The 71,867-nt window shown below is 41.8% G+C and overlaps 2 protein-coding genes and 2 non-coding genes across 4 annotated transcripts; 1 reads left to right on the top strand and 3 right to left on the bottom strand.

Moving 5' to 3' along the window:
* The first annotated feature begins 38,441 nt into the window (after window positions 1-38,441).
* Window positions 38,442-39,281, top strand: LOC148184396 (uncharacterized). The gene has a single exon (XM_088054181.1). The coding sequence runs from the start codon at window positions 38,442-38,444 to the stop codon at window positions 39,279-39,281; it is 840 nt and encodes a 279-aa protein (XP_087910307.1).
* A 26,694-nt stretch (window positions 39,282-65,975) lies between these two features.
* Window positions 65,976-68,038, bottom strand: COX7C (cytochrome c oxidase subunit 7C). Its single transcript, XM_005529444.3, has 3 exons — window positions 67,880-68,038; window positions 66,805-66,950; window positions 65,976-66,064 (listed from the first exon to the last, which is right to left on the bottom strand). The coding sequence occupies exons 1-2, from the start codon at window positions 67,952-67,954 to the stop codon at window positions 66,834-66,836; spliced, it is 192 nt and encodes a 63-aa protein (XP_005529501.1). The 5' UTR covers window positions 67,955-68,038; the 3' UTR covers window positions 65,976-66,064; window positions 66,805-66,833.
* On the bottom strand, window positions 66,437-66,497 carry LOC148184395 (small nucleolar RNA Z39). Its single transcript, XR_015772440.1, has one exon. It is a non-coding gene; the product is annotated as a small nucleolar RNA Z39 (small nucleolar RNA).
* Window positions 67,653-67,715, bottom strand: LOC148184394 (small nucleolar RNA Z39). The gene has a single exon (XR_015772441.1). It is a non-coding gene; the product is annotated as a small nucleolar RNA Z39 (small nucleolar RNA).
* Window positions 68,039-71,867: the final 3,829 nt, after the last annotated feature.

The following is a 71,867-nucleotide window of genomic DNA, read 5'->3' as shown; positions in this document are numbered from 1 at the left end:
TGACAATTGTTTGCCCTCAGATGTTGTGCTGCTTGTTTTTCTCCTGTGTCTCAGGACAGGTATGAGAAGAGTGCTCCCAAATTTAGGTTATGATTTGAGGCAAAAAAGTTTAGATTTTGGCGCTGGCTTCATCGTTTTGGTGGGGTTTTGCTGTTGCTGCAACAGTCACCACGCTCAGCACCGCCTCAGCAGCACTGTTACCCTGCAGCAAATTGATTTGTGGACCTCAGCTGGGAATGGGGACACTGGGGCTGGTGACACAACTCCCACAGGTCAGGCTCAGGGATGGCTCTGCTGCCACAGCAGAGGTCTCGGTGTCGGTGCCTCCTCAGGAGCGCGCGGGGCAGGGCTCGGGGAGGTGCTGCCACTGCAGCATTTGAACTAAAGGCTCAGGAGGTGCCCACACTGCAGACAGGACTGAACTCCTGATCTCCCTTTGTGTCTGTCCAGCTCAGAGCAGCCCTTTTAGACCTCTCACAAGGAATGAGGGCTCTCCTCTTACCAGGCTCCTCGGGCTCCAGGGAACTGTTCCCACCGCTTGTGTTGCCAGGCAAGGCTGTCTCAGCTGCAGCCCTGTTGACAGGCTGCTGCCCTGAACACTCAGGGACAACGCTGACATCCTCCTTGGATGAAAAACAAAAACAAGTCAAACAAAGATCACTTGGTATTTTCTAGGAATCACTTCAGGCACACAGTAACTGTTCTCCACTCCCAAGGGATGTGGAACACGAGGGGAGCACTGCCCTGGTGGTTCACATGACAAGTGCTTTAAACTCCAAATTGAAGTTGCCGCAGAGAAGCTCAAGCTGTCACAAAATGATCTCCCAGGCAAAACATGAACTCAGAAAACCAGAATACACCAAAGGAGCGTTCGTGCCCTCCCACTCTGACCCTGGCCTATGCCATGAGCTGTAAGAAATCAGCCAGCAGAAATCCAGGGGCTCTCCTTGTCCCCAGCACGGGTGAGCAAGGACAGATCTCGCTCCAGGCACTGCCCAGGACCGTGTGCTACAAACCCACACGCAAAGCACACATTTCTGGCTGGGAACCTCAACCCACCCAGCTGCTCAGACATGAAATTCCAATTTGCTGCTTTTTGGAGCCCTCTGCTGCTGCTCCAGAGGAAAATGTGCACTGAAATTGGGTATTTCCAGGAGCGTGTGAGAAAAATCTGTAGGGTAAAAAGCATCACTGTCCATTCAAATCTGAATGAAAGAAGCCTTTTCTTCTCTAGCTTGCAAGAAAGCTCTCAGTCCAGTCCCAGCATTGTCATCGAGCAGACTTACCTCCAAGAAAGAGGCCATTTCAAGATGGGGCAATGGAAGCTTCTCCTCCAAGAATCTGCCACAACTTCAACATCTGCTGAGCTCGGGCTGGTGGCTCCGGGCAGGGAGGGCTCCCTCGATGCGGCGGCTGCAAAGGGCCCCCGGTGCCCTGAGTGCCCTCCCGAGCGGCCATGGGCCTCAGTGCCACCCCTGCCCTCAGGTCCCCAGCACTGTCCTTCGTGTTCCCAGAGCCGTCACTGCCCTCAGACCGGCGGCGCCGCCATCGCCTCTCAGTACTGCCCTCAGCGCCGCCATTATCCTCACCTTTCAATGCTGCTCTCGGTGCCACCATCGCCCTCAGCTCCCACTACTGCCCTCAGTGCCACCATCACCGCCAGCCCCTCAGTGCCACCATCACCCTCAGGTCCCCAGCATTGTCCTTCGTGTCCCGAGAGCCGTCGCTGCCCTCGGACCAGCAGCGCCGCCATCGCCCTCAGCTCCCAATACTGCCCTCAGTGCCCAATGCTGCCCTCAGTGCCGCCATCGCCCTCAGCTCTCAGTGCTGCCCTCGGTGCCACCATCACCCGCAACTCTCAATGCTGCCTTCAGCGCCCCTAGTGCCACCATCACCCTCAGCCCCTTATTGCTGCCATCGCTCGCACCCCACACCCCTCGGTCCCACCACTGCCCTCAGCGTCCCCAGCCCCGCCATTGCCCTCAGCGCCCCGCTCCTCCCAGCCCCCGCCACCTCCGCCATCGCTCAGTCCCCTCAGTCCCGCCGTGTTCCTCAGCTCCCCACCAGTCTCCTCAGGGCAGGCGCTTCCTCCCAGCCGCCACAGCCCCCGCAGGTGCTCCTCAGCCTCACCGGCTCTTCACGGGCTCCCGCTGCCTTGGGCCCCGACGTCCCGCTCAGCCTCGGTGCCAGCGGCAGCTCCGGCCGGGCCCCGGGGCTGCAGCTCCTGCTCGGCCCGGCCCGGGAGCGGCCGCAGCGGCACCTGCGGGGGGACCCGGCTGGGGCGGTCTTTGGGCTGTAGCTGGGGGGAGAAGGGAGGAAATGAGGAGCGGGAAGGGCCGGGTGTCACTAAAGAAATGCCATCGCAGCCCACGGCGAACAAGGTCAGAGAACCGGACGCTGATTCCCGCGGAGCAGTGTAATTTCTTCAGGACAATTGCCCCGAGAAGCGCCGCAGATCTACTTTTCGGCATCGACTGCTTGGCTGGGGAAAACCCACGGGGGAAACGCTCTAAATAACAGAAATAACAGATTTTTCATCTGTGATTGTATATATCGTTTGGAAATCAGTCAGCTACTACTGTTTAAGCAACTGGTTTTTTTTTATGCAGAACCAGGTCTCTTCTTTCCCCATACGTGTCTCTAATTTTTCCTCGTTTCTCACACTTATCCTCTCACTTTGCTCAAACTTTTCCCCTCACAATTCACACCCTTTTTGACCCTCATGTTTCTCAGACTTTTCACTTCCCATTTTCTGTGTTTCCCTCCCTTTTCACATTCGTTTCTCACACTTTTCCCATCACGTTTCTGTCCTCTTTTCTCCACCCCCCCTGCCCTGCTCCAGGCAGTGGGTCAGGGAAGAGCAAGACTCGTTACCCTGGGGGCTGCATTAGCACCTCAAAGGCCCCCTTAGAAACCCACCTGCACTGGGGGACTGATTCGGCATCCTCAGACCCCAACAACCCTTCAATTTTAACTGCACTCTGAGGCTTCACCAGCGCCAAAAAGCCATCAAAGCATCCCTGAACACCCTTGAACAAAGAGGATGAGTCAGCGCCCCAAGAACCCGGCACTGACCCAAGCCCCTTTGCCAGCACCTGACGGGCAAGGGAAGTTTTTCCCCTGCTGTTGCTTTGGGTGTGGAACATCCCATCTCTGCTTAGCAATTTGTTTTGCTGTCTCCAATGCAATTGCTTCAATATTGTTTCAGAAAGAGCAACCTGGACTTGTACTTGGATGGTGTAGTAAAAAGTTCCATTTAAGGTCACTACACCTCACCATGATGGTTACAGTAATCAATCAAAATAAATATTTCATAACTAGAGGTGGTCTGGAGGACAATAATAGACAAATGTGTCCTTACAAACAGTCTGTCAATCTGCTTGTAGAAAAGGCCAGAGACTTGGAGATAAGGAAATGATGAGAGAACCCATTACATTTGTAAACTTTATTAGTTGACACAGAAGGCTGCTCAGCTAAGGTCATGATAAAGTGCTGAACTTTGGGAAGAGGAACTAAGACTTAACAGGTTTATGAAAATTAAGTTTTGCACCCAGGGTAGAATTAAAACTAAATGTAATGTATTGTGTGTTACATGGGAGGGCCTATACTTTGGGGGAGATATGTAGATTGGGTAGTCTGTACCTTCCAAATACCTCAGCCAGTGGGGAAAGAAAGATGGTGTAATGATGCAAGGAAATTAGGCTAAAAGAAGCATCTCTATTGATTTTAATAACCTGACTGTAACAAAAGTTTGCCAGCCTTAGTCCTGTGGGACAGGGTGGTATCCACGCTGAATGACACCTGTATGATCTTGCAGACAGAAACCACCACCCTGCCTGCCACAGGCAGTGGCTCAGTGGCAGAAGCACAGCACTTGCAGGAAGCGTCCTGGTCTTTGCTGCTTCCTTGGGCTCCTCAGGATCGAGGCAGCCTGAGCTGCCAGGCCAGAGATGTGGGATCGAGGTCCACCTCCAGAGGCTGAAGGGCTGTGACCCAAAGAACCCGGAGGAGCCCCCGTGTCTGCAGAGACCCCCCGGCTGCCCCCCGCCCTCGCTCCCCGCTCACCGCTGAAGGTCGGAGCCAGCTTCTCCTCACCCCGGTCCCTCAGGCTCCGCGGCCGTCCCTGGGCACAGAGCTCCGTTCGCTCCCAGCAGCTCCCCCAGCCCTGCCCTCGGCCCCAGCGGGGCTGGCCCCAGGGACCACCGGGCGAGGCGGCGGCCAAGCCCGGCCGTGAGGGCAGGAGGGGCGGGGCCGGCCGAGGCCCTGCCCGGGGCGTTCCCTGGCCTTGGGGGGGACGGGAGCCGGGCTGCCCACAGAGGGAGCCCGGGGAATGGTCTGGCCGGTGAACCGGGGGGTCCCGCAGATACCCGAGGCTCTGCTCAGCCCTGCTCCCGTCCTCTGCCGGCTGGAGAGGGCGCAAGGGCACGGGCGTGTCCCAGGGCCCGCGGCGGGCCAGAGCAGCCCCCGCTGCCGGAGCTCCCCTGCCCCGCTGGGCACAGGCCTGGCCCCTGCTCGGTGCAGAGAGGGCAGAGTGGCCTCGAGAGCGCTCGGGGGCTGTGTTGTGGAGCTCAGGACCGAGGGTGCGGCTCCGGGCTGTGGCTCTGCTGGGCCAGGGCAGGGGGGCACGGCCGCAGAGCCGGAGGCGGGGGCGGCCCTGGCCCAGCCTGGGCCCCGGGGCTCATCCTCGCCAAGCACCGCCGGTCCTCTGCGGCTGCTGCGGCTGCTCCGGGTGCTTGAGCTCCGTCCACTCGAGGAGTTCTGCCCAGGGAAGGAGACCTCTGGGCTTTGTTCCTGCGGTGATCCCGCCCGTAGGCATCCCCAGCTGGGATGTGCTCCCACCAGAGTGTCTGGGGGTCTCTTGGGGACAGCTGTGAGGGACAGGGACCGAGGCTCGAAGCCCTGGTGGGGACAGCTGGGAAGTCTCTGGGGACGGACGTGTTCAGCCTCTGTGGCCAGGGGCCTGCTGGAACAGGCAGGGCAGGTGTTGGAAATGGCCTTGCCAGCTTCTCTGCCCCTGCTGGTTCTGCAGGGACCCTCCCCACTGGCAGGACTGTGCTTTCACCAAAATACAACTCTTCCCAGGGCTTGCTGCAACGCTCTTTTAGTCTCTGGTCTTTTTACATGTATTGGGATGGAAAGGTGTGCTGGTCTGAAAGTGAACCAGTGGGAGAAATGAGCCCCACTGAATAACCTTAAGAGAGATTTCAGGTCAGAGTTAAAATTTGCTAGAGAGGTTACTATAAATGCAGTGATGCAGAGGAAACTGGCTTAGACCCACAAAATCAGAGTCTAGCCTGGCACACTGTTGCTCAGTGTGATGGTGGCAGTCCTATCAGGTGGTGTTTGCAGTCTGTGTTCAAGTGATGGTTGCACTCTTGTGGACAGTGGTGGTCCTGTGGAAGGTCCAAACCCTTGAGGTGGTCTTCTCCCAAGTCCAAAGGTTATATACACTTTATATGCCCAGTACCTCCCCCAGGGTGGTGAGAGTTTCAGAGTGGAATGATACAATACTCTGAGTCATGGGGTATTTTGGGAATCCTTGGTCTGTCACTTCAGCAGCCCATTCTGCTGGTGCTGCTGTCTGGAAACAGAAGACAAACTCTTCCAAACAATACTGAAGTAGTACTATAAAAAGCAGTTCTTTAATTAGAGCTTTCAGGCTCACAGAATATAGGAATGCACAAGCGTAGTATAGGATTTCTAGTTTTAAAAAGGTTGAATAATTAGTGTATCATCTTTTACATCCAGTAAGAGACCAGCTGCCCCAGCAGCAGCCCACCCTTGGGGCTGTCTATATTAAATAAAAATGTATCAATTTTTTGGCAACCACATTTGGGGAATATTTTGAACCTTCAAAGTTCTTTCTGGTTTATACACAGTGACTTAATCTTTTTTTTTTAGCTCTTGTGGGTTTAAACTGGATTGTAACACCCCTCCCATGGTCTGATTGTCTGAGGGTCCTCTGGAGAGCCTCACCCTAGCAGCAGGAGTTGCCCCTAATCTCGGGGAGCAGCCCAGAGCCTGGTGGCAGAGGCTCTCCTCACCCAAGTAGTGTGCCTGGAGGAATTTCCCCAGGGACAGAATCCTTCTCTGTTCCCTTGGGGGGTTGCCCAGCAGCACAGCCTTTCTCTGTGCGTGTGCTGTTACTGTGCAGCCCTTCTGCTGCGTTTCCACTCGACGTTAAATCGAGTTAAAATCACACTTATAGCCCACATCTCAGAAATAAAACTTAACAGTGTTGAGGCATTCTTATTTCATAATGAAATCAGTCCCTCATTTGAGAAGCGCCTCACTTTTTGATATAACTGAGAGAGGACAAAGTATTCAAAGCAAAAAAAAGTATTTGCAATGACAAGTAAGCTGAGCCCATTGTGCATATCACTGCTTTGAGAAGAGAACAAACACAGTCTTTGTTAAAATGTCAGCTTTTTATGCCCTGTCACAGCCCAGGGTGGTCCCTGTCCCCATTCCCATTGGATTTACTCAGGAACTTCCACCCTCTCCCGACCGCCGACCCTGCTATCCCCTCCCGTCTCATCTCTTCTTGGTCATGCCTTCCACCCTGCCTCTCTCCTGGTTCCCAGCAGCACTTAACAAGTGTTATGTTAATGAACAGATAATCTGTTAATGAACAGATTAAACAAACAGCATCTAAGCCATAGGTAAACACAAGTACAAAACACAATGAACAGTTTTCCTTCTTTGACTCCATAATCTTTTTGGGCTGAAGTAAATTGTTATTTCATCCCTCACACTCACGACCACCAATACCTTTCAGGCCTCTGTACCTGGCATCTTTCTACTGCAGTTCTTGGACCACTAGCTAAAACTGAAAGTACTCCCAAAATACCTGAATGAAATTGGTGCATGTATATATAAAAGTAGGTATATACTTATACAGAGAGAGAGAAAAAAATAAATATTTAACTAAATGTGACTACCTGTCCCAAAAAAACCCCAACCCTAAAAATAAATGCTTTTCACCACAAGGGGTGTTTCTGTAACTGTAAAGTAATAGCAAAGTGCCACAATTCTGATCTAAAGAAGGACCAAAGGGAAGAACATGAGATTTCAATGTTTTTTCCAGTCCTTTTTATATTTCTCTTGTACATTGTCTCCTATTTTACCATCAAAGCTAGCCACCTGTCTCCTTAATTTCCCTGTTACCCAATTCAAGGGAACTGTTCCATTTTTAATGCTTTCTAATGTATAATTTTAAAAATTTCCTCTATTGGAAGAGAGTCTGTGCTTTTACTGGAGATAAGCTAATGGAGTATTTTATTGAGTATTGAGTATTGAGTACCATACTGAATATTTCTTACACTATACAGCATTCAGAATTAGATTATGCTTTTACTGTATTTTCATTCATATTCTCCCTGTTGCATAAGAAAATAAATATTTTTGGTTTTTTATGTTTTACATTTCCCATGATTCCAGGTGCAGCTTCTGATTCTAAATACCAACGCTAGCTCGTATCATGAATTTCAGGGATTTTTTAATGGGAACACAGAACTATTTAACAGTTCCATAGCTGAAAAATGTTGATACCTTCAAGGAAGTTCTATTTGATTGTAAGAATTTGTATTCTTGTCTTCCTGTATTCCAATGCTTTCAAATGCTGTATAGTCATAAACATATTTTGTCTGTATCACTCCATGATTCATCAGAAACTGAATTTACAACATTAATAAAAAGAGTATGTTTTGATTCAGTCTATTTATGATCCATTTATGTCACATTCTGTGCATATAGCCTCATAAATAATCTTTTATTGTTGCTCAGCCCAAAGGCAATTGAGTTCTGGATACTCTGAGCTTGTAAAGGAGTGGAAACATCAAAGGTAGTAAAGCAATACTTAAATGGGTTCTCACATCCAAAAGATTGTTCTTCTTTGGCCTTTGACCCATGAAAAACAAACAAACAAACAAACCTATTTCTGTCAGGCTGACCTAGTGCAGTTTAGTACAAAGCAGATACTAAACCAAAAATGAAAAAAAAGACCTCCCAGATGATCTTTGAAAATTCCTTTTAATTCAAGCTAAGCAACATTGATGGTTTTTTGATTATTTTTCAGCAACGCCTTCAATAAGATATGTCCCTTTCAAACACAGAAGAAGCAAAGCTCATTGCTGGTAGAGAACAAGACCAATTAATCTAAACTAAATCCTATTTTAGCAAAGTCATGGGAAAAAAAAAAAAAAAAAAAAAAAAAGAAGTCATTCTACATCTGGCCTATATTGCAAAAATTGATTCAGGTTAAGAATAGATAAGGATCATTTATTTGCCTGTCAGTTCAGTCTTCCAGACCACCAACCATGCAAGTGTAATTTTAGTAGTCATGAAATAACATTGTTTAACTTTTTTGTATTTTGTTCATGGGCAAGCCAAACAACTAAGATCTGAACTACCTTTTGAAAACATCTGCATAGAATATTCCAGTTCTGAGTAACTTTCATTAAAAGTCTAAACCTGAAATTCTGAAAAAAAAAATGTAACTCTTAATTTCAGAGTCATACTTTATTTCTAATTCACACATGTTAATTATTTAATTGTCTTTGAACCTTTAAAATGCAGAATGTGTTGTATAATGAAACAAAACGTATTTGGTTGGTTACTTTTAACTCGTTAAATTCCTTTTTCTTCCAAAGAAATACTGGAAAGAATGGATTATTGAATCTAGAAAAGAGAAAGCTGTAGAAAGGATAGCATTGAAGAGTGCTGACTAGATTTAAAATATCAGAAGAGAGAAGGGTAATTTTTTTCAATTTCCCATTGAAAAGTAATATTAATTTAAGTTCAAGAAGGAAAAAACAAGCTAAGCACAAGGAAAAGAAAAATATTTTTGAAGATTTGAATGCATGAAGATTTAGCAGAGAAAATACATTATTTTTCCAGAGTATGTAGCTTAGAAAACTTGAGGTTTTCAAGAGTTTAGCCACTTGTCAACATTGGCTCGGGCAGATGAATGGACACTTCTATTTTTCCATGTTTCAGTAAAAAAGTGATGACAGAAATGCTAAATCCTCAGGTGAAAGGCAAGTTTTATGTAGAACTGAGCAATCTCAGTGTAAACCTCATGGATGCACAGCAGATTTAATTTCCACACAGCTGAAATAATTTATCTCAGCCATGACTGGGCTCTCCAGAGTGGCACTGCAGTGCCTTGTCCCGTAACAACTGAGCCAGCTCCGCGCAGTGCCCATTCCTCCCATTCCTTTCCAGCAGTAAAACTTGCCTGAAGCCTGTAGAAAACACCTGTGGAACACAGGCAGGCTCACTGGACAACGTGGGCAGGGAATGCAAATGGTGTTTCTGCTCAAAGTGTCCTTTCAAGGTGTTTGGCACAACTTTCTGGCCTCATTTGTGGAGAACCACCCTGACTGGGACACAACGCTCAGGTTGGAAACCAGCTGGGAAAGCCTCACCAGGAGAGATACCCAAGCAAATTCCAATCTGTTTATAAATAATTGGGCACAGCTGTTTGGGTGTTTTGATTCAAAGGGTCTCAGCTTTGTCCAGAGTGCAGGTCAAGGTATGGAAAGGCAGGAATGGCTGCTGGCCTCCCATTTTGCTATCAAATCTATGGGTAGGTGATGGGGCTGTTTCAGCCTTTATCATGTCATGACAGTGTGGAGATGGCACATAATCAATGCTTTTTTCAGATTAATGGGCTGTATTGTTTTACCTTCATGGGCAGAGATTAAAAAATAATGTTACTAATAAAATGTCCCGGGAGATAATGTGCTTTAGGAAGCACATCCTCAGATTTTTTAATCAAGAAAATTATGACTATCTGCTTACTTTCTGCTTTGTTTTTGTAGTTAAGCTCAGTATCACTGGCAATTCCTGAAAATACCATTGCTTATTGGTGAGAAAAAGTATAATATGCTAAATTAAATTAAGAATTTGGCTACCAATATATACCAGCCATGGAAATGTTTATCTTCTGCTTGTAACTACATAACTTTCCAGTCTTCATAAGTTCCTGGTGCATCACTACTGTATAGAATGCTGATAGTCACATAACAGATTTATTTTTGTTCTTTTTTTTTCTATTTTTGCTATTTTTTAAAACAGTAGGGATGAAGAGAAAGTCATGGACAGCTAAGACTTGCTCAGAAAAGACCTCAAAAGCAATGCTTTGCACAGGGGCTTAAATCTCACATAAAATTTTTTACCTTCCGAATCAAGGAATTGGAAATCATCCACACACTATTTAAAACATTCTGCTAAATGTTGTACCGTATGTGGGTGCATCACTGAGGGGACACAGTGATTCCTGGCATAGTGGTGACTGTGAAATCACAGTGACAATTTAATCTTTCTTTCCTTTAACAGGATGTAATAATTACCATAGCACATAATCTATTACTAAAATGGCGCAGGACCTCTGCAAGCAAGGGTAGTGTGAATTCAAGACTGTTTTCCCACATAACTTTTTTCTCATACCAGGTTGAAGACCTCAAGAGAACACAATTGATTTATGCTTTCTGCTTGTTTCCTTTTTCACCTTAAAAACTGATCAGCTCAGGTTTGGAAAGGCAGGTTTTCCCTGCTGCTCCTGGGAAGAAAGCATCTTCCCATCTTTTCCACTTTTGTAGAACTTTCTCTGACTAATCAGCTGGATGTTTTGGGTTTTCAGTTCTGTGGGAAGGTTAAAGATCAACAACGAAGTCTAAGAAGGGTCAAGATTTTGCAGGCTACTGGAGGATAGAAAACACTTGATCTAACCAGGATATTAGGATTTGGTTTGTTTTTTCCCCCTTCCCTATTAAACTATCTAGAAATAAGTTTGGAGCTGGATTTAATCTGAGTTTTCTCAGAATACATGTATCTGCCTATTGACAGAGAGCAGCCTTGAAAAACTAAACAGGAACAGGAGGAAGAGGTTAACAGTAAAACCTATTGATGTACATTCTCCATTGTCTTTGAATGATCTTTATTTCCATGGATTTGAGGCTACCAGATACAGATTTATTACCATGAAGGAAGGACAGAACCATCACACAAGCCATCCTGATTGCTGTTACGTGAACACTGGGAGGTTTCCTTCAAGAGAGGAAGATGCTTTCCATTGTATGACCCTGTGGGAATCCAAAAATCTCCTTGTTGTGGCTTTAATTTATTCTCATTTTAGTGTTTCTCGGTGTTGCACACCATGTTTTATTCATTTCAGCTGGATGTGATGATGAGCTTGGAGAGCATTGTTTATTTTAATTAGGTCTTAGCATGGCTCATCCACATCAGTAGGCTGCAAAATTAGAAATGTTTGTTTTGTTTGTTTGTTTTCCATGAGCTTGGAGCAACCCAATTAAAGCTTGGAAAACTGTAAAATGCTCAGACTCATAGGACAAAGCTTGGAAGGAGTTTGTTTTTTTCATTTAATTTCATTTACCATGTAATTCTTTATCAAAATCTAACCAAATATAATTCCTCAGCTGTGTGCTGTATTTTTAACTATTCATAAAAATTGCCAAATGCTGACACTGTTTTCTGCTTGATCCTTACTCTCTCTGCATGGGGTTGGGCATGGCTTTGCAATGCCAAGTTTTGTGCAGGTGTCTCAGGAATGAAGTTTGCAGAGTGGCATTCAGGTGTCTTCTTTGGAGCTGAAAACCATTTCATGGAAGTTTTGTCAGCAGATGGTCTATTTCTTTAGTTTTTCACTCATGTGTAGTGTGGTAGGAATAGTGTAATATGTATTTTTTTTCCAAAAGAATCCTAGTTTGTTGCTCAAATATTGGTTGTCATAATGAACTGCCATGTGTAATCCAGAATAATATTAGTTAGCATCTTTCTCTCCTCCAAAATATCTCTGTTGAAGTGGGTTTTATTGTTTTAATTTTTTTCTAATCTACTTCAAATTGTTCGTTTGTTTTTTTAAGTAAAAGTATTCAGACCTACATACCCTCCTTTCACTTCCTTTTTTTTGTGTTTGGTTTTGGGTTTTTTTTCCAGGAAGTCTTAGCAGGGGAATGTTGTAATCGAAAGCTAATTGCCCTTCATCCAGTTCTTCATCCAATCCACCATTTTCCTGCTCATCCCATTTATATTTCTGGCAAGAAGTAAGGACAACATTTTGTGGCTCTGTAACTCATGAAAAATGCACATCTTCAGCAATATTTGTTATGTTGGTGTATGTCAACAATCACCTTTATCCCATTCAAGATAAAAGTACCTTTGAGAGAGAAAGAATGTTCAAAGTACAGTGATTTCTTCCTCATCACTCTAAGAATAATTAATTTTCCATCTTCTATTTTGGTCAGGAAGTGCATTATATTCTATAGCATTGCACTTTTTTGTCAGGTCCTTATTCTCTATCTCATAGCTGGTTCTAATGGCTTTTAAAAAATGCCTTAATATGTAATTAATATAGCTAAAGTCATCACAGAGCTATGCAAGACAGGCTCTAAACCAGGGATGCTTTATTTAAATTAAGTTTTATTAAGTTTTAGTAAGTTTTATTGAGTTTTTTCCTTTCCCCCCTGCACTGGCAGCCTGGCATATGGAATCACAAGTACAGCAAGTGAAAAAACTGTCTGAAACTGATGAGGCCCATGGCACCACTTCCATCAGCCACAAAAACATTTGCTTCATGTGATTTCCTCATTATTATTATTTTTCAAAGGCATAAAGAGTAGAACTCCTCTCTTTACATATGGATGTGTTTTCTCCCATGGCTGAGCTCGTAACTCACATTAATGCCAGTGTGAATTGCATCCTCATTTCAGGAGGAAGGCAAGAACGAATGTCACTTGGTGCTTCCCAGTGACATTCATTTTAAAGCCACCAGGTGTGCAGTGCCAACCTCATTATCTCAGCTGTTTTTGTTTTCTTTTTGCCCTGCATAGCAAAGCAAGCTGTCACAAACAGAAAGATGTTCATGGACACTGCCTAGACCTTCACCATAACAAAAGGAAACACGATCCTTATTACCTCTGGAGCATGTTTCCTTCTCAGAAGGGTAGAAATGATTAGTTACAGACCATTTCTCTAGCTAAATCTCTTTTCAGTAATAATTTCACAGCACCTGCTTGGTCTGCTTTTTTTTTTTTTTTTAGCTCCAACAGCAGAAGTGCTCTTTATCCCTCACCATCAGGAAAAATGCTGGCAAAAATCCCTGGAAAAAAAAATGGAAATATTGGAAAGAATGGAAAAAATGGAAACTGAAATTTTATCAGGTTGAATATATAATAACAAATATATATATTTCAAGTGCCAAATTTCTCAAATAAGTGTCTACTTAAAGCTTGTAATCACTCCAACTGCTGGCATTAACCAAACCCAAAACTCAGGTATCTAACTGTGATAGTCACATTCTACCCAACTTGAAAATACATGATTTTAATGGATAGTGAAATTCAAAAATTGATAGTGAAATTTGTGCCACTAGGTTGTATCTCTAAGATGATGTCTCCTGTAAAGATATCCTTGTCTAACAGGAAATATCAATAATGTTACAGGAATATTTCTTTCAGCTGTCATTCAGTAAAGAGGAAGGGGAGGGGAGGGGAGGGGAGGGGAGGGGAGGGGAGGGGAGGCGAGGCAAGGCAAGGCAAGGCAAGGCAAGGCAAGGCAAGGCAAGGCGCAGGAAGGGAAGGCGCGGGAAGGCGCGGGAAGGCGCGGGAAGGCGCGGGAAGGGAAGAGAAGAGAAGAGAAGAGAAGAGAAGAGAAGAGAAGAGAAGAGAAGAGAAGAGAAGAGAAGAGAAGAGAAGAGAAGAGAAGAGAAGAGAAGAGAAGAGAAGAGAAGAGAAGAGAAGAGAAGAGAAGAGAAGAGAAGAGAAGAGAAGAGAAGAGAAGAGAAGAGAAGAGAAGAGAAGAGAAGAGAAGAGAAGAGAAGAGAAGAGAAGAGAAGAGAAGAGAAGAGAAGAGAAGAGAAGAGAAGAGAAGAGAAGAGGTCTGGAAGGTGAGGTGAGGTAAGAAGGTGCGGGAAGGTGCGGGAAGGGAAGGGAAGGGAAGGGGAAAGGGAAGGGGAAAGGGAAGGAGAAAGGAGAAAGGAAAGGGGAAAGGGCTATTTTTTTAATATACTTTCAATCTCCCTCACCCACTTCTTGTAGGACCACTAGATGCCACTGTACCCTAAGGAAGAAAATGAACCACAGCTTCACAGCCTATTTAAATCCAGAGCATAAACAGTTTGAGAAAGCCAGTGTTGATTCCAACACTGCAATTTCTTGAACTGTTTTTTGTGACCAGACACAGCCAGAGTGTTGATAAGCACGGTACCTTGAAGCAGAGAGCTTAGTTCAAGAGGGTTAAAACACTTAGAGGTGTTTTGAGGTGTCCCAGCTGTTTGCAGAACTGGTGCTAAGGGCTGATGGCGTTGTCAGCTGAGGCAGAATCTTCCCCAGCACAGCAGGAGCATCCCCTGGCAGCATCCCTGCTCCCTGTGGGATGTCTTTCTCACTCTTCCTTTCTCACAGAAAGAGTGGGGTTACAGGTGCTGGTGTTCCATATTCCTGGAGCCACGTACAGCAATTAATACTGGAATGCTTAGAAGGAGAAAAAGCTTCTTCCAGGAGGAGGCGATGTATAACCTGATGATGCTTTTGTGACTCTAGAATTTGGATTTGGAATAAGAAAAAATAGATGGAATAGCTCAGCATATTGAATCTGAATTAATAATCATGAAATTACAGTGCATAACTGAAAATGGAATACCGTAATTTTTTTTTTTTTCTCCCCAGCTTCTTAAAATATCTGGGTTTTTTTGCATTTTCTTAGTGTCCTGGTCCTATTGGAGGAAGTATTTGGTCCAGCAGCACAGAACAGCCGTAATTTTATCTCAAAAGTCATCTATCGTTTTACCCTGCCAAAGAGGACGTGGTCATTAAATTCACTGGTATTTTAGTGAGATTTATATACACAGTAATACATTTCCACCAATACCTGTGTCTTAGAACCTTTTCCCAGCTCTATTTTAAAGAAATCCCTGTAAAAAAATTAAAAAATAAATTTCAAAAACTTCTCCAATCCCCCCAAAAAGCCCCCCACACCAAAACCCAACTTCTCCCATAATTTTAATATGCTGCAATTTTCTGAGAGAAGAAATGAAAAATTAGATATTTGAACAGTGAGGTCTACACTAGGAGCAAAATATTCCCTATGGTGAGGTAAACCCTTCTGTTCCCACAGTGAGATGCAGCTCTGTCAGAAATTATGGCAGAAGAATTCAGAAGAGGAGGTGGGTTATATGATCCCCACCTTTCTTTTTGTGTTTTTATCAGTGCCACAGCTGTCCCTGAGCTGGTCTGCAATTTTTTTGTACCTCAATACAGCTGTATGAGTATGTAATATATTTTGAAACACACTTGTTTTACACCCTGCAGAATGAAAAAAAAAAAAAAGTCAATGCCATTAAAACATCCTTTAATTTCAGAGACATTTCCCCAAAGGTGGGTGTATTTCTTCTTCTGTTTGGCTGCTGGAACATTTTGATGCAGGCTTCTCTGATCTTTTTATCGCATCCAGTTGGTGCTGAGCTGAATTTCAATTTTACACAGCATTTTTTCTCCTCCAAATTTTCCTGAGTCTTTGAGCAACCTGCATGATGAGGCCTGAAATACTGAGTATTCTGTCATAGACCATAGGTAGGCTAAATCTGAGTTTCACCAGTGTGGGTGTGCAGGCTTCCCCCCATATCATGGTAATAAAATAATGAAGGTGGGGAAGGGAAAGGGAAAGGGAAAGGGAAAGGGAAAGGGAAAGGGAAAGGGAAAGGGAAAGGGAAAGGGAAAGGGAAAGGGAAAGGGAAAGGGAAAGGGAAAGGGAAAGGGAAAGGGAAAGGGAAAGGGAAAGGGAAAGGGAAAAGGAAAGATCACAAACACCCACTTTTGTGCCTTCTTATGCAAACCAAGCAATGACCATTCTCCATATTCTTATCATTAATCTGTGATGAATTCTTTAGTCTACTGGAGGTGTCTTTCTCTGTGCCTGCATGTGCTGCTCTGATTTGGTAGGGCTTTGCCTTCATTCAGCTTACTGATATATTTTTTTTTCTGTCATGGAGGAAAAAAGTCTTACTGAACTTCCCTTGGGGTCATTAGGAGGGAGGATTCATGGATATCCTTAGGGAACACATGCACACACTCACCTAAAGAAAAGTTTTGAAGAGTGCTCTGTCAAAATTAAAAGCTTATTGCATGTTGGGATTCCACAAAAAACAACCAAACAAACCCCAAACCAGAACAAAAACAGAACAAACAACAACAAAACAACACCAAAAACCCAAACCTGATTAAAATGGCAAGATCCTGCAATGAGATGAAATCTGTACCCAGGTGATTCAACACTCTGGCACACATCTTTCTCCTGTCCTTTGCAAGTTCCTCTATCAATTTGTAGTGAAGTGCTTCTGCACTCTCCAGATAAAATGATCAAGACATTGTAATGAAAGTAAAACCTGTGACACTGGTATTATATACTATATATATATATATTATATATATACCTGGTGTTATTCAGCCACAGACTGCTCACCCTGTTCCTAAGACAAAAATGCATTTTTCGACTTTTTTTTTTCCCCCTTTTCATTAAGTTAAAGATGCAAATGACATCCCAGTGTTTGACATACTATGACAAAACAAAACCCAAACCCCACCCTTCCAAACTTTGTCTGCCCAGTACTAAATAAATACTGCATGATCAGAGGTGTTTTATTTGCATTCCCCTTTCTGTTCAGAATGTCTAGCACAATTGTGAAGTCTGTTGAGTTTCTGGAAATATTGTAGACTATTTTAGGTATGGTCCTTGGAAAGAACCCATGTGCACTGAACAGAGATGCTGAGTAACATTTTAGAATTTAATTAGTTTTAACTACAGAATCACCCCAAAGTCTCAACCTCCCCATTTACTAAGAAAAAAAAAAGCTGCACAAAGTGTGATTATATTCATAAAAAACATTTCCCAGGCCCCTACTAGGGCAGTGAGCTAAAGAAACTGAAGGATTTACAGAAGTAATTAAATTCTAAACACTGGCAAAAAAAAAAAAAAAAAAAAGAAAAAAAATCCAGTAATATGTTAAATTAATCTTCAAGAATTAAATTGAATTTGCTTCATATTTCAGGGGATTTTTTGTGTTTGATGGCATTTCACACATTTACTATTTTTTTTCTGCAGATCCAGCTAGGCTATTAGCCCAGTATATTGATCAATTAATTTGCACTTTAAGTCCAAACATGGAAACTTGTAATGAAAGATCCTGGGGCTTGATTGATTATTTTGGGTGTGGATTTGATTGCTTTGGGTAAATGCAGTTGCAATAAATTCCCTTAGAACAACACAACATGAGTCAGTGCCATGGGTAAATACAGTGATACTATTATAGAGGCAGGAATAGATATAGATAATGACAGAATATAAAATAATAATAATAATAATAGAAGATAATAATAGAATGTACACACTAACTGGTGGATTGAAGATGGGAGATTAAGAGCATCTGCTCTCCTAAACCACAGTAATGATGGGGATATTTTATGATGGGGATATTTAGCAATGGGGATATTTAATGTGATAATAAAATATTAACGACACTGTTTCACTCAGGAGGCTGTGACAAAACAAAACAGGTCCATGAAATTTTTTTAGAATATTTACCAAACTTTTTGTTCTCTTGGGAAGAATTTAGTGGGAGTCATGTTATGTATTTTGCCAATGTTGGAGCCAGTGTTTCTTCCAGGTCAGGAGGAATTCTTGTGTGATTAGCAGTTTGTTCCCATTTTCATGGAAATGATGACTTTTGGAGACACAACACCAGACTGGATTGTCTTGGGCTTGGTCCAACTGGGAAATCCCAGTATTTCCCATTAGACTCGCAGCTGAAATGCTGAACAAACACCTTGTCACATCACTGGAGAAGGGAATAGAGAAGTGAGATTTGCAGGGTGGGGACTATGCACAGAAATGCAGAAAATAAAATGTTCTACAGCCTGCCTGCTGCAGCAGTTTAATTTAAGAAAGCACCTTTTATTCAAGCAGAGTAGGAGCCAGATTTATAAGTGGTAGGAACTATTCTCAGCCAAGATTAGAAAGACATTCAAAGTTCATGGGGGCAATCCCCTACAGCTTTTTCTCATGCAAAAGTGCAATTGACTTGAAAAAGAGTGTTTTGGCAGGGAAAATAACTTTTGTTCAGAGTTTATGTTTAGTGATAAAGACAAAATAGCTTTAGGCAGATCATATGGCAAGAAAAAGCCCCCAAATAAAATGTGTTACAATGCTAAAAATATTGTTAAAAAATATACAATTAATACTTTTCTTGAAAAAGTACAGAAGAGGAAATAATAGTAGGAACTTCTATTCTAAAGAATAGCTCTAAATCTACTTGGGGCAAGAAGTAGCTCTCTGGTACTATGGTTTCTTCAACAGCTGAGTGATCCAGATGGGGATTCCTAAGCTTTTGGTTTTGTTACTGGTCCAGTTCCATACTTGATAAAAAAAAAACAATTTTATGTCTCTCTGCTAACCTCTGCCCTGAATATATAATACTTGCCCTGAATATATTATACTTTTTTTGGGCTGTTTTGCATGGGAATGAGTGAAATTTAATTCTCAGAATGATTAAAAAGCGTTTTCAGGTGTTTAGCAGTTAGATTTGAAAGGGTGCTTTAATTTCATGGCTTTTGATACCTAGGGGTGGAGTTTTAGAAGTCAAGGAGATCTAAATTGGTCATATCATACCAGAAAAAGTAAAAGAGAAAAGGAGAAGGGCTCTTGTAGATTGGCAATCGATAAATTAGCTCTTATTTTGCACACACCCACCCACCCAAATTTCTGTCAAAAGCACAAAATGAAGAACTGACTTTAGAGACAGTCTTAACAAACCTGAATATCTGTAAACCGTACATCTGAAAAACTTCTGCTTTTCTTCATGCCATTATGCCATTGTGTGTAGGATTCCATTATAAAATAAGAAGATATATTTGAGCTCAGCAGCAATAATATGTAGAATCTTGCATTCTGAGTCAAATTGTGTGCTGCAACAAGGTAATTTGGACATCTGTGTGGGTTTTTTTTGGGGGGGGGTTAAAAATTCCTCTTTGAAAGCATTTTAGCTTTTTGCATCCTTTCAGTTCATTTTCTTCCTCCATGAGCATATTCTGGCTTCGCTTCTGTCCTTCCAAGCTATTGTCCTGGTTCCTTGTGATAAGGCTGGCATCAACCTCACTATGTCTTCAAGAGCCTCCCAGAAGAGGAGGTGGGGTTTGTCAAAGCAAAACTAAACTGTGCAGATGATAGGGCCTCCTGACACCTTGCTGTGTTGAAAGCAGTGCCATTTATCCTTTCACCCTTTGATAGTCACTTCCTCATTTTCCTTGCTAAAGCGTTAAAACTGACGGAATTATCGGGAACTGTGCAGGAAAAAAGGGCTGCATGATAATTTGTTTTTATGTGAATATGCATGCATAGACACACAAACACACACTGCCTCCTTTGTTTGTAGTGCCAGGCTGAGCCTGTGAGCAGAAGGCATATCTCAAGTGTTTCCCAAACTCCGTGGCTGCGTTGTTTCTGAACAGCATGTTTCATTTAATTAAGACACAAATGATGTTGTGCCAAAGCTATTATGAGTGCTGCATACATCACAGTTATATAAAGCCCACAGAAGCAATGACTGCAAAGTCACATTTCCAGGCACAGACATATATGCCTTTATCTGTAGACAACCAGTTTACTGTTCACAGATGTACCAGTACACAGGGTGTTCCTCAGGCAAGCTTTCTGCATATTCCTGCCCCTTTTTCCTCCCAAAATGCCAAATATATCTAACCACAGTTTCCCTCTGCCTCCCCACATTCAACATGTTTTTCTAGGTGGACAAGAATGGCACGTGGCCTAAAGTGTCCAGTTGGAACAGTCTGGAAAATGAGAGAGAAAAGAGAGACACAAACCTTGTTGAAGTTGAGAGAACAAATAAATCAGTCTGAGGAAGTGCCTTTGGACGAGCCACTGAGTGTGGTGTTGCAGCAGCCTGGTGTGTTACCATCTGTGAGAGTTCAAACAGGCTGTAAATCCCAGGCCCTCCAGGCTGTGGGAAGCTGGCTTGGAGAATTTCTTGTTTTCTTTCTTGGGAGGTAAAGCAGAGACTGGCTTGCTGATGCTGTGAGCATTCCCTGCTGGCTGATCAACATCAGACAGAAGAATTTTCTTAACCTCCCGCCAAAGATAAGGGCAGATGGTTTACAAGAGAGAGAAAGAGTTTGCTGAAATAAAGGACAGAGCTGAGAGAAAAAAATCATGCTAGTTAGAGAGGACAGTGCTCAAGGGCAGGAGGACAAGGATTTTAATCTTTTTAGGCTCTGTTACACTGAGCACTGCAGGTCCTCAGACGAGATTTCAGAGGAGCTTCATCATTTCAGTGAGATGAGCACACTGAAAACCTTCATAGAGGTTCTGCACTGCCTTAAAAGAAATCCAGTGGAGCTGTTCCATGAAAGAGTTGGGCATAAAGATGAAATGAATGGGGAGCCTTAGGCAGCCTTGAAGGGCTTTGTTTTCTAGAGATGATGAAAGTGCTGTTCTCCAGAGGCAGCCTTAATCACCAAGCTCCAGGAAGGCTTGTGCAAGGCTTACCTTCCCTGTGAACTTTGGGCATTGCCTGCATTCCACTCAGGAATTCAGGAGCCCTCAAACTGGGAACAGAGCAAGAAGAGACCATGAGTTAAGCATGATATGAGCATCTCTGTCAGGCTGGAGATCTGATCTGCATACCTAAGTTTGGATGCCCTTCCAACACGTATTGATAGCCTTGGAGAGCAGGTACTCAGCTCCTGAAATGAGAAGGTGCCAGAGAACATGTGGAAGTCTAACCTTGGCTGTAGGAAGTGCTGCTATTCAGAATGGAAGCACTCTGTTCTTGCAGGCAGCTGTGGGGCCTGGTAGTTATTGGCAAAAGGAACCTCTGAACTGCATTTGGATTTGGATGCCAACAACCACTGTAAGATCTCCTTTTAGCTCCAAATCTCATTCAGTGTGTGTTTCCTGAATTCACTTAATTTCTAGCATCTGTATCTTGTAACTCATCTTAGGTTCTTCCAGTTCCCATCAGAAATCAACACCTGAAGTTGTTGTAATCCTGATACTGTGACCCAGCGCTCATTTTCTTTCCCATTTTCCATTTTCTTTCAGCTCCAACTTTTCACTGGGATAGGAGAATTGACCTCACACGTAGATAAAAGTTTCTGGAAAGTCAGTGTCTAGTTTCTCCTTTGACTGTCAAATCTTTTAGGAATGTAGCCATCATCTGTTAAAGATGAAACACTTTTCTCCACAGGAGAGAAGATCAAGCAGTGCGGTGTGAGGCGGAGTTCTTCCCAATCCACCAGAGATCCTCGCCCAGGTCTAGCTTTCATTTGAGTGCTTTTTTCTACCCACTCATTTCCCACTGTGTGAAATGCACATCAGGAGGATCTGAGGAAAAGCAGAGAGATCAGAAGGGGCTCAGACAGGGACAGATGAAGCTGGCTGTGTGTGACAGCCATTATGCTGGGCATTGGTCACTGTGAGACCAGAAAAGCCAGTACAGCACCAGTAGACAACTGGTTTTGGTCCAAAGGACCAATAAAGGGGAGGATGTGAACAGAAAGAAACTGTTTTCTGTGACTTCCAGATTTGCAACCACTATTTCTGTGCCCTTGTGTTCAACTGGCAGCACCTCACTGGAGCCAGTGGTTTGTTGGGAAGGACGTGACACCCAGGGAAGTACCAAAAATGCAAAAGGAGAATGGATATGATGAGCCACCTGGCCCACCTGGCTCTTTCAGGAACAGGATTTTTCTGAGAGGCTTAGGCTGCTCGCGGGGAAGCACTGAAATTAAATCAGATTTTAGGTAAACATCCCAGCATCCCCCTACTTTGTTTTCACAGAACTGTAGAAGACAGCACATTGCTGACCCAGTGCTATTTTTTTGGTTCTGTGTTTTTATCACTGGTTTTCAGATAAAACCAGCTGGTGGAAATGAAATAAAAATGCTATGAGTCGTTCTGGCACGGCAGTCAAGCAAGGGTGCTTTGTTGTGAGCAGCATAATTTAGTGCTAATACAGAAAAGAATGTTGTCAGCTACAACAAAACAGACCTGTAATCTCATCAGGAAAAAGAGGGAGGGCTGTACTGACCATTGCACTGAGGACTTTTGCAGTCCAGGCTGACTGGTTAGATTAAATCACCTGAGCATTGTCCAACACCATCCATGACAGTTTAAGCATTTAATCTGAGATGTGGGTAGGATTTTGGAGGTCAGAAATCCCAGACATGTACACCAAACCAAAACAATAGAGCAGCAGCCACTGATAGGCAGGGAGTGGAAATCTCTTGTTAAAACCACAGCATTGGCAGGGTATAAATCCTGTTCAGGTTCTGTTCTCCCAGTTGCAGATGATCCCTGGAGGAGGAGCTGGTGCTTGGACCACAGAGAGGCAGAAAACAAGTCCAAGGCATGGACTTGAAGTACTGGATTGTTTTGCTGCCCTGTGCTCCCCAAAAGGCGCTGTGGGATCTGCTTCAAGGCCATCGTCTCTAGATGTGAAAGTGCCTGCTTTCTCACACTGAAACAAATGAGCTCTCTGTGCTGTGAGAATGAGAAGGCTGGGGAAATTGGATTAGGGAGGCAGGTATCAGAAGAGAGGCAGGTATCAGAACAGAAAGGGTGCACAGATCAGATGGGCACAGCTGCAGGTATCTCGGGGTTACGCCCAGGCCGCTCACCCAGCTGCCCAAACTCCCTGCCCTCTCCTGGGACCTGCAGGATTTCCAAACAAGTCTGGGTTTGGCACAGAAATATGCTGAAACTCTGGGGAAATTCCAGGGCTCAGAAATTCGACTCAGGATATAGAAGTAGCAGTTGTGCCCCAATGTCACATCCATCCTACAAGGCCGAGCTCCCATCCTGTCTCAGCTCCAGGGAAAGCTGATTTATCCCACATCATGTGTCCCACCTGAGGGGCCCCTGAGTAAGCTTCCTTGTGCCTTTCATAACACTGTTCGAAGTGCAGGTGAGATTGTGAACACATTCTTGCCTCATTTGCTGCCCTAATCACTGATAATCAATTGAAATGGTGGTGGGACTCTCGGGGCCTGGACTTTGTTGATCATAGCCAGTCCCTTTCAACTCAGAATATTCTGTGATTATTTAGGAGTAATTTATGAACTCCCTCCTCTCATAAAATAACTGCTTTATTGCCTGCCCTGATAGTAAAGGAATTAAAATAAATGAATGTCTATTTTACCCTCCTATCTACATTCATAAAGCTTGTTATGGGCAAAAAGAGAACACAACACAGACATAAAGCCAATAATTATTATTATTATGAATAATAACAATAAAATCTTTATTGTCTTAATGGTAATTCTAAACGATTTTCATAAGCCTAGGTTAAATTATTACAGAAAAATAAAGGAAAATAAAATAAAGAATATTATCATGTAAAAAGCTCATTTACACAAAACAGCGGTAGTGCTTCAATAGGATGAGCTTTATTTTTCCTCCTTGCCATTCTGATTATTTTGATTCACCTTGGGGGAGCAATTTTTTTTACATTTTTTAATATTCAGCCTCTGCCATGCCTCGTACCCACCCCATGACTTCCCCTATGTCACCACTGCTCTCCTTCCGTGCCTGCCCCGCTCTGCACCACTCCATGGAGTCATAAATTCCTTCACTGCACTAGAGTAATAAATACCCCATTCTCCACAAAAAAGCTCCCTCTTATTGCCACCTTGCCCAGAAGCTGTGGTTACACTGTACCAAGGTTGGCAAAAGTAAGACAGATTTGCCATAGCCAACTGGACACTAGGAAAAATCACTGTTGGGGCTAAAACTAGTTAAAACAAAGCTCCAGGCAGGTCAAGATGAAATGGAGCAAAGGAAACCTGACGTGCCTCAGTTGTGTGGCCTCCCAAGTGCAGAGCAAAGTCTGTGGGCTGATCCTATTGATAGCAACACTACATTTCCTACAGGTCTTCCATAAATATGATTTCAGAAAGGGACAGCACTATCAACAGGAACAGCTAAGTTTTCAGAAGTTTCTGAAGCTTATAATTATCTTTTAACATTAGGGTTTTTCCCTCATTGCAAGCTGCAAGGGCTGTCTGTTAACACAGCTGGTAAGTAATTCCATTTTTCATTATTAACTTGGAAGTATTTATAGCCTGTGATCATGTATCTCACATGGATGTGCTCTGTTTATACAGTAAATAAATTTAAAGCCCTTAATCTCTGCTCAGACGGTTTGTTTGTGTCATTTTTCTTTCCCTTGTTTCGTATAATTTGGCTGTTTGTTGTGAAAAGCACATAACTGCCATCATTTTGGTTTTGCCTTTTTCAACAGCTTTATAGCCTCAGGAATATTTATAATTTAGCTGCTTGCTAAGAGGCAAACACTGATATGGACAGATTGACAGCAGCGTTTTCACTGCCCCTGCATTCAGGTAATAACCTTACTGTATCTTTCCTTTCTGCTGCACTAAAACCTAAAAAATGCACTAAAAATGTATCAGGATTTGATGCCCATTTCAATTATTTCTTCTCTTATAATGTGCTGTTCTGTTTCAGCATCATTTCCACTGCACCCTCATGCCCTTCTTCATTGCACTCCCTGCTTTACAAGGCAGGACTGCTGGCAGCCTGTGATGGGCAAAGATGAGTTTTAGCTCCTCAACACTTCACTGCTCCCAGTTTACCATTGCCTGACAGAGAGTTGAGACTTCTCATCTCTCAGGCTGCCCTGGAACTTTCTGCAAAAAAGAAAAAGAAAAAAAAATAAGTTGTTTTTTTTTTTTTAAGGCATGGGTGAAGAAGTTCTCTACAAGGTGTTGTCAGCACACTCATCAGTTCTGGGACCCTGACCTGTCTGGGATCAAACTCCATTAGAAAAGCTTTTCCATAAATTCTTTCTGAAAATGTTGTTTTTTTCAGTCAGTTCATAGATTTCTTTATATTTATGAAAGCTTGTTTTCCCCTCTGGTCTAAATGGCACCTGAATGAATTTAAAGTTGTACACCCCCATCCAATCATTAAGCTAATTAAAGTGAGTCATTGGAGTTTTAAGCAGTCTAATTGTTCGTGGTGCTGCTAATTACAGCACATTAACTGGGTCCTGAGATGACATGAGACAATTTTCTGTGTTTATTTTATGTCACTTTGCTACCTTACAAGGTGCTGATCCTGTGGTCTGCTCAGGATGGGTAACTTACATACTTATCACAACAACATTTGCACAAATTACAGTAATTCTGTCAAAATCCTGTATTAATATCTGATTAATTTGCATTAATTGGCTTAATCTGTGTTTAAAATGCACATGGATGCTAAATTTTGTCACTGCTTTGAGCAGAAAATGTGGACATGTGGATTCAGAGGCTGCAATATGCCTCGACATAAAAGAAGTGGAGACATCCTATCTGACCAGCTGAATTCCCCTCTCTCCTTATGATATTGATAATTAATTGTTGAATAGGTGAGCAAAATATTGCAAAAATTTTGTAACCTCCAGGTTTCCTGCAAGATGAGCCCTGATCCTTCAGTTGCCTTGATGAAGGTGGGCCCTCAAAGTCAGATATCCACTGGGAAAAATGAAGGGCATAACAGAGAAAAAAGGTGGAAAACCTGCACGTTTTCCCTAAGCACAAAAGTTTTAGAATTTAATTTCTCTGAATTATGCTGAATGATGAAGAAATAGTAATAGTAATAGTAATAGTAATAGTAATAGTAGTAGAAATAGTAGCAATAGTAGCAATAGTAGCGATAGTAGCAATAGTAGTAATAGTAGCAATAGCAATAGCAATAGCAATAGCAATAGCAATAGTAATAGTAATAGTAATAAAAATAAAAATAAAAATAAAAATAAAAATAAAAATAAAAATAAAAATAAAAATAAAAATAAAAATAAAAATAAAAATAAAAATAAAAATGACATTAGAAATTTTTTGTGAGTGCTTTAAAGCACGGCATAGTTGTTACAAACTGGGCTCAGATCTGGGGGAAGTCATCACAGTTCATACCAAAGCCTGCTCACTCTCTTCTGGACATCAAAATTTGCAGACATAAAAGGGATCATACACTGGCATGACTCTTGCTCAGTTCAGCAGAAGTTTGACAGAGTGCAGGCAGGGAGATAAGGACTGAAAAAAAGCAATAATTCACTGGCTCTACCCTGCCAGCCACCCCTGTCAGTAAACAACCCTGGGCTCACTGCTGCTCTCCCCTTTCTTCTCTTTAAACTTGAAGGTGAGGGGAGTCTGTGTTCCTGTCTGGACACCACACATGACATGGTTGTGTGGATTTACAGTTGTCCTTTGCAAAGAGAAAAAAAGACCTCTTCCAGGACCTTTTCTGACCTGGAAGAAAATTACTGCAGCTCAGTGGAAAGGGAAACTTTGATTTTTTTCAGCTGCAAAAAGCATCAAATGCCACTGAGAGTTGCAGAATAAAAGTAACTGTGAAGTCTTCTAGAAGATAACGAAACTCAAACAAAACCCCAAACCTCTGTCCCTGTTTTGTGGCCATGAAACCAGAGTGAGGTGTGACATTCATTTATAGAATTTTAAGTGCAGAAAAAAACTGTATTTTAGACAATTTGAGAAGTGTTTGCACTTTAGACCTGCCAGGTAGGAGCAATACCACAGGAGTCCAGTTTAACTGCTTTTCCCTTTTCCCACAAACATATTTTCTCACAAATTTCACTTGGCTTGCTTGCTCCTGAAAACATGTCAGCACTTCAGCCTGTAGTGTAAAGCTTGGAAAATACCAAATTTTGTGAAAGCTGTAAGCTCTGCTCAGCTTGAGCCCCCAAAATCATCCACTTACTTGGGGAATGTCAAGTGTGTCAAACCACAGATCAAACCCTCTTAAAAAAATTCAGCACACAGAAGCAAAACCAACAGCAGAAATTCAGAACTTATAAAACTGCAGTAGTGATGGCTCAATTAATCAGCTGGGTAAAGCTGCTGTTTCAGGTGGCAGGCAGTTGAAAACTCTGTGCAAGGATGTAATGTCCCCCAAAATCAGCTGCTCACCAACCATATGTACAAAAATCATTCACAAAAGCCCAGTTGGGTGTTAGACAGTGAAATGAAAACCTGTTGTTAAAGCTAATTGGCTTTACTTGGAGGGAACAGTTAATTATACAAAGACCTCTCAATGAGCAGGATGCAAGCTGTTTAAAATATATAATATGGGAAAATGAAGTTTCCCGTATTAAAGAGTTATATATAATAAATCACATCAAATGGAATAAAAGATTAAATATCTGTATTCATTGAGCTGTCTGACAAAATAACCTATATAAAATATGTCTTGTCTTTCAATTCAGGTGAACCACTGCATGTATTGGGCCTTTCAGAAACCCACTCAATCATGTATTTTTGCTATTCAGAATAGAATTGGTCTCATTTTGTTGTAAAGGTGATGCCTGAAATTATTTGTAAATAGTGAGAGTTTTTCAGTCTCCAGGTCTAAGATTCAACCCAAATCACTACATCGTGGGTAATGCCCTCAGCTTGCTTTTTTTGGGGTTGTTTTGTGCTCTGGTCCAGCTAGCAATAGACTTTGTGTCACCCTCCTCCCCATTAGATCTTCTATTTATTTGGTAAAGGCTTCTCACTGCTAAAGAATCCAAGTCACACCTGTTTAAAGTGGGTTAACAGTGGTGAAGTCCTTAGAGGACCTGATGAAAATATTATCTTCAAGTTAAAGAAAGTTGCACCAGTAGGATTCCTTCAAATTATAAAAGCTGTTCTGTTTATGGTTCAGAAGTTTGTTGAGAAAAGAAAATATTTCCATCATTGTCCAAAGGTCATCCAGACTGAGTTAATTTAATAATCACTTTCATGAAATTAATTTTCTAATCAGACTCATTAGCTCAAAAAACTTTTCCCTTGTCCCTCCTAGGCTTCATTCTGACTTGTATGAATGCAGAAGAAAAAACATGCAGTATGTGCTGATATGCATTATACATGGAGGAAAAACAGAGCAAGAGACTCTTCAATTCCAACTTGAAACAACGCCTTTGGAGGAAATCTATTTTCCATCTCCAGCAGTTCTCAACCAACCTGCCTGAAGCCAAGCTATACAAAGCCAGTACGGATGTGCAAATTCAGTTTGAATAATTAACTGCGGCAGATGATGACTCTGTGTTACAGCGATTGTAGTCGCTGAGTGCAAAAGTTCATGATAATAATTCAGAAGCAGTTTAGGGAAATTTGATTCCCTGCCAGAGCTGCACACCAGGAAGAGAGGAGGCTCTCTGAAGTTTCTGAGTCAGCCACAGATCTGTAGAAATTGGGTTAACAAGGCACTCAGAACAACGCTCTGAGGCATGACCTGCTGTTCTTGAAATCTTGTATTACAGGTAAACATCTTTAATTTCACTAGAAAAGAACAATTCTGGAGGGGTCAGTGAGGGCAGGTGGGATACATCTGTCTCAGCAGAACTGACTTTTCTGAGCTGAGTTTTGTCCTAAAGCAGAAGCACAAATGTGGTAAAATTCAGATGTGAATTTAGGAGTGAGATTAGGCTTCCTCCATTCCACTTCTCCAAACCCCTGGAGAGAACCCGGCCTTCTCAGACAAGAAGGACAAAGAACCACACACTGATGAACTCAGGGTAAAAACCCCACCATAATTATCAAAAAGTAATTTGGTATTAGTCAAACCCAAACCAGCTGCTTGGAGCTCTGTATCCATAATGATAAATCCCTGGTGTCTGGTGAGCATTAACAGGTGGGAGAGGTGACCAAAGCTGCATCAAGACACACCATCTAAAGCTGTACACACTTATATATATAGTGCTGCCAGATCATTTGCACATGAACTGTGCTAATATTTCCTAATAATTCCCCTGTGCAATACGTCTCCTGGGGATGTTTGGGCTTCATTACTCCATGTGCCCCAGGTCTGAGAAGTTCTGGGGAGAGAAAGTGAAGACAGAAATGATGAAGGGTTGAGAACAGCAACACCTTTTCAGTAAGAAAGACACAGGTCTTATCTGTTATTGCCACCATTTAATTACTATGGTGATTAAAATGTCTAAACCATATGTCTATCAGTTCTTTAGATATTTAACTTGCCATTATATTGTCAGCACTATGTACATAAAATCAGTGTATTTTATTGTAAGAATCACTGTCATTGTATCATAATAAAAATTAAGAATGATGATTTCCCAATGACAGAGAAATCCAATAATTCATGTTGGAAACTATGTCATTACGGGCAGTGGAAAGTCAAAATTTATAATTATAAATGAAATATATATACATAATATAAATATAAATATATATAATGTATAAAAATATATAATAATTATAAATGAAATTATTTTCTTGCTTTTCAAGTATTTAAAAAATAGTATAGACAACTACAGAAATTGAACTAACTGTATTTTTTTTCTTTTTTTCTGTTTCTACACAACAAACTTATTATTTTTTTTATTGTTTCATTGCTTATTTAGCGTTTCTAAAGACACTTATGCACAGGTTATAAACTTGTGCAAGAAGTTATTTGAACCTAGATGAAGTAATTCCTGGTATTCAGATATTTGGAGACAAGAAGACAACTGTTTTCCCAAGTTCACTTGCATACACAAAAGTAGTATTGGATGTGAACGTGTAACTGCTATTCTTTTCTCACTAAAATTTCCATGGCTAAAATGCCTTTAAAATAATGTTGTGCTCAGAAATGCAATTAAAAGTTTGTGTGAGTGAATTCCAATCTGTGAGTTTTGTTAATTATTGACTTCCATTGCATCCTTGATGATTTTCTGTTCAGCTGTTAAGTCTGTGCAATTAGTCACCAAAATTAGCTGTTGCCACAGAAACTGTCAATATCTAATTTCATATCTCAGGTATAAAATTTGAAGATGTGAGCATTAATCCATACTTTAAGTGTGGTTAACTCTTTGGTAATTCAATTCACTTTTTAAAGTTATGGATGGAATTGCATTGATTTTGATGAGGTTGCCAACACATAATAGTGTGGAAATTGACTCCAGAGCTGAACTTTCTGTCCCAGAGTGAGGAAACACCAAGGGGATATTGCTACCTGTACTGAATTCTCTCCCAAGTGACATTTAAAGTATATCAAGCTAAACTGTGAAAAAATAATATGAAAGAAGCCAACCAAAAAACTGTCATAATATTTTATTTATGAGCTGAGAAAGGGTTTCATGCATTAACCCCTGACTTGAACAGTTTCTACACTGGCTGCTGTAATTTGACCTTGTACACAAGATCACTTTATTGACTTAAGAGATTCTGCTGTGACAGAAAATGGCAAAGGTAGTTCTTGGGAAATGAGAGTAAATGGAAAAGGTGCCCTGTGAGCTGTTAAAGAGAAAGGAGGTAAAAGAAGAGGATGGGAAGGAGAGTTGAAGAGAAGGGAGGAAATAATGCTAGTGAAATATTAGAGCCATAAACAGAGCATAGCTAGAACTGTTAAAATAAACAGAAGTATTCATTCATGTTGGCAATGAATCCCAGCCAAACCAAACAGGCTCCAAGACCTTTAAGCTTGATCCCAGTGGCACCACCTTGCTCTCCTCTGCAGCCTACAACTGCAATGCATCAAACCTCCCTGGAAACTCACAGCTGTGTTACGTCTGTCCCGCCTTCATCCTTCCCTGGACAAACACTTCTTTCAGAAACCCAAAGCATGTCTAAGTTGTCATCCAGGAGCCCTGAGAGCCTTCTTTGTTTCCCTGGGTTTGTTTGCAGATGTTTAGTGGTAGCTCTCATTCACTGAAGATACTCTGTGAAATACAGAGCACACAATCCATCCCGTTGTAGGCTGTTGTGAGGTATGGCAAGGACCACATCAACACAGTCTTTTATTTCTATTTTCCCTATGAAATGTCTGTATTAGACATTCTGGCAGGTTCAGGGGTTTTATTACTTTCCTTTTCACAGGTGTCCTTGGAATGAGAGAAAAAAAAATAATGTCCCTTTCTCTGGGAGTGGTGACTCTGGGATGATTAAGAAGGGAAAACCTGAGTTTAGTCTACAGTCACTCACTCCACATCAGCATCCACACCAACTCACAACCTGAGTACTCTGACACTTACAATTTGGATTTCACTGCAGTTGGTGCTACAATGAGCATCAGAAGCTCCTGTGAGACTGAGAATCCAGTTGGTGGCTGAATGGGTTCTTTGTTCTTCTGCTGAGGTTTCTTTTTGTCTTGCTAAGGCTGCTCCAAATTCAGCAGATTTAATGCTGTGGTTTAAATAATTTCAATGACATTCTGTTGCCTCCAAATGTCGCATTGTAAATTTCCCACATCGTCTAAGCCAGCCACATTCTTATGTTCTAATTTCTCCAAATTTTTCACTGTCTGCCACTGTTAACAAATTGATGTGCACTTGTGAAAAAATCAGTACACAATGTTTTATTTCAAGTTTAGCTCTTTTGGTTATTCTGAGAGAAGCCAATGCAGTGAACTGGGCATGAGGTGAAGCAGCACAGACTGCAGTATGTCTGTTATCTGTGAAATAAATTTCATTGTTGATAATAATTTCTAAGCTCATGTAGGCTCTATCCAGACAATGTGCTGCCACACTGTGAAAAAAAAATTCTTTTTTAAAGAATTAAGAGCCTATGTTTTACCTATATTTTAACTATATTACTGCATTATGTTTAACCAGTCAGATCACTTCTGCTCCTGCATATATTGAAAGCGTGAGTTCTCTGCCTCTGCTTACTTTACTTCATTCTCATTAGAATTTAATCTGTGGTAGTTGTGAAGAATTAGTCTAATAGTTTACTGCCAAGTTTGGAAAAAAAATTGCTTGGGTAGTTGTGTGGTTCTTGTTTTTTTTCTTTTCCCCCTCTACTATGTTCTTTAAGTCAAGAAGCACAGGCAGTGTATGATCCACTTCTGCAGTAAAGGATATTCCCTTTTATATGTACCTATATTTTTACTGGTATGGCTAGGGTGGATAGGATCCCAGGACAGCCAAGGAAGTGGTGCAGATTTTCTGGTCCTACATCAGGATAGTTTGGAAATTTGGTCTGGGTCCAACACCAAAACAGCAAAGCAAATTTCTCTGATTTTTTTTCAGGTGTTTCCATTGGAAATGATTACTGTTTCTGGACAGGCCTTAGCACCAAACAAAGCACTTTGTAAAGATGTACAAGATGAAAAACATCTTCCTTCTTTTAGGGGCAGTTTGAAAGAGTTCAGCACAAGTTGTTCAAAGGGGGCCAGTCAAAATTTTAGGGGCAGGTTCACTCCAAACTCAGGTCCTGAAACCCAAGACCCCAGGTTTAAGGAACTTAGGTGATTGCAGCCATACAGTATCAGGTGCTGCTTTCCTCTTAAGGACTACATTTTATTTCTTCTTTTGGGTGCATCTAAGAATTTAATCTGTTCAGCAAAATCTTTTTTGTTTTTTACTGTGAGAACACAGCCTTTTTAGCAAGCAAGCACAATGATCTTTCAAGCAAATTTGGCAGGAAAGGAAAACATACAAACATAAACTTCAGGCTCTTTACTGAATTCCCAGTTTCTCATTGCAACTCCAAATTTAAGTTCCACATTTAGAGCCTCAGTGAATTTTGGCTGTGAATGCAGAGCTCAAAGCAGTGTACAGACTGCATCCTGAAAATCCAGCCCTGAAATTGTGAAATTTTCAGGCCCTCTTTCCTCATGATTTCTCTAGCATGAGAGAACATCACTAGCTGGAAACATGTGACAAAACCAAATGACAACTGCCACATGAATAAAATTATTTCAAGACATATTTCATGGGGCATAATAAAAGTAGAACCTGTAGAAAGCACAGTAGCTCCATAGCAATTTGGGAACTGGAAAGGAAAACACCTTTATATGTCCCTCTAGAGAGAGTGAGCTATAAAGATTAATTATATTTAATTAATAATAATTAAATTAATGTTTAGAAGAACAATTCATGCATTTCAAAGGGGAAATGGCTCTCAAAGGCCCAATTCTTATTTTTCTTATTTACTACTCAGGTAAGTGCCTTATCACTCTAGGCTTTGATGTTTACATGTAGTACTTCATGACTATTAATTGCATGTCAGTCTTCATGGGACAGTCTCCAATGTGCCATTTCCTGTGAAATATGAGTGTGACAACAAAGCAAATATAATTGTTCCAGCAAATTGTCCTTTCTTATCAGAGGGAAGCTTTTAAAGAATTGTTTTTAGTTACTTACACAGGTCTTTTTTTTTTTTAAAAAAAAAATCAGTCATCAAATTAATTTTTGTTTTCCTAATTAAAAAAGAAATAATTAAAGGGTTGAACATTTTCCTGGAAAAACAGCTGCCAGATGGGCTGAAAATTGTTTCAGAGGATTATTTTTTCGAACATCTGTCTCAATCTTGACCTTTGGAAGAGGAGAAAACACTGCTGATAAGGATTGAAGCTGTTATGCTACATCAGTTAATCAAATTAAGTAATTGGACACATTTGAAGACTACAGAGAAGAGTGAAATCCTGTGATGAATATGTGATTATCGGGATTACTTTTTTTAATAACTTAATAAAAATGTTGTTTTTTCAGTAAGAAGGCTGGTAAGATAATTATTTGGAAAGTCCTATAAACCCTGTTCAAGACATACAAAATACAGGTATCAATCCTCTACATCTTTCCTATCTCAAAGTACATTTCAGCTTTTTATGGCTGAAAATTTCAGGCTTTTTAACAGACAGAGGAAAAAAGAATTGCTTTTGGGTCTTACTCTATGGATTTCATGTCTTTTCATGAGAATTGAAAACGTAGAGATTTAAGAGTCTCTGTAGGCCCTGCATTTCACCAGATTCAGGCCATATGTTAAATAAAAAACTGATTAAATCCCTGTGTGAACAGCCTCAATAAAGACACACGTGATGTTAGATCTGTGTAGTCCAATTCTCACGTGTCTTTGTCAGATTTTTCCTGACTTTCTCACAATCCACCCTACAGAAGCGACCTATTTTTCCCTTCCTTTCTCACCATGTAACATCTTTTTTTTTTCCCCTCATAATCCAGCTGTGCACCAGCAGTAAAGGAGCTAATGGTGGTCAGGGGTTATGCATATCAGCTGTGTGGTGTGGCTATGCATCCCACAAAGGTACCTTTTGTGGCAGGACAGAGGTTTGGGGATGGCCAAAACTCATCTTTAATGATGCAAGTTTTGTGTTTGCTGGGTTGTCTCTCCCCTGTCCTAATATTTCAGGTGAATTCAGGAGGTAACACCCATGTGAAAAGCTGGGAAAGCTGTATCAGGTGTGGTGGTGTCTTTGTCTCTGGATGTTTTGCTGAAATGTGGACAAGCATGCCACCTCACACAAACAATGGGAAAGTTTTTGGTTTGGATCTACCCATTCCTTTTCTCCATTCTCCAGAAAATGTCACATCTTTCTGTTGAGGCCAGAGGGGTGGGAGATCAGCCTGCATGGTTAGCATCCTGTCATACTGAAAGGCATTTCTTCTTTGGAAGAAAGTCACAGCGGGCTGAAAAGGTTCCTGAAGGTTCAAAGAACCTCTCCTAGCCTCTGTCTGACGAGTTACTGCATGGCTTAATTCAAAGTTTGCTGCTAATGGCAGCTCTTCTGCAGACTTTAATGCATGCTGGGTTGACTTAGCGGATTTTTCTGACATCACAGGAAGAAATTTAAATCACTTGTGTCAAGGATCATTTCTGACTATTCAAGTCTTGATGTGGAGCAAGGCAAAGTGTAAATCACTAAATGTTTTTATTTTTTTTTTTTTCCTATTATATAGTCATGGAATTTGGGTTGGAAGGGACCCCAAAGCCCCTCCATTCCCACCCCAGCCACGGCAGGGCCAGCTCCCAGTGTCCCAGGAGCTCCCAGCCCCAATGTCCAGCCTGGACTTGGGCACTGCCAGGGATCCAGGGGCAGCCCCAGCTGCTCTGGGCACCCTGTGCCAGGGCCTGCCCACCCTGCCAGGGAACAATTCCTGCCCAAGATCCCATCCAGCCCTGCCCTCTGCCACTGGCAGCCATTCCCTGGCTCCTGGCCCTCCATCCACAGTAAATTCTCTCTCTCCATGTTTCCTGTTGGCTCCTTCAGGTTGTCCCCATTGTTCTTCCCTTGCAAGTATTGTTTCACCAAAGATAAATGAGAAACTCAGTGTTTGTGTTACCACTGCCTACTTTTACTGCCTGTCTTTTGAATATTTTCAATTTACCTTAATCTTTATTTATGGTATAGTATGAAAACATTTCTGTGCTTGAGAGTAACCATGTGTACAGCAAAGAAACCTCTAGATTATGACATTTTCCTATCTGGACTACAGGTTTTATTAAGAAATTACTTATTCTGCATACTTGCTGTGGGAGAAATGCTTCCTACTAAGTCACAAATCCATGGTCTCCCAGATATATTCCCCAGAACACTTGTTTGGAAATCCCTGCAAATTCTGTATGAACTTATATTACATCTTTTGAACAGTTTGAAGACATCTTTCACCCTGAGGCAACAAATTTTTTTGGTACCTAGTTAAAAAAAAAAAAAGATCCTATGTTTAAGGTAGCATAAGCAGGACTAAAGGCTTATAGCTAAAACCAGTAATTCCTAAAATACATCTTAGCTTTTTTCTCTGAGTCTACAATTACAGCATTGGGTGTACTGTTTAATGGATAGCACTAAAAAGAAAAGAAAAGTCTAATGTAGACCTAGATAGGAAGTTTTTTCCCTTGCTTTTTCTGTGCTAATAGTATTGCAATGCTTATCTTAGCTGGCCTCTAAGTGGTTTCTTTAAAATTAGATTCTTTTGGAATAAAGCAGGAGTTTGTCTGGAAACCTGGCTGTTCCAACATATCCTTTGGATTTTTATTTGGTTCTGTCTCTGCCCAGATCAAGAAACTCTCTGGTGTGTAATCTGCCCATTTCTCAGCAACAGTCTGAACACACTCCTAACTTTATTAATGTCATTGTAAAGGGCTCCAAACATCCCCAGACATAGGGGGACTTCACTGGTCTAATTTTTAAGCACTCAGTACCAATGAGTTAGATTTTCCCACTCCAAGTGACAAATAAAACAGGAGAATTATGGGCACCGGTTTGTTTACGGCCCTGCAACCAAAATAAATTTATTTTCATTGAGACCCATTTAAGACTTAGAGGCAAATTTTTGTTCCCCCAAAAGAACACAGACAGAAGTGTTGAAGAAAAGTGCTAACTTGCTGCTAGCAATGTTTGAGACTTCTGCTGCTTTTGTGAGTGAAGCTATTAGTGGAAACCTGACAAATTTTGAAATATCAGAGTAGTAGCTGGTGGTGCAATGCAGTAACAGAAGAGCAATACATTGGTCATAAAAGTCTCAATTTTGCCCTGAAATCAAACAGGTAATGATTGAGAGGTGATTTTTAAGTTTCATTTTTGAAGTATTAAAGACTATTCAAGTGTGACCTTTTTTCTCCTCCCACAGCAATAGCATCCTCATTTGTTTTAATGTTATACCTTTATCTTTAGCAAACAAAAGGCTGCCTTTACATGAAATGCTGCCTAAATGTGGCTTAACTCACAGAAGCAGGAGGGATGAAATAAGAAATAAAATGATGTCATAGACTTTTACATCCTTTATCATAATAAATGACCAAACTTGTGGACAAAAATCCGAAGCCTGTCTTTCAGAATTTTGGAGAAGCTCAAGGGCTGTGAAAGTCAGACAACTTCGTTTAGGGGCTTAATTAAAGACCTCTCCTTCTGGAGGATACAATTCCATAACACTTCCTTTTTGTTGCTCTACACCACCTAATATCCCCATGCCAATTAATAAAGACCTTTGTGGTGTGGGAGCTGCTGTTGCTTGAATCAGGATGGTTAAAAAACAGGGTCACTACCCTGATGTTCGTATCTGCTGCTTTAAATATGTTAAATTTTCATTATTTTAAGTGTGCTGACAATGGAAGAGAGCACACAGGGACATGGTTATAAAGTGTTTCATTAGAAATTATTGTTAGAGCAGCATGAGACTAATCCTTAATAACAAATTAAACAGACACTTAGTAGATATGCTAACATATATTCTAATACTGATTTAATGATTTGAGGAGAAATATAAGTGACCTTAAGTGTGTGGGGAAGGTTTTTTATTAGTTCCACAGCACTGTCTTTACTCTTGTCATGACCATTCCAGGTTTTCCAGCTACAGCTGGCCTGTGAGAGATTTCTTAACCAAGCAGTACATAAATTAGAGAGTCCATCACTGTACATTTAAAAGCACAAATTAAAGTAAAATCTGTTGCGGTTTAATTGTCTTTCTGTTCTTCTGTCAAATTTTCTCTCTAGTGGTACAATTTGTTTCTTAAACTACTGACTTTGATGTAAAATGTAGGTTAATTTTGAGAGGTAAGCCGTGCCCATTTGTCAGCAAATGCAGTTTTTGGTCTGAACAGCTATTTTGGGTTCAGTTGTGATGTTGTGTAGTACTTCCATTAAACATATAATGTTAATTTCCTTTAATTTTCCTTATTCTGGATTAAATATTTTGATGTCATTGATTTTATCCATGATGGCCTGTAGTTTTCAGCAAGAGCTGCATTGATATTCGGATAAATATAATTTTGATGCTATTTTGTGTTAGGTTATATATGTAATTTACATATACACTATTTTAGGAACTGCTGGAGTTGGATCAGCTGAAACCTATCACAGGTAAGAACTCTTCAGCAAATATTATTTAAGTCTGAACTCTCACTGCAGCTGAATTTTCAAAGCTCTTGATTTTTTTCACGCAATTTTGCTAATCTGTAGAATTTATATTTCTTAATCAGATCTTAATTCCTGATGAGTTGCAGTTCACAACTGATGTAAGGCATTAAACTGTTCAGGAGGAAGAATCACAATATTTCTTCATATTTGTCAGGATGCCAAGACATTACACCAGGTGGGTTTTATTTTGAGGGTGGATAGTGAAACAAACACTGAACTTTACTTGCTGCCTGATCTCCAGTAGCTGCAGTTTTAGACCAAAACACGATGAAAATGGCTGGATTGTGACTCAGGTAAAATTATGCAAAATAAACTCAGCAATCCTGTGACTCAGACGGATTTTTGAAATGTCAGATTAGTAGCTGGTGGTGCAATGCAGTAACAGGAGTTCATTAGAAGAGCAATACATTGGCCATTAAAGTCTCAATTTTGCCCTGAAATCAGACTTTCAAGTAGGGTACATTGCTGAATGGGTACCTTTCTGTATAAGCGGCTTGGTTGCTTTGGGATTTTTTTTTTAACACTTTGCAGGCAGCCTTAAAAGCACTTGCAGACAGCGGGAAAACACCAGGCAGATTTCCTTAAAGTGTTTGAGCACCTGTGCATGGAATGTTACCTGTGAGCCTTCCTCAGGCAGCTGTGCCAAGTGATTGTCCCACTGTGACTTCACTGGGTGGCAAAGGGTGACAGGCTGGATTATGACCCCTGGCTGTACTGATTTGGGCGGCAGACCTGAAGCAAGAAGCAGGAAGGAAGGCGAGATGTCCAGCGGGAGCAGCGAGTGGAGCTGCCCCATCTGCTGGGAGGTGCTGAGGGTCACGGCCCACGCCTGGCCCTGCCGCCACGAGTTCTGCCTGGGCTGCATCCTGCGCTGGCTGCGGGGGAAGCGAACCTGCCCCGTCTGCAGAAGGCTGGTCTCGGCCGTCAGCTTTTCCGAGCAGGAGGAGGACTACCTGCAGTGCATCGTCAGATACCCCAGAGAGGCCACCGGGCACGCAGGAGAAGCTGGTGACGGAAAGGATGGGCGCAGCATCCACGTCTTTGCCGCATCCCTTGCCTCTGCCTCGCAGGGGACGCTGTCCCCAGCCGAGCAGGGCGCTGCAGGGCCAGCCGTGGGCGGCATCCTGCCCGAGCTCTGGGCAGAGCTTTTCCGGAGGAGATGTGACCTCCTGAACCCCGTGCGGTGCTGGCTGCAGCAGCGGCTGCAGAAGATGTACAGGGCGCGGTGGTGGCAGGTGAAGACGGCGGAGAGCGCCATCCTGCTGGCCCTGTGCATCTTCGGCCCGGACAGGGAGGTGCTGCTGCAGCGGCTGCAGCCTCGCCTGCGGCACTCCACGGCGCTGCTGGTGGACGGTCTCCTCGGCATCATCGAGACCCAGTGCAGCCAAGAGGTGCGGAGGCTGCGGGGCTGCCACGCTGCCCAGGAGGAGGCCGAGAGCCCCGGCGCCAGCTCTGCCCCCTCGGCCTCCCCTGGGGATGCTCCCGGCCCGGCTGGGCCCGCGGAACCCAGCGTGGAGCAGGAGGCCGGCGGGTCGGAGGAAGCCCTCGGAGAGAGTCCCAGCACACTCGGGACCGGCCCTACAGAGGCAGAGCAGCCCTAGAAGGAGCACGGGGAGGTGACAGCGGCTGCAGGGACCCTGATCCCAGTCCAAGCAGGGTCCCCTCAGCCATGGCATGGTGATGGCCCCAAAAGCAGCGGGCCCTCGGGCCCCCTGGGTGGCACCAGCAGGCTTTTCTTTTGTCAAGAAAAAGAAAATAAATATCTGTTTCCTTGACACAGCCTCTGGGTGTTGCTTCTGCCTGGGGCCTTTTCCCTTTCCCCCTCACGCCACGCTGCTGGACGAGGGCCCCACAGCCCCAGGGCCACATTGGCCCAGGAATTGCTCCTATGGCCACGATGTGGGAAGAGTTTCTGGAAGAGCATCAGGGTGATGGGGCCAGGGGTGTCAGGAGGGAGAGCCCAGGTGTTCCTCAAGCAAGAAGAGGAAAACCAAACACCACTGGAGAATGCCAAACACCATTTCTGCCAAATGCTTCAGGGACAAATGTTCGCCTCCTCTTTATGAAGAGGAGGATAGAGGAAGTCTGGATGGCATTCAGGGACAGGAGAGGAGCTTGTGTCCTCATTTTTGCAGCTCTGCTGCTTGCCTGCTGATGAGAGTTGTTTCATGTGTCTTAAGCTGATTTTCCCTGTTACTCACAGGTTAGGGGGGGGCCCAACACATAAGATGCTGTGCGGTGCATTTGAGTCCCATAAAAAATTATGGGTCATAAAAACTCATCTACAGCACTTTCCAAACTGTACTTTTTATACAGCGTGGTAGGAACAGTTGTTTATGATTTCTGCACCCTGCACCCGTTCACAGGGGTTGTTAGAGAGATTAAAGACATGCTTTGCTCTTTTGGGACAGGACAGATGTCTGGCTGCTGCTCGTCTGCCTCCCAGGAGTCCTAATGATGCTGACTGTCCTTTGATGTATTGACTGAGAGGAAAGGGAGCCCTGCCAAAATGTACTAATGATATCAACAGTGTTAACACCTAAACAGGCCGTTGTAAATATTATAAAGATTTCTCTAATATTTTCTTCTCTCTCTGTGGGAATGCATATCCGGTTTATTCTCTAGTTGCTGGTAGATTTAAAAAAAAAAAAAAAAAAAAAAAAAGTGGATGAGCGATGGAAAAGCAGAAATAATGAAAAAGGTATTATTTTTCCATTTTTTGGGACCCCAGTTCTCTGTGTGTGTTTTTGCTTTTCTGGTCTCCTTTACAGAATATCAACTTCATGACTACAGTCCTTCCCTTTTAAAATACAATTTTTACCTATAGTCTAAATTGGAAGAAGTGATTAAACTTAAGGAAATATTTAAAAGAAGGCTAGTTTCTTTGAAGTTTAGCAACTAGCTTAAAGAAAAATTAAATTAATGTCAATGAAAAGCTTCTTCTGTGATATGTTCTCACAGTGATAATGCATTTCAAAGCAGGTTTACTGTCCCTGTCACAGCAAGGCAACTACTTCAATATCTCCTTACCTGATTAAATGGAGGCCTTTTGAATATACAACTGCTACAAGGGGTTGCCCTTTGCTGCTTTTGGAAACATTCTTTTGTATTCTGCATTATTTTTATATATTTAAAGGAAAAGAGCTTAATTTATGTGTTGACAAATTCAGTCAGTGATTTGTGGGCTCTAATTTGAGAAGGATCTTATAATCAAAGTTGTCTTTCTAAATCAGCATGTCTGCTTATTAAAAACAAGCAAAGAAGTGAGCCCCCAAACCTTAAAAATGGTAATTAAAAAATGACAGTGTATCCTCTCTTGTTTCCTCCTCCAAAGGACTTTAATTTTTAATTTCTTTTTTACCTAAGAACTGCAGTTACTATCTAGCTTAGCCAAATTAAAATGGCAACTTCTGAATGAAAAAAAAAAAAATTGATGTTTTTCAAGAGGTGAAGATAAAAACTTGTCTGTAACCACACAAAAATAATAGGAAGAAAGAAATTCATTAGCATGGAAAATTCAAGGCATGTTTGGGATAATCTGCCGTTGTCTGATAAAAACCTTTTCTCCAAGTGGAAGAGCAGAGGAAGGTACACTGTTTTTCTCTGACTTTTCCAACTTGAGAGCTGAAGTTGTTACTCAGCCACCAAAGCAATTTAGGTCTTAAAATAAATGAGTGGAAAATATTTTTTCCTCAGTTTTTCCAGGAAGAGTTCTCTCCACTTGAATCCTCACATTTATAACTTGGACCACATCCACTTTAATGTAGGAAGAAAGTAAGGAATCAAGTGCTGCTGGAAGAGTAGCAGGGACTAATTCATAGGCAAGTTTGGTATAAAACTTAGCAGAACTTGCACCTGTTGCCAGAATTATCATCAATATTGCAGACATCTTCAGGATTCTGCAAAAGACTCAGTGCTTTTCACACTCACTTACTCGTTATCGTTCTCATGATGTTTTACAAAATAAAAAGTATCTCTCAGCCTCTTTATCAGGACTCCAATGATTTTAGTGCAGGTCGTTGGAAGGCTGGATTGATATGAAACTGTAAGTTCTGTGAACCTTAGTTTTTAAGTGTACTCCATGCAGAACACCTGAAATTAAATTTTAAGTAGTATTTATGAAGGAATGGCGAATTCAAGTCTCAGCACTGGCAAAATTAAGTCGGATGAACAGGTTTTTTTATAGTTCCCTTTGAAATGTGTAAATGAACTTGTCTTCTCTTAGAGTCCTGCCTTGGTCAGATATATGGCTCTTATTAAGGACAAAATCTAATACATATACATTTATTACCCATGTGTCCACAGGAAGAGATTGAAAGATGAAACCATATAGCATCTCCATAAAATCCTGATGGAGTTACACTGAACAGGTAAAGAGAACGTTTTCATTAAACCCTCGGAATGTGAAGTACTTGTGAAGATCACCTAAGTAAGACCTTATTAAAGGCATTAATACAATGATCATGGCATTAAAACAGTCTGAGAGAACTCCAGGATTTACCCACTTTCCTCTGTGTCCTGACAAATGGGTGGAATTGCTTCACAAGAAAGGAGGAAGAGTTGTTATGGAGCCATGCCACTGAAACATTTAGTAAGACCTTCCCACTGATCTCTCTGCTCACTGTTTTAAAAAAAAACAAAAACAAAAACTAAAACAAACTAAAAAAAACCCTCTTCAATAGGTCTAAGCAAGATTGTACAGGCATACAAACAACCTACTTGTGCAAGAGGATAACAGATTTCCTGGAAAGGTCAGAGGCCTTAAAGAGTTTCTTGGCTAATTGGGAAAAATAATGTATGAAATCGATCGGTTTTCCCAATTTACTTTTTTAGCTGCCATTAATTACAGGCAGCAAAGAACAGGCTGGAAGTGATGGTAATGCAGGCTTGCAAAGGTATTTCCAGAAATTAGATTTGTGTGAACTGGGAGGGTCCAGTGAATCTACTTCTTCTCAGGCATTGAATCCATAAAATATATTTACTCCTCAGGGAAAAAAAAAAGGCAAATATGCTACAAGCTTAACATTTATTATTTTTGCTTCTTGCTCCTTTTCTTAAGAACAACCTAGACTGATTAAAACTAAAGGTTAAGAGCAAATTTCCTCATATGTCTGTAAAATGCCAAAAGCAAATATCAGGGATAAATTTGATTTCCGGTAACTCTGCATCCTGTGAGTCCTTAGCCTTTTCCAGGCTTCCTGTACCTGCTCCCAGCAATGTTAAAAGAGCCTTGCATGACCCAGGGAGATCCCAGCATCCCACCAGCTGCACCTTTAGCACAGCAGCACTCCTGAATTTTGAAGCACCACCTTCAAAATCCACCTTCTTGATGCCATGGATCATCTGTGATGCTGTTTCAGAGGTGATGAATGTGGCAGTGTGGATATGGTGAGAAAAACACAGGTCATTTATCTGAATAGATAGAAATGTTCCTGAAGCATCCCAGAGAAGATGAATATATTTTTTAATCCCTTCAAAATCCTCAGAAGGGCAAATGTATAGCAGGTAAAATATGAAAAAGTATTTATTTGACTCCATGTGATTCCTTTATCTACTTGTAGGCTGCAGTCTAATTTGAGAATGGAAGGATAAAGGAGGAACAATCTGAAAAGCAGTGATTCATTCAGTGCTCATCTTGTCCTTCTTTCTCCTGCCTTTTACCTGGCATAACAGCACAGATACTGCACCACCTATGTAATTCAATTTTTAGGACATGACAGAAGGAATAGCTTATTTTATTATTTTTTTTTTTTCTTCTACAAATGCAAATTTATGGCTGAAAATCAAAGGTGAAATTATCTTGTCTTGAACTACAGGACCAAACACCCTGAAAGGTCAATGGCTCTGGAGTATTTTACTGCAGTAATTTTTCCCCAGTGTTGATGGCTGATAGACAGTTTTGGTCATCTGGAGGCAAGTGAATAACTCACAGTGATTTCTTCCTCTAACAGCTTTCATCTGTCACTTGGTGGACTCTTTTAAATTATCAAACCAAACAGAAAAAATTGGTGGAATCCTGCAAATTGAAATAACTGCAGCCTTGCTTGGCAGGAAGGGAAAAGGAGAGACTTGTGTAGGTCTAGCAATTTATAGTGGCATGAGCTTGTGAAAAGTCTCCATCTCTGGTGCCTTGAGACTGGATACTGGTAGATTATAAATGGAATGTTAATATATCATGCCAGAACTCTGAGGCAGATCAGGCTTAGGGTTCTGTTACTGCCTAATGATTTAGCAATTACTTACCTCAGCTGAGGTCAGACCCTGCCATAAAAAAGTCAGATGATGCTCAGTGATGTCTTGAATGGATATTAATTGTTCCAAACCATGTTAACACTTTCCTGTGGTGTCAGGAGAAGAAGTGGCAGGAACTGAGTTGTGACATGGGAGAGCTGGGATTGCTCAGCCCGGACAGGAGAAGCTTTGGCCTCGGCTCCCTGGGGCCTCGCAGGGCCCGAAGGAGCCGCAGGAAAGGTGGAGAGAGACAATTGCCAAGGGCTGCAGAGCCAGGAGCCAGGGAATGGCTGCCAGTGGCAGAGGGCAGGGCTGGATGGGATCTTGGGCAGGAATTGTTCCCTGGCAGGGTGGGCAGGCCCTGGCACAGGGTGCCCAGAGCAGCTGGGGCTGCCCCTGGATCCCTGGCAGTGCCCAAGGCCAGGCTGGACATTGGGGCTGGGAGCTCCTGGGACACTGGGAGCTGGCCCTGCCAGGGCTGGGGTGGGAATGGAGGGGCTTTGGGGTCCCTCCCAACCCAAACAATTTCATGATTCCATGATTTTCTGAATAATGTCAATATTTGAGACATGTTAAATCCCATTCCTATGAGAAGTCCCATAGCCATGTACCTGTTCTTGGTGGTGATATGCCAAAAAAATTCTTGGAGCACCTACCCATGAACCGTGCATGTCTTTTTTTGCTGGGTTTGACAGAATAGGGAAATGTTACACATAATTAATTGATTGATTGATTGATTAAACATATAATGTTTATTAAGCAGCTGTACTTCAAAGTGTGTTTTCTGAAGCTAGGAATTGGGTGAAATGTCCCCAAAATACAAGGTTGAATGCCTTAGAAAAGAGACAATGTCCTATCAAGGCAGGTTTTCCAGAGAGTAATAAGAGATGGGAATGGAGACAAAAATGATCTCCTGAAGGCACCCAGTTGATGTTTTGCCCCAATTAAAGCTAAGCCATTCCTGATAGATGTTAGTCTAGCTCTTATTTTTCTCATCCCAACATCTTTTTAAATCTCCGGCTGAACTTATTCTTTTATGAATCAGGCGCTATCAAGTCTCCATAAAAGATTAAAAGTTCCCTTTGAATAAGAGACTGTAGGGTGTAAGACAAATGTAAGACAGCAGACAAGGGAGAATTTCAGAAGGGAAATGTCTGACCTAGAAAATGCTGTCATTACATTTCCAGGTCTTCTTTATAATGAATTTGGGATTAAATAGTTACACATTGCAGCATATGCTGTAATTCAAAAAGTCCTTGATAAAATAAAATAAAAGTAGTAAAAAACCCCTATTATACCTTAAATGGCGTTAATAACATGTATCATGTCCTCTGTAAATCCCACAGGAATAAATACTTAATGCTTATTAAATGAAATTCTTGGCTTAAAAACATCATACAAATGAATGCTATTGATACTAGAAAAAAGAACATGGGGGAGTTTTCCAAATAGTATTCTTATAATTGCTTTAATGAGAAAGTTTTTTTTTCTTTCTTTGCATGTGTCCAGCTTTGGCATCTTTACAGATGCTGTCTCTCTCTCAGATTTAGTAAAACCTCTTCTTGGTGCTGGCTGCAGCCTGGGAAACATTAGACCTGCAGCAGACACTGTAAAGCAACACAAATGCGATGCAGATTTGCTGGAATTTTGTATTTTGGCACCATGTCCCTCGCCTGTGATGCACCAAGGGTCAGTCCAAGGCTGAATTGCGCTGAGAACCTTGCAAGAGTCGAAGGGATGCTGCAGAGGGCACTATTTACCAAGAGAATTAAAATAGGCACAGGGTTGGGGTTAAGGAATGAACCATGCCTACAAAAACAGGGTGCTTTGATCCATCGAGTTTTTACTCATTTTTATCAGGTAAGAAGCAAGGATTACATTCAGGTTTTTCCCTCCACAAGTTCATTGATCTGGGAATGTCTTTATCCAGAGATTTCTCAGGTTAATGTGTACTCACTCAATTTCATTTTTTTTAGGAAGGAATCAATATTTACAAAGACAATAATATCTGATGCAAAGTTGCGTCTGAGACAGACAGTTTTTATACTTTGAGGTGTTTGGTTTTTTTTTTTTCTGCTCTGCAATAAATTGCTGGAAAATGAAAGAAAGTAAAAATATAATCTCACTGAGACGAACATTATACTGTAGCTTTCCAAACTATCAAAAAAAAACAAAACAAAAAGATCAAATCAGAACAAAAACCCAACCATAACGACCCTAAAACCCCCACCCTGGCACTAATGAAATGACCAAACCAGATAACTTGGCCAAATTCACTGTTTTAACGTTCTCAAAGATGGGCATATCACTCCCTGTAGCACACAGTGCATTTTGTGTGTTTGTTTAAACCCAGCCATCCTTCTGGTGACAATCTGCATGCTGTAAATTCCCTGATGGATGTTACACAATAAAAAAATTCAATATTTTCCTGAGGAATTAGAAGGGAGGTGGGGAGACACCAGTGAGACACAGAACTCTCAATGCCAGCCTCTCACGGTATTCCAGTCACAGCCTGGCTGCATATTTTATCACAGTGGGTAGCTTTAAAAATTATTTATGAGACTTGCAGAACACTTAGTGTACCAAAGAAAGGACAAATCCCTTTTGCTCAGTGTACATTTATGTTGAATTCTCACTGGTCTGTAGCGAGGTTAAGATGATGCTCCTCTTCTTTCCAGGGAAAGCAGTGCAAGTGTGATCCCAACAGGTGTTTGGTGGTTCATCTCCTGGCACCCACACAGGGCTGGGAAATGATCCCATTCTCCCAGCTATGCCACAGCAAAGTAACCTGCCCCATTCCATCTGCAGGAGCTGTTTTCCAGCAGCCTTGTGGTGGGTTATTGCCTGACTGAATTAAAAATGCCAGAAAGATGCAATCAGATCAATTTTACAAGTGTTATTTTGAAAGGGACCGTTATCTCCAACACAGGCTGCACTGGTCAGATCTTTATCTCTAGCTAATAAACTCAATGAATCCTAATTCATTAGCTTTGATTGTAGCCTGGAGACAAGCAGACCCTCTGTCTTGGGACATTTCTGTTACATTAATCAGGAAAATCTGCCTGTTGGTCCAGTCACAAGACACCATCTCCAGAATGGGTTTCCAAGTCATATAATTCGTTGTGTTCTGTTAACAAGAGCAATTCAGCAGTTGAGCCAACACAAAATCATACCACCGTGTTATTATGGAGCACAATACAAGTTCCCCAATGCCTCACAAAAATTTACTACACCTGTTTCAACCCCACTCCACCAAACACAGGGATCCACCCTACAGGTTCTTCAGTCTCCTGTTTGCTCTGTGTTGTATGTAATTCATAAAGCATTATATGCTGTTCTTCATATGCAGGTTTCTTTTGATTTTAAGGGCATTAAAAAATTAGGTCAAGCTGCCTGGGAAATGTGTTTATAAGTGAAATCATAAATGTATAGAATGGTTGGGGTGGGAAGGGACCTTAAATCTCTTCCAGTGCCACCCTCTGCTGTGGGCAGGGACATTTTTCCCTAACCCATATTGCCCCAAGCCCTGTCCAACGTGGCCTTGGACACTTACAGGGATCCAGGGGCAGGCACAGCATCTCTGGGAAATTTTTTTCTGCCTAGAACAGTCAGCATGCTCCAAATAAGATGATTTTTCCTGATGAAGAAAGAGTTTGCTTTTTAAATGTTGCAAAAAGTAACACAAAGTTGTGATGCACTGACTTGTTAAGAGTCAAATGCCAGCATTTGAGAAGGTTTTCAGCAGATACTCAAAAGATCATTTTGACACTAACAATGGTATAAGCATGGAAATGATACAACAACAAATTAGCTGATTCCTAAGCAGTGGAATAAAAGACTGTAAACACATAAGTCTGTGCACCTGTGAATTTTTCCACGTGTACTTTGGAGGAACAGCTGCTTTGCAGCTGCTTTCAGGATGAAACATTTGATGTAGTTTATTTGTCTTGCTGAGTGAAGGATGTTTTGAGAATGGCAGGGAGATGCTTGAGAGATTTCCCTGTGCGACAGCGCGACATTAGTTTTAGTAGGAGTGCTAATGTATCTTTTTTTATTTCTGCTTCAAACTCTGACTTTCTGCAACAATAGACTGACTCTCTGATCACTGTGAGTGCTCAGTAATGAGGAGAGGAAGGTTCATCCTCTGTAACCACAGTCTAAGCTGACAGTCAACATTATCTGCAGAACCTCCTTCTGATGCAGGCAACTGAAATAAATTTGTCAGGGATTTGTAACTGAAACTGTGAATATATTGTTTCTGCATGGAGAAATCAACACAAATTTAGACTGCAGAGGTGAGGGAATAGGAAGAATCCCCCAGAAGTTGCCCAGTCACTGTGCTAAGGTGGGATGTAGGATTTGGTTGGCAGCTGTTGGCAACTAAGGCAGCAGGTCTGCAACTGGTGGCCAAATAATCCTAGCTCCATCCAGCCTCCAAGGAACTTGGCAGAGGGAATCTTTGCAGAGATTGAATAGGTTAATTTACTGAACAACAGTTAGCTTGTTATCACCTTTATTTTGTTCTGAAAAAATCTGTGTAAATCAGTGGTTATGAAGATTCTAATCTTTATGGACTTCCACTGAAGCAGCAACCTCAGTGGTGTAATCAAACATCGATAAAGTTGTATTTCCTTTTGTTTTGTGAGGGTGAGAGAAGAACAGACCAGCACTGAAAATTCCAGAGGGCAGAAATCCAGGCCACTTTAGTATCTCATCCCAGAGGGTGGTTGGACCCACTCCCAGCACTGACTGCAGGCTACTGACTGCCCAGAGGAGAAATTCTGCGGGTAAATTTTACACACAGTGGTAGCAGGTCAAGTTTGACAGTGATATATCTAACACATTCTGACATCTAAATTAAGGACTTCATGCTCAGGCCCTTTGCCAGCCTTTCTCCCTTTGCTCTCAAAAAGCACATTTTCCTAGTGGCTGTCCCAGGGCTGGCACTCCCCTGGTCACTGCTGTGCCCGGGGCAGATCCTCTTGTTCTCTTATCCACCACAATGATGAGCAACAGTGGGGGCTCAAGGGTTGATGCCTTTTGGGACTACCTAAAAACAGAGGCCAGACAGAATTAAGGGAATAAAAAGTGGTTATATTTATTGAAGGGCCTTCAGGTGCATTTTGGGCAGACAAAGCTCGCCCAGGGCCTGCACCAAAAATGGATGTCAGGATTTTCCCACTTTTCTAAGTCTGCTCCATTTGCACACCGGGGGTTGATCTCCCAATTGCAGCTGCAGGAATTGATGAAGCCATTCAGCCCCAGTTTGCTGCCCCAGCTCCCTTTTGTTTGCATTTCTGGGGCCTGAGGCACTGAGGTGTCCTTGACTGCCAGGCCTGGAGAGGAATTGCTGGGTCTGACCCAAATGGGGAAGCAGCAGCTGACCCTGCACATGGGGTTTGGGGTTCTACCCCAAAGACCTGCAGGGTTACAAACGCATGGGAAATGTAAAAGCTAAACTCCTAAAGCATCAGGGTGAGAAGAGCACGTTCTTTTTATTGTGTTGTGCTCCCCATGCTGTCTGTGCTGCTACAAGATTTCAGCCCCCTGCTATGACCAAGCCCTTTCTTTATGGAAGTCCAAGGGTAATGGCAAGTCTATAAACCAAGTTTAAAAAAACAAAAATTAAGTGTTTCAGTGAACTGCACATGGCATGGCAGTGTCTTTAAAAAGGTACAAAAGAAAATTTTATTAGTTAATATAGCCCGGCAGGGAGCCCAGGATAAGATTAGATTCTCTGAAAGAACAATAATAACCTTTAAAATAGATACTAAGTTTTTTTTCCCCATGTTTTTATTAAAGTAAACGTACTATGTTAGCGGGCAGGAGAGAGATGACACAAAAGCTACCCATAAATAATTTCTTACAACCATTTGTCTTAGGTCCCTTAGGTCTTCTACTGCAGTCAGGTTTGCTGTAACAAAACCACAAAACATCATCTTTTGCTGCCCATGTAAGAGCAGCTTCATCACATTCACTAGTTCCTCAATTGATTCTGCCTCTGGAGTTAAGAGAATTAATTTTGCTTATTTCAGTGAGTAATGAAGCATGATCTTACAGAGTAATCAGTGTGAATCTTGGTGATTTCTATCAAGAGATGTTTTTCATGAGCATTTTTTGAGCAAGCTGAATCTATGAGATGATTTTTCTTTATGGAATCTCTCAAGCTGTAGGATCGTCTTCAGCATCTCTGCTTCCACAGCTCAGAAAACATCTAAATTAATTTCATTTTGGCTCAGTCTTTCCCAGACGTCTCTCTGAGTGGTGAACTGTGCTGCCTTAGCCATTCCATGGATTGGCAAATGCAGCTCTTGGCACACTGTGACACTCACTCCCACCCATGCCTAGACCAGATATATCCAGGCTGCAGCTTGTGAAATAGAGCTGCAACTTCTCCGTGCATGTCTTTGAAGTGGTTCCAATCACTCCATTTCCAGTCTTTCCTCAGACTGCTCCCCACCTTAAATTCCTGTTCATTGGCATATTTTAACCTCATTTAAAGCTAAAAATAATAAAGGGAAGGATGCCATGTAACACTAATGTTTTTTTTCCCCTCTAAATAATCAGTGGTAATGCGATAAGAGCTTATGAAAGAGAAATGTTTATGGATTATGTGACTGTATTGATGTACTACCCCTATATGCAATTAAGTAAGTGCTTTACTTCACATGCCTAAATACTGCCAGAAGATACAGCATCAGATGTTATCTCTGCAGCAGCAGAAACAGAAATTGTCTTGAAAGCCTTGTGCTGAAAACCATTTTTAACCGGAAATTAGTTAATCCTTCACCTGTATACCAAGAATCATGGAATCATGAAATTGTTTGGATTAGGAGTGACCCCAGAGCCCCCCCCCATTCCCACCCCAGCCCCGGCAGGGCCAGCTCCCAGTGTCCCAGGAGCTCCCAGCCCCAATGTCCAGCCTGGCCTTGGGCACTGCCAGGGATCCAGGGGCAGCCCCAGCTGCTCTGGGCACCCTGTGCCAGGGCCTGCCCACCCTGCCAGGAAACAATTCCTGCCCAAGATCCCATCCAGCCCTGCCCTCTGCCACTGGCAGCCATTCCCTGGCTCCTGGCCCTGCAGCCCTTGGCAATTGTCTCTCTCCACCTTTCCTGCGGCTCCTTCGGGCCCTGCGAGGCCCCAGGGAGCCGAGGCCAAAGCTTCTCCTGTCCGGGCTGAGCAATGGCAGCTGTGGCAGCCTTTCCTGGCAGCAGAGCTGCTCCGTCCCTCTGCTCATCCTGGAGCCTCCTCTGGGCCGGCTCCAGCAGCTCCAGGTGCTCCCTCTGGGGTCCTGGGACCCCTGAGGGGCAGAGGGGCATATTGGTATCCTTCTGAGACATTGGTATTTTTGACCTAAAAACAATTAAAATATTCAAGAACAACATTGTAGACATGGAATTTGAATGTCTGCTCAGGATAATGGCACAAATTTCATCTCCTGTTGTAGAAGGCTTCCTGTGCAGCACAGTCTGTGCCACAGGTACAGCTACAGAGATTCTCAGCTACAGGGGGACCACAGGTGACTTTAAGCCATCAGTGCTTTTAAACACTTTACCTGTTCTTATCTCTACCTGTTCTTACGTTCTGCATTTCAGGAGATCCAAGGGTGTCTCATAAAGGACAGACAAAATGTTATGTACTCCTGCCCTCCTGTGAGACTACCAACTCTCACAGTTATGTGTTGTTGCTTAAATTCCTTCCAAAAGCCTCATGGGGACTGAACCCTTCACCACCTCCTGAGTTTCCCTATCTTTTCCACATGGTCAAGCTGCCAAATTTCTAAAAATCAGGAGACTAAATATGTTGGATTTTAGGACTTGAGGTAGGCACCCGGTGAAGCTTTTTTTGGTTGGGGTTTCTCAAGCTACAGTGAAAGATTTCCTGCTCGTGCTTTTAACTTTGAAGGAGGCTGTAGACCAGGAAATCCAGAATTTTATTGCTGGGGGCATAAATTTAATGAACAATCCAGTGCTAGATACATAGATACAATGGTAGATACACACAAACACTAGAGGTGAGATAAAGAAAAAGACCCACCCCCCAAAAAAGGAGCCAGCTGAAGATTTCTTTATGAAGTTGTCTGGTAAAATCCTACTAATTTTTAGAAACAGAAAAAATGTGTGCAATCATTGGGTTTTGAAATTTTTTTTTAAACTCTTCTCACACATGAATCTCTTTCCAGAGAGAGCCTTAAGATAAACTGTGTTGTTTCAAATAAAAATGTGTGAAAGTTTTGAGTGACAAAACCCCAGGGATTTATGCTAGAAACAGGTAGATCTTCACTGCAGTGCTTTGTCATCAGCATCAGCTCTTCCACGTACAATATATGGAATATCCCTGCACAGGATTTTCAAATACCATCTCCTTTAACTCTGTGCCATCTTCAGAGCTTTGAGTTAATGTTATTCCCACAGAATGGCTATAAATGAATCATCAAGAAAACTAAAAGTCATAGAAACTGGTCCCAAATTCCTGTAAGATTTTGTAAGTTTCAATGTGGTAAACTTTCTCATGTTATTCACTGTGTCTGTGGAAAACCAATTTCCTAGCTAATTTTTTTTACCTCCAGATGTGTCTCAGGTACCTGTTACATAAATACAGCTTTGTTGGTAGACAGCATGTGCTACTAAGCAAAAACATTAACCTCTTTCAGCAAGTGAAAATGAACAAGTCTTAATTTACACGGAAATACCCAGAGGAAGTTAGGAGCTGGTCAAGCTTGTAGTTACAACCTTCCTTATTTTGATATCCAGGCACTGTTTCCTGATGTGGGTTTTGAAGTCCTGTTTTAGTACATTACCACCACGGACAACCTGCTTTAAATTAAGATCTAGGCTTCAGTCTACTGGGTGAAAATAGAAAGTGGACAAAAGAAATGTTGTTGGGTGTTTTGCTTTTGTTTAGGGCTCTTTTTCCTTTTTTTTTTTTTTTTTTTTCTCCTTTTTTGCCAGGTGCTTCCTAAATAATGTGTTTCCCTACAGGCTAGAAATAAAAAGCAACTTATTAAATCACATCATAAATGACCCATGTAGTGCAGTTGATTTTACATTACCTAGGTAAGGAGGCACTGAGCCAAATAAATCAAAGTGAACAAGGCAATTATTGTTTCTCCTTTTATATCACCTACAATATGGTAGTAATGAACAAACATGATTAAATGAGAATACTACATTAGTAAGAGGCTTTTCATTTATTGTTTTTTAGAGAGATCATGTTCAGTGTGGGTATGGAAGCCCTTTCCTCTGTATTATCAAGCTGACATTTTGTGTATTTGAAAAGGATAATGTTGTACTTGTAAAATGAGAACAAGCACAAAATGTAGGTGGCTTTCTTCAGAGAGATTTTATGAGCTGGATTTGTTTTGGATGTTTTTCCATGAAAAATAATATGTTCAGGAAGAGGTCAAGACATCTCTTCAGTGCTTGCATTAAAAATTTTATGATTTTCTGGAGACTAAAGGCCACTGTAGAGTCTTTCTTTCATGTGCCAGCCAGTTTTATTGAAATAAATGGAATTACTAAATGGGGGTTATGTGGTGAATCAGTTTCTTAACTGACCTGTGTACTTTGCCCATTACTTTTCAGAAGGATTAAGATTTCACAGAGTAGTAAATTAGATTTAATCATTACAGCTTAAGTAAATGAAATAGCAATAAGGCCAAGTGTAGAAAAGTGGACTTAATTATGATTAAAAATACAAACCAAGGAGGAATATATCTTCATGACCGAGATCAGCCGAACACTTGGCAGGTCTGAAACACAATTAGGTTTTTAAAGGTGCATCTGAAAGGTTGTTTAAGGCAATATTCCAGCCTGCTCATTGCTGGCTCAGCCCAAGTGCTCTCTCAGTGCTGTCTCTGAGGTCAGCCAGCAGCAGACACAAGAACACCAGAAATGGGAAACAGCAGAATTATGGAGTGGTACTAAATGCAGCCTTACTTACAGGTGCTTTCCTCCCCTTTTCTTTCTGCTTCACAGCCAAGAGTTCACACTGTGGACCCTCCTGTTGGTTCCACACTGATGTGCCTGTGCTCCTTGGACTTGTCTGATCCTTTCCTAACTTTTCCACACATTTTGCAGCAAATGTGTTCTGCAGTGGGATTATGCAATCTGCAAAAAGCTTATTGCCCCCTGTTTGTTTTGGGTGCCCCTAGCCCATTATGGGAAACGCTGTTTGATTCTTGCTTAGCAGGAGGTTGCTGGCAGTACCAGAGCTGAGATTTTTGGTTAGACACTGAATTCAGATTCTGAGCTTTTTGAGTCATCCAGATTTGGGCACAGAAGGACAGAGGCTGTTCCACACCAACACTGCTGCTCCTCAGATGGACCCCAAAGCCATGGACTAGTAAGAACTCAGCATTTTGTGGACATTTCTAGGCATTTCAAGGACATTTTACAGAAGTGGTCCATAGACTAAGGGAGCAATGTCTCTGTGCCAAATCAAAGGATGGAAAGATGAGTGGTGATTAATGAGGTGTGTTGGAGAGTGCATGGCCTGGGCATGGAAGAAGAGGTGGAGAATGCATTGCTTTTGGCTTGGGTAAGGTGAATTTCATTCACAGGAGTGTTTTGAGGCTGTGTTTTGGATCTGTGGTGGAAAGAGCGTTGATGACACAGGGATGTTTTTGTTCTTGCTGAGCTGGCACAAAGACATTCCTGCTCCTTCATCCTCCCCACCAGGGCACAGGCTGGGAGTCCACAAGGAGCTGGGAGAAGGCACAGCCAGGACAGGTGGCCCCAGCTGACCCAAGGGACATCCAAGACCTTACAGCATCATGCTCTGCACTTCGATCTGCGGGGACAAGGAGGAAGTGAGGGACACCTGGAGTGCTGGTGTTTGTTATCCATGACATGTGACAGAGCCCTGCTGTCCTGGGATGGCTGAGCACCTGCCTGCCTGTGGGAAGTGGGGAACGGATTCCTTGTTTCACTTGGTTGTGTGCATGGCTTTTCCTTTAGATGTTAAACTGTCTTTATCTCAGCCCATGGGTTTTAGCACTTTTGCCCTCCCAATCCTCTCCCTGATCCCACCAGGACAGGGTGAGCAAGAGGCTGTGTGGAGGTGACTTTCTGGCTGGTGTTAAACTACATCACAAATAAATCATGACAGCTGATCATGGCAATGGGTGACCCACTCCCTCATGGTATTATACCTCAGGAGTGAATTCTGCTTGATCTCCTCATGTAACACGTATTTGTAAGTAGAAAGGGTCAGGCCAACTCAAACTCTGAAAATAGGCTGTGGGAGAGCCTAGTAACAATCCAGTGTAAAGCCTGGTTGTCCAGACTGCCAAAATTCAATCTCATTTTCCCACAGGAGTCCTTTAGAAATGATCCATAGGCACAGGCCCACTTGTCCTTGCTCAGGGGAGCAGTGATCAACCTTTTCAGAGAGGGCTGTAATCCCCATTTTCCATTGCTGGCAAGCACAAAACAAACTGACACTTCCTAGAGCGTTTTGTAATCCTGTTGGGATGAAAAAAAACACAGTAGCATAATCCTCACTTGGCCTCATGACTGTCTTGTGTACAAAAAGTGAAAGGAAAGGAAGAACAGTCCATACCTTTTCTCCTCCTTTGTTTAAGGTCTTCCATAATTTAGACATACAAGGCACCCCAAATTCACCTCTGCCTGAAGCACCAACCTTCTAAGAGTATTGTTTTCTCACCCCAAATTACCTCCATGGATTATAAATAAATTCCTGGAGCCAGCTCACAGAATTGGCTCAGGAGTCAAATACTTGGGAGAGGAACAGAGGGAAGAGAATTGGGCCAGCTCCCACCAGCTGTCCAGTGATGTGATCAACGCATTTGTGCATCTGTGCTAACTCTGACCTGCCAGCCACTCTGGGAAATACACTGCTTATTTGGATCTCCCACATAATGCTATCTTGCAGGATTAGATCTCTCAGTTTAAAGAGGAACAGAACCAACTCATCAGTACCAATAATTAACACTTTGTCAGGGCTTTTAGGGCCAAATGACAACTGAATGCAGTGCACTCTTACAACAGCCATCAAGCCAAAAATTGACTGTGCTTCAAGGCAGTGTGTTGAAGGAGTCAGGATCCTCTGTGTCACACTGTGTCTATATTCACCCCGAAATATCTCCCTCTCACTGACATCACCAAATCTTTTGAGCACAGGCCAGCAGGAGAATAATGGAGGTCACTGAGAGTGGTTCCAAGAGATCAGTTTTCAGCTAAATAGGTCTGTGCAAAATGAGACATCCCTGGGCTGTCCTGACAGCATTTTGGGGCAGCCAGTGGGGAGAACAAGCCATGAGTTATTTGTGAAGGGATTCAGGGCTGGATCCAGAAGCCTGGAAGCCAAAGCAGAGTCAGAGGGGTGTCCAGCCCTTCTTGGCAGACAGGCACCACCTGTGTGCTGGTGATGGCTCCAATCTGCAGCTGAGCCGTGTGTGGATTTTGTTTATTGCCACTGAAGATGGCAGAGAAATGAATGCTGCTTTTGTGTGTTGTTTTTTGTCTTAAATGGGTGGGTTTCAAAGGTGATCCTTCTGGCTTGCTCTGCTTTATTGTGGTGGGATGGGGCTGGGGGCTGTGAGTGTTGCTTTGGTAAAAATGGTTTCATGTCACAGTTGGTTGTAATTGAGAGGGTGAGAGAGCATCCAAAAGCAACATTAAGCAGATTGTGCTAAATATGATGTGCTATCTTAATCAAATACGTGGTTTGAAGGGTAACCAAACACGGCCGCAGCTTTACTGTCGTTACATGGTCATTTACTGGGAGCCAATAAATTACACCCTCCTTGTTAAAACTGGAGTGACCTTTTCAAGGCTGAGTAGAGCACTAAGTGCATTAAGCGAGCCATGTTTCCTTATCTGGCATGACAGATGTTGGATTTTGTTGACATTTTCAGGAATGCACAAACAATTATGACTTCAATTGTTTATTCACCAGAGAATGCAAAGCTACCTGATGGTGCTTATATACCGGAGGGCATTGCTCAATAAATCTTGCTGGGGTTGTTGGTGCCTCCTAAGTTTATCAGCATTTAAAAAGACATAAACAATGATTTTTAAAATTTTTTTTTTTTTTTTTTTTTTCCCTTTGTGGAAAGGTCATTCCTTTCTGACGGGTGATGTTTTAGGCACCAGCGGTACCTCATGGAAGCGTGAGACATTTAACAAATTACCTCAAGGCATTTCAGAGAGATCAAGCATTGGCACAAAACTGCACGAAAAGGCATCCAATTTGGGTACTCCTGGATTTTACAAGACTCACCAAACCAAGGAGTGTTCTGCTCCCTTGGGTGCTCTCTGAATGGATGGGGAGTAGCTGATGTATGTCTGACTGGGAATTCTTTCTCTTCACTTGCTGGCAGTCCAGAATTTCTAATTTTTTGGCAAATGTTTGAGCAGGCATTTCAATTTTCTTCCATTTATAATACCTATTATAGCAACAGAGCACTGTGAAAACACTGCCTGTTGAGAAAATGAGGTAAGGGAGTGATTACAGTCCTTTGGACATTTGTGTGAGACCACTTGAACTGAGCAAATAAATGAAGAATTACACAATATTTATTCAGACATTGCAGCACTATATAAATAATAATTCTGTGCAAAGACTGAAATTTTAGGAATTAGGTTTTACAGCTAAGAAGTACAGAATACAGGGTAATGTAATGGCAAAGTTTTGGAAATAGTTTAAATTTCTTTATTCTGTGCATATCCATTCCCAGGTAACAAGTATTATTTTCCAGTGGAACAAAGAGGAGCTCAAAGCATTTACATAATTATTAATTTTTACCTGTACACCATCATACATATAGATAAAAAGTGGATGTAAACCAACAAATAAGAAAAGATACATCACATAAAGCTAAATAAAATGGTGGGACAAAATGCTGACATTTTCTTCACACAGTTTTGGTTTTTTACTGTATCTACATAAGTTTTACAGTTCATTTGATATTCAAAAGAATTTCTTAATTGGATAGACTTTGCCTATATCCAACTGCTATTTTATATCTTCCCTCTCAGAACAAACCCCACAGAACCTTTTCTTAGGACTTCTCAAATTTTATTTTTTTTTCAAATAAATCTGTATTCTAAGTAACGCAAATACATTTACAATGTCTGTAAAGACTCCACAAGGAAAACCTGAATTTCTGTGTAAATGTCTGCTTTGTGTCACATCAGCAGTGCCATCCTTCCTGCCTTAAAAACACATTTTTTTTTACAACACTTAGAGTACCATGGAGCTTTGGCTCTTTTTGGGGTTTTGAATGCTTTCTAAACTTACAATCTTTTTATGATAAAAAGAAACTGACTGTGAGAGAAGAACATGTAGAAGATTATGAAGGAGAGGGAGGGAGCAGTGACTTTTTGTAACCTGCAAGACTAACAGAGGTGTTATGAGGCCAGATGGTGCATTGCCTTCTCAATTACTTTTGCATTTTACAAAAAAGACTGGAAAATTTTAAAGTATTAGCTTTTTATGGGATTGTCAAATAGATATTTAATGAAATAAAATTAATTTAATTAATAGGTATTAGCACTGATAGTACCAGTGTTGAAGATTCATAGAATATAAACAGCTAAAAACTGAGAAACTGTAGTTTTACAGAGTGGCTAGTAACATACTGCAAATCTGTGAGAAGGATGGTGTTTGGGATTAAGGGTAAACAACAATATATCTCTTTTTTTTCTAGTGTAAGGACTGGTTTTTGTTTTCTACATTAATTTCAGTTTAAACTTCCAAGTTTTGGGAGTATGAATTTCCAAAATCTGCCACTGATCTGGTGTTCACAAAATGGGTTGGAAGGCTTTTCCTAAAAAATTGTTCTGTCTGAATAATTTGAGATTGGGTACTCAGAACTGCATACCTTTGGTCATAAATACTGCAGAAAATATGAGCCAGAATAAGAAGATACATGGCTGATGCTTTATTTTTAAAGTCCTCCTGCAATTATAGAAGGCTTAACTCAGTAACAAGTAACATAGCATTTAAAATGTAGATGGAATCCTGATTTATGTTTCTTCGGGAAAATTAAACAATATCCATTTTTTTCGGCATGCAGCTACCAAAACCTGTTCTCCCTCTCATCTGTATGTTTGGGGTTTAAAACCCTGAACCTGCTCTCAGATCCCCAGGTGTAGTTTGTACCTGCACAACTCAAACCAGTGAGGAGAAATACCTGGGAGAATTTAGGTCCCAGTTTTCTCCCTTTTATGCACCTGGAAGGTGGCCAAACACTCTTTGGTGGGCAGTTTTACTTAACAGTGATTTGTTGCAGATGTGAGACATTTTAACCTCAACTTAATACCTCTCACCCAGCAGCACCTTCCTATTTCATCCTCAGTGAGATAGTTTGAACTCTTGATTACTTTTCCTCTTTTATCAATAGACATACCTTGAATTGTCTTCCATTTCTGTTTGGTCACTAATTTTTTGAAGGTCATTGATTCCCAAGGGAGAATGAAGGTTTCATTTAGCAACCTCACATGAAAATTGCTAGGGGCTCTTAATAAATGACTGTTTTCAGTCCCTGATTACACATTGTGTTTTTCCTCTCCTGCAGTTTCAGAAAAAAATCTTTCAGAGTGTTTCTTTGCCAATAATGCCATTTTCAAGAGCAGAACCTGTGGTTATTTCCTCTGCTGCATGACTTGATTTACTGGGTGCTCACATGGCTGCTGGGGTGGTATCTAAATTTAGCTGGGGAAAGAGGGGGTGTGTGCTCACCTTCCATCCAGGTCAGCTGTTGTGCAGAATATGAGAGGCCCAGGCTCAGTTTCAGGTGATCTGTGGTGACTTCCCAGGGGTGTTGCTTTAATCCACACAGCTGGGGCTGCTGAGGTGAGGGCGTGCTCTCAGCACCACCTGCTGAGCTATTCCACCTTCCAGGGCTTGTTTATGACATAGGAGGGATGGTTGTGGAATTTTTCTAGGAGAGAGTGAGCCTGAGTTAAGTGTTCTGGTGAATAAAAAATAATAATTACATACAATCATATTTAAATGTGCTTTTGAGCAAGTGCTGGAAGTCCAGTCTTCTCTCACATGAAATTAGATTGACTATCAATTTTATGGGCTCTTTTTATAGCTCCCAACACCTCATAAAGACGTGGAGGCCTGAGCCCTGTCCTTGTGCCAGGTCCTGTCCTGGTGCTGATGCTCTGCTTGGCTTTCTGGGCTTTGCACTTCTCATTCTTGGGACTGCCTGCATAGCAGGAAAAATAACTTGAATAAACTTAAAAGGTGACTTCAGTAAGACTAAAGTCTTACTAGCTTAGGTTTTGCTGACCTACTTTGGATTAGAGTAGCTGGCAAATTGTTTTACATAGTTTGATTGCAGAGGTAAATTCCAACTGAACCGCTGCAGCGTTGCTTTAACTTCAAAGCAGTGTCAAACAGAGAATTAGATAAAATTTAGGTAACTTTGAAGTCACACCTTCAGCTAGTTCAGTTGTACTGCAGGTAGGCTGCCAGGTGCCCACACGCTGCTTTTGGATTATGTTGTGGGCAGAGGAGCTTCAGTTGGGCCTGACAATTTAGGTCATGCAGGAATTAGCTGAATACCTCCTCATTTGTGCTGCCACTCCAGAATATGAAGATACAGGACCTTATTTAGGGGTTTCCAGCTTTCCCCCTGACCCCTCCAAAAAACCCAGCCCTTCATAAAGCCAGCAGTAAAATATTCCCAAATGAGCTATCAAGAGCTATCCTGTGGGTTAAGAACTGAGCTCCTGCTGAAAACAATTCTCTGCAGTATTGGAATCTGAGGACAGCACAATGTCTGGGAGAAACAAACAGGAAAGAGAAGTGACAGCACGGTTTTGGAGCGCAGGGATGTGCACATTTCCAGAAAAGTTTCCAATTAGATGTTCCCCAAATCTGCTCTGGGCTGACAGAAAGAAAATAAGGTCTTGGAGAGACATGTCTTCTTTAGGGAGGCACATTTTCTTCAGTTTTCACTTTTAATTACCTGGATGGCTCACAGAGGCAAACAAAAAGGATTTCTCACTCATATAAATGACCCATATATTTATGTTTGTGGGTTTTTTCCCCCCAACAGCCCATTCTGCCACTGTTTCAGGCAATAGCTTTGGTTCACAACATTTAGCCAAATATCTGTGCTGATTCACTGGCTTGGTGGCTAGCAGGTTTTTGCTCCCTTGAGGAAGAGATCTTCTTGTCTTTACAAAACTACATTTAGCACAGAAATAGGAAGCTGTGTTGGTTTTTTTTTTTTTTTGCTAAACTTAGTCTAAAGAACTCTCAAGAGTTATGAATTTTAATGATGCAACCAAAATCTTACAAAAAAATAAACAAAATTTCAGACCACACTCTTCTCCCTCATCTCCATCCTTCCATCACTGGTCATAATTTTTATATACATTTATACACATTTTCACACATATGGTTTTTGCACTTTTTTTTTTTTTAAACCAGCAAGGTACATTTTCACATTTTGTTGCTGGCTTTGTCAGGTTCTCAGCAACACTATTTATACAGTGACATTTTTCAAAGAGCTGCACGCTCTACATAGCTAATGGAAAAAGGTGGTGCAACCACAGAAAAGAACTTAATGTTATTCATGGAATACCAAAGGAGAAAATGGAACAGCGGATCACATTAATTCTGGCAAATACTATTATTTTAAACTCATTTAAATTCAAGTCAAACTAACATTTATCTTCCCTGTGCAAGCAAAGCAAACAGGAGCTGAGCAGGCACTCGCTGTTTGCAGGAGGGGCTGCCTCTGAAAAACCTATGAAAGAGGGCAGGGGGCAGAGTCCACATTTATGTTTTAATTGAAACAATGATTAATTGCACCACAGAGGGTCTCACAGTTGCTGTTGTCTTGTCTGGACCTGCCATAAGTCACTCTGTGCTACTCCAAAGGGTTTTTCCAGTAACGTGTCCTAAACTCGCACCATTCCTCCTTATTTTTCAACCAACGTCTTTTTGTGATAATTGAAGATGTAATTAAGACACTTCTACCAATAAATTACTGTATTATTGTGCTCCTCTGATACACATTCCAACTTCCAATTAAGTAACCCAGAGACTGTTTTTCCCTACTATTTCTATCCTAATGTGTATTTTCACACATTAAAATAATGATTACAAAACAGTTCTCATAGCTGTTTGATGTGCTCCACTGGGGTGGGAAGAGGCAGGGGTATTTTTATAGCACTGGATATTGTATCCCAGCTCTGATATCCCCTATTGGGTGTACTGTTTGACTTTTATGTAACTTTATTTTCTTGATCATAAAATTGAGAATTACTTTCTTTTGCATGAAGGCAGCAATTTCTTTTCTTCTTTCCTCTTTCCTTCCCTTCTTTCTACTTAACAATTCTATTTAAACGAAAAAAAACCCAAAAACCAATGTTGCTGCACTGAAAATTCAACCAAAGTAATGAATTGCAATGTATAGATGATCTTTACCTTTAAAGGATAAAAATAGTTTGAATGTGTTAGCCCATGCAATACTAAATTCTACTTTCATATTTTCATCCTCCAGCCTTATTTGTTTATAATCCTCTGAATTTTTTCATGTTCAGACAGAAATAAAAATCTCAGGCTAGAAAGAAACAAGAGTAGCTGATAACTTATCTCAGAAAATATCTTGGATTTTCCCCCTACTATTTAATTAGCAGTAAAAAGATCTTTAAGCAATTTTCATAAGTAACTCGCATTCTTAATTACTGTACAGGGCAAGACCTCTGTAAAAAGGTCACCATTTAGAGAAAGAAAAAACAGTCCAGATTTCTGTTGTACTTATATCAATTATGCAAGAGCTACCCACAATAATTCAGAAGTGGGGATCATCCAAGCCAGTATCTTATCTCCAATATGGATTAATACCGGCTGCTTCAAAGCACAACTGAACAAGAACTGAAACTTCTGTTCTTTGGGGAGAGCAAAAAAATCAAATTCCAGTTGCTTTCTGAAGAGTGGATATGAAAAGGATACACTGTCAAATTAATTGCTGAACAGAAATTCTAGAATAATTTGATTTGAAAAATAATATATTCATTTTCACCTAATCAAAATACCCCTTTCAATGTAACTGAAGCCGAGCCTTTCCAGACTTGTCCCTCTGGAACAAGGAGTGCTCCAGAGTAAGGAAAAAAGATCCACAAACTGAAAAGATCCAAAATATTGAAGCATAATTCACATCTGCTCAGATTTAATTCAGAAATTTCTTGAAGACTATACCTAAAATAAAAATAATAAAAAAAGCTGTGAAGCTCTCTGGAAACAAAACAGAGAGGCTTTGGGTTTGTGCCAGGAAACAAGGTGAAAATTGTAACAGGAAAATTAGGGAAAATTCAAGGATCATTAATGATTTTCCTTGAAATAGGCATCTGGCAAGTAAAAAAACATGCAATCATTCACACAGATGTGTTATTTCCCAGAGGCCTTTTAGCCACTGCCTTGTTTCCTTCATACAATTTTCAATGACAGAAGAGCACCACTTACACATTGTTTTTTGCCTATTTTCAATTGATTTATCTTCTATCAAGTCAAGGTGCCCTAAAGGGAACCCAAAAGGCTATTTTAAAATAAATATGTCATTGGGCACCCAGACTATTATATAGCTGACTGTGATGGAACACACTCTTACGTTTTTGCACAACTTAATTCTGCAGCTTGTGGGCTTTAATGAATCTGATCCATCCCTCTTAATACCAATAAATACCAGTTCATTCATATCTATTTATAGTGACACTTCTGTCTCTAGAATCACTCAGGGCTGGGTATTTCCATGCTAGTATCTGTGGTGGGAATGTGTTTAGAGAAGTCATTCTGAAATGAGAAAATGAGATGAGAAAAAAAAATCCGAGTTGCTCTGGCTCACCTCTTCAGCAAACAAACAATGGACTAAGAGGACTTAAAATGATGAACTATAGAATGGGTAAACTGCAAAAGATTAAGACCAAGGTAAATTTGGGGAGCAAATGAAAAAAAAATGGGCAGTTAAATGAATAAACAAATAAATATGTATGGTTGAGGAAGCATTGGCTGAATGCAGTGATCGTCTCATAAGAGCAAAGAAAAAAATGCAATCTGGAGTTGTGCCTCTGTGAAATTAAAACACAGTCAAACACCTGGTATTAATGACAGGAGCCACATCTCTCTCAATGACAACCTGTATTTTCCACCCAGGAAACCAAAATAATGAATTTCAGACTCTGCTTTATTTAGCAGTGACGAAATTAGAGATAATCTAGAAGTAGAAAAACACCTTTGGGTAGAATGCAGGCTGCCCCACTTTGTATTAACAGAAGGACCAGCACAGATCTATTAATGTATTTCTGCTGCAGAAGTGAAAACTTCTGAAATCCCAAGGGAACCAATTACTTAAATCAGGCAGGGAACTCACAGACTTGGTAATTGATGGGGTTTGAAAACTACCAAAAACTGCCCCAGCAACTCATGTAGGGGAACAACCCAGTTCTAGAGGGACTAATTAATTACAGCCTCAGCAGCACGCAGGAATAACAAAGCTTGCCATGAATGGAGAACACACTCATTTTCCAACTCTTGGTGTGCAGGTGTTTTACCAAAAACACAAATTAACCTATACTCAAGGAACCTTAATTAACTGTCTTAACAATGGCTACAAAATTGTACTGCATTTCCTTTGTACATGGAAGATTATTAACTAGTAATAGCACACCACAGAGATGGGTTTATCAAATAGTTTATGACTAATGTGATGCGTTTAGCCAGCCCTCACACGAAGCAGGGCTGATGTTTTTTCATTTTTGCATGACTTGTACTGGCACACAAAAACTGTGATTACACAGGGGGTGACAGCACAGAGGCTCAGCTCCTCCACGCCCTCAGCACACAGCTGTGGAAATTATGTAAAACAGCAGCAGATGAAGGATTACAGGTACTGTGTTCCACTCCACATCAGTGATTTATTTATCCAAGTTGGTGGCAGGGTTGGAAACAGGGTCATGATTTACAGGCTTCTTATAACAAGTAGCCCTCAGGATCTTTCTGCTCCTGAATGACTATGATCCATCAGAGTAACAACGCTGTGAAAAGAGATGATTACAGCTTTAGAACACATCACAAGAGGAGAAAGGATCTAACATTTCATCCAAAAATAACTGCTTTAAGTTTAACCACCCGTGCTCAAAAGTATCTTCGAAAACTACAAGAGAAGGGGGTGGCATTCAGAAAGGAGACCTTGTTTTTTAGCACAGTAAAGGAACTGGTTTTCATATCCCACAGGGTGAACCATCAGAGGTGATGTGTGCTCTTTGTAAGCACATCAGCCACTCCGGAGGAAGGAGGAACACTCATCAGCACTTTAGACTCTCCCCTGAAAAGAGAAATGTGGCAACCAGGAGCTCTTCTGTTACGAGCAGCGTTGTTACCACTCCCACATACTTCTGCTGAGGGAGTTGGATAGGGAAACTGGCATCCATACAGATTAGAATGGCACACAAAGAACATGATTTTATGGAACTGTTCAGTTTGCATATTCTGATGATTGAAGCCACATTAAATGCACTGTGCAGCAGCAGGAGGGTGTTTGAGCGGGGGGAAAAAACAAACCAGAAAAGTTCTCAGCAAAAAAGTACTAAAAGAAAGCCACTGGCTCCTTCCAAACACCTCCAAATCTGCAGCAGTAAGTACAGGACATCACCAATACTTTTCTGGACAGAGTTGTGTCTGCATCACCACCTGAAGCCTCACAAAACCTTTAGGACAGTGCCCAAGTCCCTGCTCAGAGCTGATGCTACAGAGATCTGGCAACAGCAACTCTTTAGAACTGCTGAGCATGGAAGAAAAGCCACAGAAAATTCTCATTGAAGTTAAAAATTCTGCAGCATGGATGATGGTGACAGGACACCCATTGCTATGAACTGTCCCAGGTCATTATTCTGAGCATTAAAAGAAGTTCAGCCCAATCCCTGTTTTGAAATGCAATTTTCCCTACCCTGTTTTTATACATGATACCAATTAAGTGTTTAATTTAATGGCAATACACTGAAATTTGAAGGGGTTCTCAGTACACACCAGCTGTTGAAAGCACTTCAGGAGTTTCATAAAACACACAGCCCAAGGCCTTGGGGTTTAAGATTTTATTTAGAGACATCCAGCATGGGTTGCAGCTATCATTTCCCCATTGAACGATGCTGTGTAGAAGACTTCAACTCTGCAAGAAAAAGAAATTTAAGAAATTTAAGAACCCTGTAATAAACATATATTTTAATTAGAATTTTTATTTGAAGACTTTGCTTCATCCACTGTCCGGTTTTGCATCAGAAAACCCTGACTTGCAGGCAGCCACACAGTTCTAAAGGCTCAACTTCAACACAAGTCTGCTGATTTGGTTTTCTCCTCAGTTAAGGGTGGAATAAACATCAAACTGGAAAAGGAATGAGATAATTTGTTCCAGTTATGAGATGCCAATGAGGACTGTTATTTACCTTATCTTAACTGGACAGTAACCTATGAATGATGTAGATGGTGAGATTGCTTTGACACAGGTTCAAGAAAATGCAATTTTCCCCTGAGCTTTATCTGGCACATCAGAAAGCGTTTACAGCATCACAGTTTCTCATCCTGCTCTGTCACATCACACGTGCCAGTGACTCCCACAGGGCACCCCAGGTGCACCTTTTTATCTCCTCAGGGGTGGAAGCAGACATGGCTTTGTTAAGAGCCAGAAGCTGCAGGCAGAGAGGAGTGGCCTCTGGGGAGGCAAAGGTCACAAACCACCGACTTCAGCAGCTCTGTGACATAAACTTCCACCTGCTCACTGTTTCAGTTATTACTATGCAACTGCAGACCACAACGCACCTGGAGTGAAAAAGGCTGAGAATTATAAAGGTTTCTGACAAGGTCAGGCTCATTAAATTCCACTGTGCTATTAAACCCAACAAAAGCAGTTACCCAGCTAGTGCAGCTACAGCCTGTCCTCTTCATTTCTTCAGGAGCTGGTGTCTGACTATGACGAAAGGGGCACCAAATCCACTCCCAAAGAACACACACATCACTGCGAGCAGCCGCCACTTGTTGTCCACAGAGAATGGGAGGTTCTAGAGAAAAAAAAAGGGAGTTTTACCTTTGCAATCACAGCTTTAACTCCTTTCCAATCCATTTAGAAGTGCTAAGAATCTCACAAAAAAAATATGCAGTTTCAAAGTATTTTCAGTATTTCTCAAGGAAAGAAGCACAGTATTTAGGGTAATTAATAACCTTCCAGTACCTGAAGGGCATCTACAAAGAAGTTGGAGACTGATTCATCATGAAAAATTACAGTAACAAGACAAGGAACAGCTTCTAATTGAAAGAGGAGAGATTTCAGTTGGATACTAGAAAGAAATTCTCTGCTGTGAGGGTGGGCAGGCCCTGGCACAGAGTGCCCAGAGCTGCCGTGGATCCCTGAAGTGCCAGGTTGGGCACTGGGGCCTGGAGCAGCCTGGGACAGTGGAAGATGTCCGTGCCCATGGCAGGGGGTGCGCTAAAATAATCTTTAAAGTCCCTTCCGACCCAAAGACTCCATGATTACAGCCAACATGTGACCTCTGGAGGTCACTTCGTCCCCACTTCTATCCCTCCAGCCCAAGGTGGGGCCAGTTTGCTGCAGGTATCACACAATCAAAAGCCCCTGAGGATACACATCCGCAGCGCCCCGAGTGTTCTAGCATTCCATTATCCCCACCGTGAGGAACTTCCTCGTATCACTTACGCATGTAAAATTAAGCTTTTAGACTGTAGGCTCAAGAAAATACGCCAGGTACATCAGAAAGCGTTTACAGTATCATTGTTACCCCTCATAACGCAACGCTCATCATCTGTACCAGTGCAAGCAAGGGCGCTAGGGTCCGTCACCACACGATCTGCGCTGCTGTGGTGGTACGCGCATCACCGCGCCACCCCAACACCCACACAACACCAGCCACGCACAAGGCAGCCATCAACCCCCACCCCACGACCTTCAGCAGGCCAGGTCGCTGCTGCCCACCTTCCCGGGGCCCTCCTCATAGTGGCTGCGGCGGATGGCGGAGGTAGCGAAGCGGCGGACACCGGCGGACAACATGATGGGTACAACAGACAGCGGCCACTCGTCCGCCCTGCGCGACCTTCCCGAGAGCGGCGCCTCTGACCGGAACCGGAACCGGGAAGGAAGAAGGGGCCCCAGGGGCATGACGGGAGTTGTAGTTCTGGGAGATCACGTGGTACCAAACGACAGCCTGCGGTTGGTTGACCCCCGCTCGCGTTCCCCGAGGGCGAGAGAGTCCCGCTCCGCCCCGCCGCCATTTTGTGGTGGCTGAGGGGCGGTGGGAAATGGCGGGAGGGGGCTTGGGGGGTACGAGGGGTCCGACGCTTAATTGCATTTCCGGAGCTGAACTGGACTGCTTTTAATGTAGAGCTCATGGATCCTGATAAATGGAAATGACCTTAAAGCTCATCCGGTTCTATGCTCCCCGCCCGATAGGGGCAGGGCCAGCTCCCAGTGTCCCAGGAGCTCCCAGCCCCAATGTCCAGCCTGGCCTTGGGCACTGCCAGGGATCCAGGGGCAGCCCCAGCTGCTCTGGGCACCCTGTGCCAGGGCCTGCCCACCCTGCCAGGGAACAATTCCTGCCCAAGATCCCATCTAGCCCTGCCCACTCCTCGTCTACATCCATTCCCCCTTGTCTTGTCACTCCAAGCTCTTATTTAAAGGATTCCTCTCTATCATGATGTATGGTGGTGATTTTTACATTTTTTACAGGTGATATAGAACTGTAGGACACCTTTTGTCACTGTTCAGATATACTTTATTTGTCAGAGTTTGCAAGAATTTTTCTGCCTCCGTTTGCTAATTCTGAAGTCTATTGAATGATGCTTTCCTATTCTTGTTAAATTCCATGGCTGTTCAGGCAGCCAGGCCTCTTCTCCCCCCCACTCCCCCTTTCTCAATCATTTTCTAATTGGAATTAATGGCACGATAGTGCTCTGCAATCTGCTTTGCCATCTTTATAACAAATGTTCTTGTTTTAATGTAGCTCTTCTCATCCTGTAGTGGATTTTATAGTGTTGCTGCAGAGGAGATGCCGAAGAGGGGCATAAAAATTCCTGTTACACAGTTGCAGTAGCAGTTTAATCCTGGATGCTCAGCAGATGTTTTCTCTGCAGACAGAAGCAGGGATCTCCAGGTAAATATGATTAGAGATTGTTATACACCTCGAGTTGTTTTACAGCTGGAGAAACAGAGCTGAACACTCAAATCTATTCTCCTTCAAAGCACAAACTGATACAAAGCAAGTGCTCACCCGCCCTGGAAAGCCACGGAGAAGGAGTTTAGAGTAACAGGTTCCGATGGCATTGGTTGGAATCTTGGTGAAGGAAGGAAAGATAGTATCTTCTAAAGTGTTAGAAATGCCACGTACCTTAATTATGATGAGGATAATCAGGAATCAGGGCAGATTTTTACGGGAGATGCCAAGTGCTCCATGTATGCCTCTGTAAAAAGGTAGTCAAACACAAACTGGGAATTACAGAACTAATTGCTGGGTGAAATTCACTGGCCTGTGCCATGCATGGGATCAGAATGGCTAATTATACTGGTACCTTCCAGCTTTTAAATCTATGAATCTTTGAATCTTGGCTGCTTGTTCACATACATCTTTTTATGTCCACAGTTTATTTCTTCCCTTAAGAAACCTGTTATTTTTTTGCCAGGTTGTCTTTCTCATCTTCAATAATACGTTACATTTTGCTGCTGTGAATATTACTTGGTGATGGGTTTTTTCAGATGCTGCTTTCTTACTCACTCTTCCCCACAAAGAATGTTTCTCTTCTTGATCTAGATGCCAAAAAATACAAAGGAAAAGAAAAAAAACCCACAGGTAGCTAGAGAAAGTAATGCACATGATCTATCTTTTGTGATCCTGATGGAAGAAAGAAGCATAGAAAGCTTAGTGTATGTTTTAGAAAATACACAGGACTGTACTTTCTGCCAATCACTGAGACAGAGTGAGAGAACCAAGATAAAAGTTGTACTGGCTTTTAAAATCCTCTTTTATGAGTAAGTAAACAGCTGTTTTAAAATGCTGAAATTATGTATTACCAAGTTCAGATGTGTGTACTTCACAAAAGCTCTCTTTATAGCATAAACTCCCTAAACTGTTTTGCTAGTGTCATGGACAGAGGGCTCAGGAGACAAAACTGCTGTCATAGGTGACACAAAAATTGTCATCAAATTGACACCAAAATTGTTTTACTACAGAAATTATCCTCTGTTTTTGTTGACATGGTAAATTATTTTGTCTAGCATTCAACTTAGGAATTAACCTCCCTTCAGTCATAAGGTCAGGTATTAACCACAAGATTAAGCAGCTGTTAAATGCTAAGTAATGAAAGGGAAAGGGTGAGTAGAATATGGGAGTGACATTATATAATGGATTTTAATTATATGTTTTTTAGCAAAACTATGGGTTAACAAAAATACCTCTGATAGAATAATTTGTTAGTCAGTCTAATTCACAATTATAGAAGTATGTCTTTCATAAAGATATTTAACTTGCCTCATTTGTGATAACTGTTTTTCTTCCACAAAAGTAGGTGTTCTGAAATATGAAAGTATCTTACAAATGTAAAATAAACAATTAATAGTATTAAAAACAACATGGGGATCTTCAGGTGAAGAAAGAGATGTTGGTATGTGAAGCATACCAACATTTGTATTTAGTACAATGGAAAGCTGAAAACCTTGGCATGAAATTGTGGCAGTTTCAGTTGAACTGGGAGAAAACAACAATTAACTGTAGTCGTTTTGGTTGGCCCATCCGAATTTCCCAGCCAGCCCACCAATTACCATTTAAAAAGCTGTAAGCAAGAGATTTTTTGCGGGGCTTGTTTGTCTTTAATTGTGATTTCACAGAAGTGTATTCAGCTCTCTTAAGTGGTTTAACAGTGTGTCAGTATTCAAAACTTGCCAGCTGATTGGTGCTGTCAGCTAAGGAAGCTGCCATGGTTCTTATGGGGAATATAATAAATTATAGTAGCTGGTGGATTTTTTCTTATCTAAAAACCAAACTATGTTAAACCATGACAGAAACGCAGATAATGTTAGTTCAAAAGTTATTACTCATAGGAGATACTTACCTTGATTTCAGAGAGCCCACCTAAGTCTCAGGCAAGTGGAGTAGTAAATGAAATTGTCCTTTGGAAGCAGTTACAGATTTGTTGCAGACATTGACAGCAACAGGATGCCCATGGGAGGAGGCTGTTAGGAGAAGCAGCATCTTTTATTCTTTCATTATAGCTGTTAAAACCAGTCAAGCTTCCAAATATGCAAGCCTTCCTTAAGGTGTGAAACTGAGTTACTTTCAAATGTAAATATGCTTTGAAAATATTTTTTTCAGGGCACAGTTCAAGGGACACTTTCCTCCCCCAACTGTTCTTTGGACTGGATCATTTTGCAGATCCAGTTCAGAGTGTAGTGGCACAAAGGCTTAACTGGCCCACAGAAAGATGTGAAATATTTGTAGCATTAAAAAGGTGGAAATGGATGCAAAATTAGTGCTTTTCTTGGCAACAATATCAGTTTATATTGGCAGAAAGAGCTTGTCCAACTACAGCTTTACTGCAAATACACATACAGTATTTGTTATAAGGGCATGAGAACATGATCACATGAGACAAATCAAACTCTTTCCCAAGCCCCAGATACTGCTAATGCCTAGTGCATTTGTTAATTGTATTTCTCAGGATCATTCATGATGATATTCAAGATAAGGTGGTAAGTATTAAAATATTACTTAAGAAGATTTCAGTGTATTGTGATACGTTATAAACAAGAGAATAAAAGAACTGGAAGTTTCATTTTGTACTATAATATCTTTATGTGCAGTTGTGTTCCTGACAATCTACTGTTTTAATTTTGTCAGGCACCACTTCACAAATGGTCTTTAAGACTGTATAATTAACATTTTTAACCTTTTACAGTTAACATTCTAACATAAGAG

The sequence above is a fragment of the Pseudopodoces humilis genome, chromosome 4 (assembly GCF_049639895.1).
Source record: "Pseudopodoces humilis isolate 2021_Gansu_Grassland_sample_001 chromosome 4, ASM4963989v1, whole genome shotgun sequence".
In the NCBI taxonomy this organism is placed as follows: Eukaryota; Metazoa; Chordata; class Aves; order Passeriformes; family Paridae; genus Pseudopodoces; species Pseudopodoces humilis.
Note: the sequence above shows the minus strand (reverse complement) of the source record. Positions and strands in the feature narration are given on the sequence as shown.

Coding starts and splice junctions, on each gene's coding strand:
- LOC148184396 (XM_088054181.1), top strand. CDS start 38,442: ATGTCCAGCGGGAGCAGCGAGTGGAGCTGCCCCATCTGCTGGGAGGTG.
- COX7C (XM_005529444.3), bottom strand. CDS start 67,954: ATGTTGTCCGCCGGTGTCCGCCGCTTCGCTACCTCCGCCATCCGCCGC. Junction 66,951..67,879: donor ATGAGGAGGGCCCCGGGAAG/GTGGGCAGCAGC, acceptor TTTTTTCTCTAG/AACCTCCCATTCTCTGTGGA.